The 70,887-nt window shown below is 50.1% G+C and overlaps 4 protein-coding genes across 9 annotated transcripts in view; 3 read left to right on the top strand and 1 right to left on the bottom strand.

Annotated features, from left to right (window-relative positions):
* Positions 1-10,118, bottom strand: part of plekhm2 (pleckstrin homology and RUN domain containing M2) — a 23,059-nt gene extending 12,941 nt beyond the window's left edge. The window contains exons 1-8 of one of the 4 annotated variants that reach the window (XM_031905448.1): positions 9,942-10,118; positions 4,892-4,998; positions 4,192-4,301; positions 3,925-4,024; positions 3,754-3,841; positions 3,392-3,572; positions 3,002-3,061; positions 133-538 (exon numbers count right to left, since the gene is read on the bottom strand). In XM_031905448.1, coding sequence (XP_031761308.1) covers positions 133-538; positions 3,002-3,061; positions 3,392-3,572; positions 3,754-3,841; positions 3,925-4,024; positions 4,192-4,301; positions 4,892-4,998; positions 9,942-10,001 — 1,112 coding nt within the window. In that variant the 5' untranslated portion in view covers positions 10,002-10,118. Of the gene's footprint in view, positions 1-132; positions 539-3,001; positions 3,062-3,385; positions 3,573-3,753; positions 3,842-3,924; positions 4,025-4,191; positions 4,302-4,891; positions 4,999-9,941 lie in introns of all 4 variants that reach the window. The other 3 variants (XM_031905447.1, XM_031905450.1, XM_031905449.1) reach the window with 3 other exon arrangements.
* A 13,393-nt stretch (positions 10,119-23,511) lies between these two features.
* On the top strand, positions 23,512-50,067 carry LOC116412329 (protein-arginine deiminase type-1-like). Of its 2 annotated transcripts, none has more exons than XM_031906441.1 (16): positions 23,512-24,156; positions 37,863-38,043; positions 38,737-38,806; positions 39,019-39,080; positions 39,171-39,288; positions 39,372-39,494; positions 40,095-40,261; positions 41,091-41,182; positions 41,571-41,682; positions 43,248-43,355; positions 44,233-44,387; positions 45,606-45,765; positions 46,492-46,585; positions 48,132-48,208; positions 49,034-49,165; positions 49,708-50,067. In XM_031906441.1, exons 1-16 carry the CDS (start codon positions 24,068-24,070, stop codon positions 49,939-49,941), a joined length of 1,974 nt encoding a protein of 657 aa, XP_031762301.1. In that variant the 5' UTR covers positions 23,512-24,067; the 3' UTR covers positions 49,942-50,067. The 2 variants fall into 2 exon arrangements, with proteins under 2 accessions (XP_031762301.1, XP_031762302.1); XM_031906442.1 differs by having other exon boundaries at positions 41,094-41,182.
* Positions 50,068-53,200: 3,133 nt separating this feature from the next.
* On the top strand, positions 53,201-59,212 carry szrd1 (SUZ RNA binding domain containing 1). Of its 2 annotated transcripts, none has more exons than XM_031904949.1 (4): positions 53,201-53,383; positions 56,147-56,196; positions 56,285-56,536; positions 57,960-58,960. In XM_031904949.1, exons 1-4 carry the CDS (start codon positions 53,216-53,218, stop codon positions 58,060-58,062), a joined length of 573 nt encoding a protein of 190 aa, XP_031760809.1. In that variant the 5' UTR covers positions 53,201-53,215; the 3' UTR covers positions 58,063-58,960.
* Positions 59,213-63,094: 3,882 nt separating this feature from the next.
* The window catches only part of necap2 (NECAP endocytosis associated 2), a 9,974-nt gene continuing 2,181 nt past the window's right edge, over positions 63,095-70,887 (top strand). Inside the window, 8 exon segments of the mRNA NM_001097295.1 lie at positions 63,095-63,204; positions 63,277-63,377; positions 66,096-66,200; positions 67,398-67,479; positions 67,562-67,670; positions 67,892-68,066; positions 68,318-68,411; positions 69,974-70,887. The exon segment at positions 69,974-70,887 is cut by the window's right edge and continues 2,181 nt beyond it. Coding sequence (NP_001090764.1) covers positions 63,113-63,204; positions 63,277-63,377; positions 66,096-66,200; positions 67,398-67,479; positions 67,562-67,670; positions 67,892-68,066; positions 68,318-68,411; positions 69,974-70,016 — 801 coding nt within the window. The 5' untranslated portion in view covers positions 63,095-63,112 and the 3' untranslated portion in view covers positions 70,017-70,887.

The raw sequence follows: 70,887 nt of genomic DNA on the forward strand, positions 1-70,887 counted from the left end.
ATCAGTGGATTCCCTGTCCAATAGGAACCCTGCATAGAAAGTGTAACCCGGCCCCCCACTGGGATATAGTCTAGAGAAGCCCCGCCCCTGGCACAGAGGATACAAATGGCGCCCATTAACCTTGGCACTGACCTGATCACCTCCAGCTCGGAGCTGTTCTCCGTGTACTGGGCGTAACTGGAGGCGGATCCCTTCCTGTGGGCGGAGCTGTGCACCGGCGTCGATTCTGAAGTGGAAAAGCCGTCCGCCCCGTCCTGGGCGCTGATATCGGTGCTGTCCGAGGTGAGCTCGGCCGCCCTGGGCGCCTGGTTGTAGGACAACGTTGTGTCCAATGAGGTCACGTCCAGCTCCGAGTCCTGGGTGTTGGGCTCGCTGGTGTCGGGGGTGTCCAGGCCGGGCCCCGAGGTGACGTCGGATGAGGACAGGTCTTGGGTGAAGGGGTTGTACCTCTGTATGGGGCTCTTCCCATGAGGCTTGTAGCCATTGTGCAAAATGGCCGCCGGTCGGGGAAAGCTCGTCCCATCATGCAGTTCTCCATCTGTCAGAGGGGAAGGTCAGAGAGTCAGGTGGGTGGGTGAGGGCGGATCTATGTGGCACTAGAAAGAACCATTGTGATAATCGGAGATTTGGGTTCGGGGTAACTGGCTCCTCCTATCAGCAGATACCCACTCATCCCTTAAAGGGCCACTACATCTTGCCTTTTTCTATTGCCCCAGTCGATTTGCCCAATGGGAATATTGAAGCAAATGGAAAATAACTATATTATCAGCTCTTATTTCCCCTCAAACGCCTGAAAAACCAGAAGAGGGTGTGGCTTAGCTGTTAAAGGGGCGGGTTATGTCTTCAGTGGGAGTGGCCAAGCACCAATATTATTCACGTTAGGGTTTAGAGCGGTTTTATTTGCGGCTGACTGGAGCAGAAGTTTTATGGGTAAGTGGGAGGAGTCTAAATCTTCCTCTCTCCCTTCAGTTACAGACCTGTAGGACACAATGGTAAATACGATACCTGCCCAGGTTGGGCAGCAGAAGGAACACACACGGACGCACACGCGGCCAATCACGCACCGCCCCCCATGCAGCAAGTTAAGGTGTGCATGCACTGCAACCCAATTAGTTCGTCGTTAGTCGATTGGCTCAGAACATTAGTAGCCCCTCCTTGCCCGACACCCCCAGGTTACATAGACATGTGGGTTATAAATGCATTTGGGGCCCCTCCCAGTAATTACAGGCACCAACACCCATGGGAAAGGGGCCCCGGCCTTGTACCAGCTGGGCAGATCCTACAGTGGGCAGCAGGGGGCGAGGTAGAGAAGTGGAACAGACAGATGTCAGAAGGGGGTGAACATTGATTAAAGTAAATCTGTGGCCCCTGATTGGCTCGCTGGGCCTGGGAAATAGATCTGATTCTAAAGAACTCATATTGTAATCCTATTATCTAGACTTTTAGAACTTTCTACCCACCCAACACAACAATACACCCAAGGGAGTATTTGGCTTTGCCTTATCCCAGTTGGAACTGCCAATCCTTCTACCCTAACCACACCCACGGGAACAGAGCCCTGATTGGCCAACCCAGGTCCGAACCCAGTTCCCACACCCCACGCCAGTATCTATAGTTACACTACACCCCAATCTCACCCACAGCTGCTTATTCTGTTACCAAACCCAATGCCCAATGCACATAGCGCCCAGCTTGGAGATTATGCCCCCAGTGCCCAATGCTAAGGTGATAAATGCTGAACAGCACAGGGCAGCTAATGCCCAGCAGCCTGTAGGGCAATAAGGCAATAAGACTGGCAGGCAACATAACTCATGCTATAGGCAAACAGCCCGCCCTACATGACCCTCCTATCGTAGCCACGCCCACAGACAGCAACATGGCTGCTCACAGATACGAAGGGTTTGCTGTACTGGGGGGGGACCCCTGTATAATGGGCACAATAGCTGTAAGGAGACAGATTCACTTTAATAAGGTTTAATTAAGCCCCTCCCTTCTGAGTGATGCCAAGATGTGCCAAAGGACAGTTACAGGGGGAGGGAAAAGGTGGGTGAATTCAGTGAATAAGAAGAAAGGGAAAGAGCCAGATGGGTACAGACATGTGTGGCAAATGCACTGAATGGCAAAGGCAAGGAGACACGGAGGAGCGGGCACAGAGCAACACAGAAGGTACCAGGCAGGTGAGACAGGGAGGAGCGGGTACAGAGCAACACAGAAGGTACCAGGCAGGGGAGACAGAGAGGAGCGGGCACAGAGCAATACAGAAGGTACCAGGCAGGGGAGACAGAGAGGAGCGGGTACAGAGCAACACAGAAGGTACCAGGCAGGTGAGACAGAGAGGAGCGGGTACAGAGCAACACAGAAGGTACCAGGCAGGGGAGACAGAGAGGAGCGGGTACAGAGCAACACAGAAGGTACCAGGCAGGTGAGACAGAGAGGAGCGGGTACAGAGCAACACAGAAGGTACCAGGCAGGGGAGACAGAGAGGAGCGGGCACAGAGCAACACAGAAGGTACCAGGCAGGGGAGACACAGAGGAGCAGGTACAGAACAATACAGAAGAGAGAGAGGTGGCAGAGGCTGAAGCTAGGCAAAGGAGATGTGCCCAGGGGAGGGGCAGTTATACTAAAGGGTACAGCCAAATCAGATAGAGGGAAGAGGCAGATTGGAGCTGGCAGAGGCGGCATACAAGGAAGCAGAAGTGGCACACAGGGAAGCAGAGGAGACACACAGAGGGGGCACACATGGAGGCAGAAGGGGCACACATGGAGGCAGAAGGGGCAGACACAGAGGGGGCACACATGGAGGCAGAAGGGGCAGACACAGAGGCAGAGGAGACACACAGAAGGGGCACACATGGAGGCAGAAGGGGCACACATGGAGGCTGCTGTACTGAAGGAATCAGACCAAGATACAGAGAAATTGCATAGAAGGCAGGGGCACAGGCTGGGCACAGGTGGCACACACGAGCGGCAGTTACAGAGAAAAGGACGGATGGTTCCCACCTTCCCAGTCTGTGCTGGGCACGGACGGCGCTGCAGGATAAGCCTCTCCAAACTCATAATCTAGAGACCGGGGATAAAAGAGCGGGTTAGAGACAGCTGGGGAGCGATGCCCAGTACAGTAACGTTGGTACCAACTGGCTATGGGAGTGTGCCAGTCACAACAATACGGGGGCCCATTACATCATCTTGTTAGTGCCTGGGGGGGGCACATGGAGATTCTGAGCTCTTCCAATTGGGTTGGGCCATGTGTGCCCCCCTTGGATCTGGGGGTGCTCCTTACATGTACAGACCCAGGACGGGGTGCCAATGATACCCACATTTTATTCCCACACTACAAACATTTCCGCTGCTCCCCAGCCCCCCAACCCCGACCCAAATTTGTACCCTCACTGGATGGCGCAATGGCGCTGTCGTCCCACTCCAGGTTGGTGGAATTGATGGAGTTGAAAGAGTTAAGGGACAAGCTGTCCGACCCGTGAACCGAATGCGGGAGCCGATCCTCGAAATCCAGAAGGTGCTGGGGCTTGTAGTACTCGGGCATGTAGGGCGCCAGGTCCAGGTACGGCACGTCCTGCAGAGATAGGGGGGGGGCAGCAAAACTGGGTCAGTCGTAGAAAGAGTTAACTCTTAGTATGATGCAGGGAGTGATTCTGAGATAATTTGCAATTGGTCTTTGTTTTTTTTTTTATTACTGGTTGGCTCAGAGCACCCGTGTTTGCCAAGGGGCGGCTCACCGTGCCCGACGCACTCACCATCTCCAGCTGGAAGCGAATGAACTCCAGGCCCGACACCAACGTGAGGAAGAGCGTCAGATGGTCGTGGCTGCACACCAAGGCGTTCCTAGCAACGGGCAGAGACATAAGGGGTTAAACGGGGGGGGAACCACCCCTGCCGGGGGGAGAGGGAATGTCTCCACTACTCACTTGTAGTAATATTTCTCCAGCAAACTCTGGTTCTCCTGGAACAGCCGCAGGTAACTCTCCAGCGAGTTCTCATTAAGGGCCAGGTAGAGCCACGCGCGACCTGCCAGAGTGATGCAGAGTATCACCTACACATGTACTAATTAGGCCCCTCCCCAACAGGTATTTATGGAACCAACAGTTCGCCCTCAGTTTGTACATTTGCTGGGAGCTGCCATGTTGCTTCCCCCAGTGGCCAATTAAGTGCCAACACCCCGCACCCGTACTCACTGCGCCCCAGGAGAGTGGCCACGTGCCGCTGATCCTCAATCTGTTTGATGGCCTCTCTGCGGGTGAAGTGCACAACCAGCACCCAGTATCCCGACGCGATGTCCTGCAGCCTGGGGGAGGCACCGGGACAGAGAGAGAGAGAGTCACACATTGGTTGTAACTTAGCAACAGACAGAGGCGGGAACTCCAGGACCCTAAGACAGGGCCACGGGCAGGTAACAGACCCTTAAGTGCTTGTCCACCTTTGAGTTAACCGTTAGTATGATATAGAGAGACAATTTGCAATTGGTCTTCATTTTTGAATTATTTATGTTTAGCAGCTCTCCAGTTTGGAGTTTCAGCAGCTATCTGGTTGCTAAGGTCCAAAGTACCCTAGCAACCAGGGAGCAGTGGGAATGAGAGACTGGTATATGAATAGGGGAGAGGCCTGAAATAGAAAGATAAGGAATAAAAAGTAACAATAACAATAAAACTGGGGCCTCACAGAGCAATAGGGTTTGGCTGCCGGGGTCAGTGACCCCCATTTAATAGAAGGCAAAAAATTAAAAAACTATAACAAATAAATAATGAAGACCAATTGAAAAGTTGCTTAGAATTGCCCATTCTATAACATAATAAAAGTTTGGGGGGGGGGGTCACAACCAAAGAGGCGGCGTATTTATTGCCCCATGGATCCAGCGCGGGCACGCCGGGCACTCACCCGTACAGGAGCGCGTGGTCCAGATGCTCGCACAGGCGCTGCAGCACGCGGTCATGGTTCCGGATCGCCGGCGTCTCATCTTCACACGCAGCAAAGTAGCTCTGCAACTGCACAAAGTAGTAAAGGGATTTTATACCGAGTCCTACACTGCCCAATCCGTGCCCAGCTGCCTGGCGTGCCAGGGGGTAACGTTATTTCAGTACTTCCCCTTTAAACACAATGGTGAGATCCTTATCGTATGCATCGCTATATAAGGGACAAAGCGAAACTGCCGTTTGGTCACAATGCCCCTAAAAGGGGAAGTTTCCCTCGGTTTTTTTCTAGGATTCTCGTGGCCACCGGGCGCCATTAGGGGACAGGGACCCGTGAGCGTTAGGGTGAGCCTGTCGGTTACACAGCGAGGGGCCCCGCAGTCACATTCCAGCCAAGGGCCCCTCAGCTGAACATACACAGGAGCTTGTTTAACCCAATAGGGACGGGCAGATTATGGTTCTGATCCGACATAAGAAAAGCTTCTGCGGGTCACATGTAAGATTGTGTCAGTACCGAGAGTAAATCCCAATGGAACCCACTGTGGGCATCAAGCAGAACATCCATATGTGACCAATGGGGCCCCAGGCTTGGGTGCGATTCAGGGAAACCATTTTGGCATAGGGTACATACGGCGTCAGTCATTGTGGCCCATGAGCTGATTGAGGTGAATGGTCACCTTAACTGTTATGGGGCACCCCAACTAACAATCCCTCCCAAGCCCTACTGTCTCTGTCTTGGGCTATGGGCCCCACCTTGTCCTGCTGCCCCTACTTTGCCCCACCTGGCCCCACCCAGACACAACTGCCCCCCACCTTGTCCTGCTGCCCCTACTTTGCCCCACCTGGCCCCACCCAGACACAACTGCCCCCCACCTTGTCCTGCTGCCCCTACTTTGCCCCACCTGGCCCCACCCAGACACAACTGCCCCCCACCTGGCCCCACCCAGACACAACTGCCCCCCACCTGGCCCCACCCAGACACAACTGCCCCCCACCCAGACACAACTGCCCCCCACCCAGACACAACTGCCCCCCACCTGGCCCCACCCAGACCCACTGCCCCCACCTGGCCCCACCCAGACACAACTGCCCCCCACCCAGACACAACTGCCCCCCACCTGGCCCCACCCAGACACAACTGCCCCCACCTGGCCCCACCCAGACACAACTGCCCCCCACCCAGACACAACTGCCCCCACCCAGACACAACTGCCCCCCACCTGGCCCCACCCAGACCCACTGCCCCCACCTGGCCCCACCCAGACACAACTGCCCCCCACCTGGTCCAACCCAGACCCACTGCCCCCACCTGGTCCAACCCAGACCCACTGCCCCCACCTGGCCCAACCCAGACCCACTGCCCCCACCTGGCCCCACCCAGACACAACTGCCCCCCACCTGGTCCAACCCAGACCCACTGCCCCCACCTGGCCCAACCCAGACCCACTGCCCCCACCCAGACACTACTGCCCCCAACCCAGACCCACTGCCCCCCATCTGGCCCAACCCAGACCCACTGCCCCCCATCTTGCTCTGCATCGTCCCACATCCTTCGCCCAACAACCACACACAGGTCCCAGGGCATCTGCCCCTGTTAGCAACCCCTAGAGGCCCCCCAGCGCTATTTGCACCCCAAGTGGAAGTAAACGCCCAGCCATAACTGGAGAAATTGGGGCAGTTCCCTCCGTACAGCAGATCAGGTTTGGGCTGACAGGCCGGGGAGGAGACAGGTTCAGCTGGTTCTGGCACCAATACCCGGATGTCGCTGAGGGAACCGGCCCAGCGGAGGGGTTGGGCCCCGGGGAGCAGAGCTAATAAGCACCATTAGCCGATCGATCCCAGACCAAGCACTTTGGCTGCATGGAGTTATTTCCTGGGGGGAGGGCCCACACACCAACCAATGGCATCACACTGCTATTCCTGGCTCTCACTTACTGCTGGGTAATTACATTTGTGACAGTGCCATCTCCTACCCCTGGCACTGCCATTCTTATGCCCTCCTTCCAGCCCAAACTAAAACAAGATTACTTTGCCTGGTCTTGTAACCCATAGCAACTCATCAGCAGTTAGCTTACACCAGAGTAAGGCCGGGCTGAACAAAGGGACATTTTTTCCCACCAGATTTTACTTTCTGGTAGGACCCTCTGCCCAGGTGAGTTGGGAGGGGGGCCCCCACTAACTTGGAAGTATAGGATCCCATTATTCCATATGGGGGCCCTGGATAAACAGCTAACAACCAATTTGGTTCAAATCCACATTCTGCCAGCAGGTGGCGCACACTGTGAAACTGCATATAATACTGTACTCCAATAAAATCCTTGGAAAACTGCACTGCTGCAAAATGATCCCAAAACTGCTGGAAGCAGCTCTGTCCCCTCCCCTCTAGATATAAATCAGCACTGGCGCTCTCCATGATCCGAGTATCAGACCCAAAATGGTCTGTTATTATTATTATTATTATTATTATTATTAACATGTATTAATAAAGAGCCAACAAATTCTACAGCGCTCTAATCTAATTCTATGCAACTTCCCAATGTCCTTCTCCCTTCCCTGCACTGCTGGTTCTGACTCCTGATACAACTCCCCAATATCCATTCATTCCTCATTCTCACTGGGTTTATAGTTATGTGTAACTGTCACTGTGTCTGTCCCTTTCCCTTCCCTGCACTGCTGGTTCTGACTCCTGATACAACTCCCCAATATCCATTCATTCCTCATTCTCACTGGGTTTATAGTTATGTGTAACTGTCACTGTGTCTGTCCCTTTCCCTTCCCTGCACTGCTGGTTCTGACTCCTGATACAACTCCCCAATACCCATTCATTCCTCATTCTCACTGGGTTTATAGTTATGTGTAACTGTCACTGTGTCTGTCCCTTTCCCTTCCCTGCACTGCTGGTTCTGACTCCTGATACAACTCCCCAATATCCATTCATTCCTCATTCTCACTGGGTTTATAGTTATGTGTAACTGTCACTGTGTCTGTCCCTTTCCCTTCCCTGCACTGCTGGTTCTGACTCCTGATACAACTCCCCAATATCCATTCATTCCTCATTCTCACTGGGTTTATAGTTATGTGTAACTGTCACTGTGTCTGTCCCTTTCCCTTCCCTGCACTGCTGGTTCTGACTCCTGATACAACTCCCCAATATCCATTCATCCCTCATTCTCACTGGGTTTATAGTTATGTGTAACTGTCACTGTCCCTTTCCCTTCCCTGCACTGCTGGTTCTGACTCCTGATACAACTCCCCAATACCCATTCATTCCTCATTCTCACTGGGTTTATAGTTATGTGTAACTGTCACTGTGTCTGTCCCTTTCCCTTCCCTGCACTGCTGGTTCTGACTCCTGATACAACTCCCCAATACCCATTCATCCCTCATTCTCACTGGGTTTATAGTTATGTGTAACTGTCACTGTGTCTGTCCCTTTCCCTTCCCTGCACTGCTGGTTCTGACTCCTGATACAACTCCCCAATACCCATTCATTCCTCATTCTCACTGGGTTTATAGTTATGTGTAACTGTCACTGTGTCTGTCCCTTTCCCTTTCCTGCACTGCTGGTTCTGACTCCTGATACAACTCCCCAATATCCATTCATCCCTCATTCTCACTGGGTTTATAGTTATGTGTAACTGTCATTACTATGGAAAGCAATGTGTGTCTGGCTGGTTCTGACTCCTGACTAACAGACCTATGGGAGTTCTGACTCCTGACACACTGTACAACACTGGGGGTTGGTAGCTGAGGGCAGGGAACACAGGGAGAAGGACACATGAATGATTTGAGGGGAACAGGAATGAGAGCTGTAACAGAGACAGGGGGCAGTCAGGGGCAGTGGGGGGCAGTCAGGGGCAGGGCTGGGGGTACAATAGAGAGATACACACTGGGGGCAGAGAGGCTCAGGGAAAGGCTGCAGGGCTGAGAGAATGCCCCCCCCCCCCCGGCCATATAATGGCAATGACCCGGCTCAGTGTGGGACAAGGACACAGGCTCTCAGCTACAGTCAGATGCTGCCTGGGGGGGGGGGGTGGGAAATACTAACTGCCCCCTGGAACTCATTCCTACCGGCAGTCACTGGGTTAATCCAGAAAACTCTCCCTCCTCTTCTCTCTCTGAACCCCAAAACTTTCCTCTCTTCTCCTCCCCCTGGACCCCAAGTGTATTGTCCCCCACACTACTCATTTTATCCCCCGTCCCCAATTCTCCCTCCTGACTCCCTACTGCCCCTTTAACCCCTGCAGCTCATACCCCTGCCCCTGTAACCCCTGCAGCTCATACCCCCTGCCCCTGTAACCCCTGCCCCTGTAACCCCTGCAGCTCATACCCCTGCCCCTGTAACCCCTGCAGCTCATACCCCTGCCCCTGTAACCCCTGCAGCTCATACCCCTGCCCCTGTAACCCCTGCAGCTCATACCCCCTGCCCCTGTAACCCCTGCAGCTCATACCCCCTGCCCCTGTAACCCTTGCAGCTCATGTCCCTGCCCCTGTAACCCTTGCAGCTCATGTCCCTGCCCCTGTAACCCCTGCAGCTCATGTCCCTGCCCCTGTAACCCCTGCAGCTCATGTCCCTGCCCCTGTAACCCCTGCCACTGTAACCCCTGCAGCTCATACCCCTGCCCCTGTAACCCCTGCAGCTCATACCCCTGCCCCTGTAACTCATACCCCTGCCCCTGTAACCCCTGCCCCTGTAACCCCTGCAGCTCATACCCCTGCCCCTGTAACTCATACCCCTGCCCCTGTAACCCCTGCCCCTGTAACCCCTGCAGCTCATACCCCTGCCCCTGTAACCCCTGCAGCTCATACCCCTGCCCCTGTAACCCCTGCCCCTGTGACCCCTGCAGCTCATACCCCTGCCCCTGTAACCCCTGCCCCCACCTATTCTCACAGACCCATCTCCCGACCCCCATGTCTCTCCTTATGTGTCCGGCTCCAGTTTCTCTCCCAGCCCCCATACATTCCCCACCGTCCCCTGAAGACCCCCCCGACACACATCGCCTTAGGACCCCCCGGACCTTTTTGACGGAGAGATTGATGTTCTCCAGGATCCGATCCTTCACCTCCCGGGGATCCATGAGCGCTGCCTACCCCGGGGCATCCCAGTCCGGCCCGGGCCTCCGAGCAGGGCGGCTCCGATAGCTCCCGGGACAGCCGGCCGCACAAACACTTCCAGTCATGTGAGGCAGCGAGGAGGAGCCTGGGAACAAGACACAACCAATTGCAGGCTGGAGGCGGTCCAGAGCCACCGAAACCGCCAATCAGCGTCCGGGGTGGGGCTTTCTCCTGACAGCAAAATGTAGGAATTCTAAATACACAGGCAAAATGCCAATCAGGAATCGGGGCGGTCCCACATGTATAGAACGTGAATCACAGGCTGGGGGCGGGGCGTTTGCAACTATAACAACCAATCCGATACTAGAAAAGCTAAAGCATCTCTCCAATCAGAGCGCTGAGGGATAACACTCGTTAGGGGGTGGGATTATGTTACATAGAAACACAAATCGTCCTCTGTTTGGGCGGGGACTCGCCTCAGAGCAACAGCGCTTTATCTGTCAGGGAGCGGGGACTCGCCTCAGAGCAACAGCGTTTTATCTGTCAGGGGGCGGGGACTCGCCTCAGAGCAACAGCGTTTTATCTGTCAGGGGGCGGGGACTCGCCTCAGAGCAACAGCGCTTTATCTGTCAGGGGGCGGGGACTCGCCTCAGAGCAACAGCGCTTTATCTGTCAGGGGGCGGGGACTCGCCTCAGAGCTATAGCTCATTATCTGTCAGGGGGCGGGGACTCGCCTCAGAGCAACAGCGCTTTATCTGTCAGGGGGCGGGGACTCGCCTCAGAGCTATAGCTCATTATCTGACAGGGGGCGGGGACTCGCCTCAGAGCTATAGCTCATTATCTGACAGGGGGCGGGGACTCGCCTCAGAGCTATAGCGCATTATCTGTCAGGGGGCGGGGACTCGCCTCAGAGCTATATCGCATTATCTGTCAGGGGGCGGGGTTATGTTAGTGACTGCAGCATCAATTAGTTCCCCTTTAAAGCTTAGTTGTGCCGCTAGTGCCACTGGGTAATTAGGGATCGCGTTACAGGAATGCAGGGGTTAATTACATGCTGTCATTGGGCCCAACAGGCTTGGATTGTTCCATAATTATTAGAGTGGAACATAGAACCCCCAAGCAGCATTGTATAAGGAGAAACAAACATAAATCCTTATTCCCTGGGTGGGGGTGAAGCTTTCATCCTATAGAGAAGGACTTTATTTGCCATCAGTTGTTATTGTTACACTCGGTGCCTCTGGGCAGGTGAAATGAAACCATTAATTATGGGGGGGGGGGGCACTCCAGTTAATTACAAGGTGGGGGCTGAGGGGTTTTAAATCCTTAAATCTACAGACAGAATAAAACTATGTGCCCTATTGCCCCCTTCAACCTTCACCCACCCAGTGTCCCGGGCAGAGAGGGGCAATTACCCTGTGCAGTTACCCCTGCAGCGCAGCCGGGTCAGAACCTTCTGTGTCATTTAACCCTACGGCCCCCCCAGCCCAATAAATAGTGACTGTCTGTGGCACCTTACAGCCCCCCTGGCATTCCCAGTACCCAGAGGCACAAACAGCCCCCCCCCCAGCCCAATAAATAGTGACTGTCTGTGGCACCTTACAGCCCCCCTGGCATTCCCAGTACCCAGAGGCACAAACAGCCCCCCCCCCCAGCCCAATAAATAGTGACTGTCTGTGGCACCTTACAGCCCCCTCTGGCATTCCCAGTACCCAGAGGCACAAACAGCCCCCCCCAGCCCAATAAATAGTGACTGTCTGTGGCACCTTACAGCCCCCTGGCATTCCCAGTACCCAGAGACACAAACAGCCCCCCCCCCCCAGCCCAATAAATAGTGACTGTCTGTGGCACCTTACAGCCCCCCTGGCATTCCCAGTACCCAGAGGCACAAACAGCCCCCCAGCCCAATAAATAGTGACTGTCTATGGCACCTTACAGCCCCCCTGGCATTCCCAGTACCCAGAGGCACAAACAGCCCCCCAGCCCAATAAATAAGTGACTGTCTATGGCACCTTACAGCCCCCCCTGGCATTCCCAGTACCCAGAGGCACAAACAGCCCCCCCCAGCCCCAATAAATAGTGACTGTCTGTGGCACTTACAGCCCCCTGCATCCCAGTACCCAGAGGCACAAACAGCCCCCCAGCCCAATAAATAGTGACTGTCTGTGGCACCTTACAGCCCCCCTGGCATTCCAGTACCCCAGAGACCACAACAGCCCCCCCCCCCAGCCCAATAAATAGTGACTGTCTGTGGCACCTTACAGCCCCCCTGGCTTCCCAGTACCAGAGACACAAACAGCCCCCCCCCCCAGCCCATAAATAGTGACTGTCTGTGGCACCTTACAGCCCCCCTGGCATTCCAGTACCCAGAGGCACAAACAGCCCCCCCCCCCAGCCCAATAAATAGTGACTGTCTGTGGCACCGTTACAGCCGCCCCCTGGCATTCCCAGTACCCAGAGACACAAACAGCCCCCCCCCCCAGCCCAATAAATAGTGACTGTCTGTGGCACCTTACAGCCCCCTGGCATTCCAGTACCCCAGACACAAACAGCCCCCCCCAGCCCAATAAATAGTGACTGTCTGTGGCACCTTACAGCCCCCCTGGCATTCCCAGTACCCAGAGGCACAAAACACCCCCCCCAGCCCAATAAATAGTGACTGTCTGTGGCACCTTACAGCCCCCCTGGCATTCCCCAGTACCCAGAGGCACAAACAACCCCCCCAGCCCAATAAATAGTGACTGTCTGTGGCACCTTACAGCCCCCCTGGCATTCCCAGACCCAGAGGCACAAACAGCCCCCCCAGCCCAATAAATAGTGACTGTCTGTGGCACCTTACAGCCCCCCTGGCATTCCCAGTAACCCAAGGCACAAACAGCCCCCCCCAGCCCAATAAATAGTGACTGTCTGTGGACCTTACAGCCCCCGCCTGGCATTCCCAATACCCAGAGGCACAAACAGCCCCCCAGCCCAATAAATAGTGACTGTCTGTGGCACCTTACAGCCCCCCCTGGCATTCCCAGTACCAGAGGCACAAAACAGCCCCCCCCCCCAGCCCAATAAATAGTGACTGTCTGTGGCACCTTACAGCCCCCCTGGCATTCCCAGTACCCAGAGGCACAAACAGCCCCCCCAGCCCAATAAATAGTGACTGTCTGGGCACCTTACAGCCCCCCTGGCATTCCCAGTACCCAGAGGCACAAACAGCCCCCCCAGCCCAATAAATAGTGACTGTCTGTGGCACCTTACACCCCCCTGGCATTCCCAGTACCCAGCAGGCACAAACAGCCCCCCCCCAGCCCAATAAATAGTGACTGTCTGTGGCACCTTACAGCCCCCCTGGCATTCCCAGTACCCAGAGGCACAAACAGCCCCCCCCCCAGCCCAATAAATAGTGACTGTCTGTGGCACCTTACAGCCCCCCTGGCATTCCCAGTACCCAGAGGCACAAACAGCCCCCCCCGCCAATAAATAGTGACTGTCTGTGGCACCTACAGCCCCCCTGCAGTACCCCCCACAGCCCAATAAATAGTGACTGTCTGTGGCACCTTACAGCCCCCCTGCATTCCCAGTACCCAGAGGCACAAACAGCCCCCCCAGCCCAATAAATAGTGACTGTCTGTGGCAACCTTACAGCCCCCCCGGCATTCCCAGTACCCAGAGGCACAAACAGCCCCCCCCCCACCAGCCCAATAAATAGTGACTGTCTGTGGCACCTTAACAGCCCCCCTGGCATTCCAAGTACCCAGAGGCACAAACAGCCCCCCCCCAAGCCCAATAAATAGTGACTGTCTGTGGCACCTTACAGCCCCCCTGGCATTCCCAGTACCCAGAGGCACAAACAGCCCCCCCCCCCAGCCCAATAAATAGTGACTGTCTGTGGCACCTTACAAGCCCCCCGGCATTCCCAGTACCCAGAGGCACAAACAGCCCCCCCCCCAGCCCAATAAATAGTGACTGTCTGTGGCACCTTACAGCCCCCCTGGCATTCCCAGTACCCAGAGGCACAAAACAGCCCCCCCCCCAGCCCAATAAATAGTGACTGTCTGTGGCACCTTACAGCCCCCCTGGCATTCCCAGTACCAGAGGCACAAACAGCCCCCCCCCCCAGCCAATAATAGTGACTGTCTGTGGCACCTTACAGCCCCCCTGCATTCCCAGTACCCAGAGGCACAAACAGCCCCCCCAGCCCAATAAATAGTGGACTGTCATGTAGCACCTTACAGCCCCCCCGGCATTCCAGTACCCAGAGGCACAAACAGCCCCCCCCCCAGCCCAATAAATAGTGACTGTCTGTGGCACCTTACAGCCCCCCCGGCATTCCCAGTACCCAGAGGCACAAACAGCCCCCCACTGCATTAAATGCCCTGCTCTGATGCAACATTTGCCTCTCCGGTACCCTGTTCTATACGAGCTGTAAGCTTCCCTACAGGTGCCCGGAAGCCACTGAGCATGTGCGGTGCCACTGGCACTCCATAGCCAATCCAAGATTGGGAGCTGCTGTAACATGTCGGCCTGCATTCTGGCAGTACGTTCAGAATATAAACAAGGCATTTGTAGAGGGAGGCACAGAAAAAAGAAAAGGGGGGGGGGGGGCAGTAAAGCAGGAAATGAGAGGTAAGGTGCATAGAAACAGTCTAATGTGTGAGCAATGAGCCCTCCTCCTCCTCCTCCTATGGACACAACCATAGCACATCGATAGGAAAAGAAAAGTGTTAACCACATTGCGCGTTGTGCTAATGCAAATCGCCCTATTTATGTGATATTGAGCCTTTCTTTCATAGTGTAGGGTCGTCGTATCCAACCTGAGGTCTTGCCATATCTCACCTGTAAGATCTTCTATCTCACCTGTAGTCTGTGTCTGTATCAACCTGTAGGGTCTGTGCTTGTACTCACCGTAGGTCTGGCTCCTATCTCAACTTAGGTCTGGGCGTACTCACCGTAGGGTCGTGTGCTGACTCAACCTAGGTCGTGTCGTATCTCACCTGTAGGCGTGTCGTATCTCACCTGTAGTGTCGTTCGAAATCTCACTTATTCGTGCGTATTCACCTGTAAGGTCTTGCTGTATCTCACCTGAGGTCTGGGGGGGGGGGGGGGGGGGGGGGGGGGGGGGGCTGTATCTCACTTAGCGGTCCGTATCTACACTGTGGGTCTGTGTGCTAGTACCACCCTTAGGTCGCTCTATCTCACCTGTAGTCGGTGCTTATCCACCTGTAGGGTCTTGTTCAGTACTCAGTAGGTCGGCTGTATCTCACCTGTAGGGTCTGTGTGCTGTATCTCACCTGTAGGGTCTGTGCTGATCCGAAACCGTAGGGCGTGGTCGTATCTCACCTAAGGTTGTGCTTACTCACCTAGGTCCTGGCTACCACCTTAGGTCTTGCTACTCACGATTCTTGCCATCCCCGAGTCCTGTGCCTGTATCTCACTTAGGTCGTGCTTCTCACCTGTACTGCCACTCACCTTAGGGCGGCGATCCACTGTAGTCTGTGTCTCTCAACCTTAGCCGGCTGTAATCCACCTTAGGGTCTCTGATCTCACCTTGTACGTGTCGGTCACTGTAGGTCTTGCTGGTCTCACCTGTAGGTCTGTGTCCTGTATCCTCACCTGAGTCTGTGCGTATCCACCTGTAGGTCGGTGTCTGTATTCACCTTTAGTCGTGCTGACTCACTGTATCGTCTGGTTCTCACTGTAGTCGGTTGCGTACTCACCTGAAGGTCGTGCGTACTCCCTGTAGGGGCGTGCGGGCTCACCGAGGGTCGTGCCGTATCTCACTGTAGGTCCTGTTGCGGTCCTAAATCCAGAACTTTCCTGAGGTCCTGGCAGTCCAACCAACCGACCAGGAGTCAGTCTACAAACTCTGAAAGAATTGCAGGGTCCACCCAAGCCTTATTGGGACAAAGTGCAGTTAGGGCACATGGGTCCAACGGTTCCCACTGACCCCTAAGCCTGTAGTCACGCGACAATCCCCAGAACCTGATTGTCCACGCTCGCAAAAGAAGTATGGTCGGTATATAGAACCAATAGCACCCAGTGGCTACCCGAGAGAGACTGGCACCCTCACGCAAGCCCCCCATATACACAGAATACTGCTCATAAGGGAACCCAGCTCTCATTACAACCACCAAATCACTAACCGGGGATATAATGAAGGACCAGGCTAATGGCAACGGGTATTAGGTATAGGAAGGAATCCAGGATAGGGGCAGTATATATTCTAAGAAGGAGCAGCTAAATGGCAGGGATATAGTGTATAGGAAAGGAGCAGGCTAGATGCAGGGTAATAGTGTATAGGAAAGGAGCAGAAGCACTAATATTAAGGAGGAATGCCAGCTCAGATGCGGCAGGATAGTGTAATAAAGGGAGCCAGCTAAGGCCACGTGTAATATAATAGGAAGTCAGCAAGCAGGATATGTATAGGAAGACCACGGAGGCAAGGGTTAAAGGAGGAGGATGCCAGCGGGTAGCACGGGACATATAAAAAGATCCAGCCAAGCAGGGAATATGTAAGAAGGATGCCAGCAATGGCAGGGAAAGTATAAAGGATCCAGCATATGGCAGGGTAATAGTGTATAGAAGGCCCACAGATGGCAAGGGATAAGGAAGGAGACCACAAGGCAGGGGAAAGTTAGAAGATCAGCAGTGGGCAGAATAGTAAGAAACCAGGCAATCATTAAATTAATAGGAAGGGAGCCAGCGCTAGATGGGGGCAGGGGTATATAGTGTATAGGGAAGGGATTGCCAGGGCTAGAATGGGGCGGTATATAGTGTATAGGGAAGGGGCGATGCCAGGCTAGAGGGGGCAGGGTATATAGTGGTAAGGGAAGGGATGCCAGGCTTTAGATGGGGCAGGGGTTATATAGTTGTATAGGGAAGGATGCCAGGCTAGAATGGCGGCAGGGATATATAGTGTATAGGGAAGGGATGCCGGGCTAGATGGGGCAGGGGTATATAGTTATAGGGAAGGATGCCAGGCTAGATGGGGCGGGGTATTATAGTGTATAGGGAAGGGATTTGCCAGGCTGGGTTATGGGCATGGTATATGTGTATAGGGAGGATTGCCAGGCTAGATGGGGCAGGGGTATATAGTGTATAGGGAAGGATGCCAGGCTAGATGGGGCAGGGGGTATATAGTGTATAGGGAAGGGATGCAGCTGGGTATTGCGGCACGGCGATATAGTGTATAGGGAAGGGATGCCAGGCTGGGTATGGGCACGGGTATATAGGTATAAGGGAAGGGATTGCCAGCTAGATGGGGCAGGGGTATATAGATGTATAGGGAAGGGATGCCAGGCTAGATGGGGCAGGGGTATATTAGTGTATAGGGAAGGGGATGCCAGCTAGATGGGGCAGGGGTTATATAGTGTATAGGGAAGGATGCCAGGCTAGATGGGGCAGGGTATATAGTGTATAGGGAAGGGATGCCAGGCTAGATGGGGCAGGGGTATATAGTGTATAGGGAAGGGATGCCAGGCTAGATGGGGCAGGGGTATATAGTGTATAGGGAAGGGATGCCAGGCTAGATGGGGCAGGGGTATATAGTGTATAGGGAAGGGATGCCAGGCTAGATGGGGCAGGGGTATATAGTGTATAGGGAAGGGATGCCAGGCTAGATGGGGCAGGGGTATATAGTGTATAGGGAAGGGATGCCGGGCTAGATGGGGCAGGGGTATATAGTGTATAGGGAAGGGATGCCAGGCTAGATGGGGCAGGGGTATATAGTGTATAGGGAAGGGATGCCAGGCTGGTATGGGCATGGGTATATAGTGTATAGGGAAGGGATGCCGGGCTAGATGGGGCAGGGGTATATAGTGTATAGGGAAGGGATGCCAGGCTAGATGGGGCAGGGGTATATAGTGTATAGGGAAGGGATGCCGGGCTAGATGGGCAGGGGTATATAGTGTATAGGGAAGGGATGCCAGGCTAGATGGGGCAGGGGTATATAGTGTATAGGGAAGGGATGCCAGGCTGGGTATGGGCATGGGTATATAGTGTATAGGGAAGGGATGCCAGGCTAGATGGGCAGGGGTATATAGTGTATAGGGAAGGGATGCCAGGCTAGATGGGCAGGGGTATATAGTGTATAGGGAAGGGATGCCAGGCTGGGTATGGGCATGGGTATATAGTGTATAGGGAAGGGATGCCAGGCTAGATGGGGCAGGGGTATATAGTGTATAGGGAAGGGATGCCAGGCTAGATGGGGCAGGGGTATATAGTGTATAGGGAAGGGATGCCAGGCTAGATGGGGCAGGGGTATATAGTGTATAGGGAAGGGATGCCAGGCTAGATGGGCAGGGGTATATAGTGTATAAGGAAGGGATGCCAGGCTAGATGGGGCAGGGGTATATAGTGTATAGGGAAGGGATGCCGGGCTAGATGGGGCAGGATATATAGTGTATAGGGAAGGGAGCCAGGCTAGAATGGGGCAGGGGTATAGTAGTGTATAGGGAAGGGATGCGCTAAGGGCTAGATGGGGGGCAGGGGGTATATAGTGTATAGGGAAGGGATGCCAGGCATGATGGGGCAGGGGTATATAGTGTATAGGGAAGGGATGCCAGGCTAGATGGGGCACGGGTATTTAGTGTATAGGGAAGGGATGCCAGGCTAGATGGGGCAGGGGTATATAGTGTATAGGGAAGGGATGCCAGGCTAGATGGGGCAGGGGTATATAGTGTATAGGGAAGGGATGCCAGGCTAGATGGGGCAGGGGTATATAGTGTATAGGGAAGGGATGCCAGGCTAGATGGGGCAGGGGTATATAGTGTATAGGGAAGGGATGCCAGGCTAGATGGGGGCAGGGGTATATAGTGTATAGGGAAGGGATGCCAGGCTAGATGGGGCAGGGGTATATAGTGTATAGGGAAGAGATGCCAGGCTAGATGGGGCAGGGGTATATAGTGTATAGGGAAGGAATACCAGATTACATAACAGATAGCAGATAAGCTCTATAAAACATCATTGTATTCCACAGAGCTTATCTGTGATCTGCTGTTTAACCTGTGCCTTTTCTCCTTTTTTCCAGCTTGAATGGCTACTCAGTGGCTTATTAATATAAACTATAATCGTCTCTCTGAGGCAACCACAGAACTATTACCAGTGCAGGCAGCAGTACATTTTATTTTAATTACTTTTTAACACTTTCATTTGTTGGCTCCTGGTTCTGACTCAGTAGGCAGTACATTGTGTATGGAGTCTTTCCCAGGCAGTGCAGGCTTCTGGGTAGGGGGACGACACCGTTGCACTGAGGCTCCGCCCCTCAGTTAATGGATCTGCATTGGGAACCAATGCCTGATCGGGTCGTTGCCGAACCACCGCAGGCAGCAACACAAACCCACAAATTGTTGTTCTCCCACGCGATCAAGTGGTTTCGGAAGATTCATCCCAATGGTTCCAGAAATACAGGTTTCAGGCAAAACACACCCCGGAGGCACCGAGGCTAACGCTCCATTTTCTGGCAATTAATCAGGCAGACGTTATACAGTGTGGCATTTATACTGGTTCTACTGGCTCCGCTTCATGTCACAGGCTCCGCCTCCCACTGCTGCGGTTGGCCTCAGTACCACAAGCCGGTTTGGGTCAGAACATTAATATGTCGGATAATAACGCGGGAGGGGCAGTTTGGCTGGGGGTTAATAGGTACAACATCAATAAACTCAGGGATCCCTCCTTATATAACATTCACATTGTACTGGGGCAGTAACGATCTATATATATATTATATATTGTATATATAAATGGCAGCAGAGGGATTCCCCTGTACTAAGCACAATTCAGCAGGAACAGCCCCCTAAGTTTGCCCATAGCCTGTACAGAGAGATACCATAAAACTATGGCACATAGGGATTCCCCTGTACTAAGCACTATTCAGCAGGAACAGCCCCCTAAGTTTGCCCATAGCCTGTACAGAGAGATACCATAAAACTATGGCACATAGGGATTCCCCTGTACTAAGCACTATTCAGCAGGAACAGCCCCCTAAGTTTGCCCATAGCCTGTACAGAGAGATACCATAAAACTATGGCACATAGGGATTCCCCTGTACTAAGCACAATTCAGCAGGAACAGCCCCCTAAGTTTGCTCATAGCCTGTACAGAGAGATACCATAAAACTATGGCACATAGGGATTCCCCTGTACTAAGCACAATTCAGCAGGAACAGCCCCCTAAATTTGCTCATAGCCTGTACAGAGAGATACCATAAAACTATGGCACATAGGGATTCCCCTGTACTAAGCACAATTCAGCAGGAACAGCCCCCTAAGTTTGCCCATAGCCTGTACAGAGAGATACCATAAAACTATGGCACATAGGGATTCCCCCGTACTAAGCACAATTCAGCAGGAACAGCCCCCTAAGTTTGCCCATAGCCTGTACAGAGAGATACCATAAAACTATGGCACATAGGGATTCCCCCGTACTAAGCACAATTCAGCAGGAACAGCCCCCTAAGTTTGCCCATAGCCTGTACAGAGAGATACCATAAAACTATGGCACATAGGGATTCCCCCGTACTAAGCACAATTCAGCAGGAACAGCCCCCTAAGTTTGCCCATAGCCTGTACAGAGAGATACCATAAAACTATGGCACATAGGGATTCCCCTGTACTAAGCACAATTCAGCAGGAACAGCCCCCTAAGTTTGCTCATAGCCTGTACAGAGAGATACCATAAAACTATGGCACATAGGGATTCCCCTGTACTAAGCACAATTCAGCAGGAACAGCCCCCTAAGTTTGCCCATAGCCTGTACAGAGAGATACCATAAAACTATGGCACATAGGGATTCCCCTGTACTAAGCACAATTCAGCAGGAACAGCCCCCTAAGTTTGCTCATAGCCTGTACAGAGAGATACCATAAAACTATGGCACATAGGGATTCCCCTGTACTAAGCACAATTCAGCAGGAACAGCCCCCTAAGTTTGCCCATAGCCTGTACAGAGAGATACCATAAAACTATGGCACATAGGGATTCCCCTGTACTAAGCACAATTCAGCAGGAACAGCCCCCTAAGTTTGCTCATAGCCTGTACAGAGAGATACCATAAAACTATGGCACATAGGGATTCCCCTGTACTAAGCACAATTCAGCAGGAACAGCCCCCTAAGTTTGCCCATAGCCTGTACAGAGAGATACCATAAAAACTATGGCACATAGGGATTCCCCTGTACTAAGCACAATTCAGCAGGAACAGCCCCCTAAGTTTGCTCATAGCCTGTACAGAGAGATACCATAAAAACTATGGCACATAGGGATTCCCCTGTACTAAGCACAATTCAGCAGGAACAGCCCCCTAAGTTTGCCCATAGCCTGTACAGAGAGATACCATAAAACTATGGCACATAGGGATTCCCCTGTACTAAGCACAATTCAGCAGGAACAGCCCCCTAAGTTTGCTCATAGCCTGTACAGAGAGATACCATAAAACTATGGCACATAGGGATTCCCCCGTACTAAGCACAATTCAGCAGGAACAGCCCCCTAAGTTTGCTCATAGCCTGTACAGAGAGATACCATAAAACTATGGCACATAGGGATTCCCCTGTACTAAGCACAATTCAGCAGGAACAGCCCCCTAAGTTTGCTCATAGCCTGTACAGAGAGATACCATAAAACTATGGCACATAGGGATTCCCCTGTACTAAGCACAATTCAGCAGGAACAGAATTATAGATGAAAACAGAAATATCTCCGCAGGTGAGACACGCTGCAAAGTGAAACAAATAGTTGCCTTTTTTAGCCCAATTTCACAGTATAACTATGTAAAAGAACCGGTTCTGACCCCTATTTTTAGCATTTGGGATATAATACAGCAATTAATGCAAGGAATTTGCACAGCAGGGTTGGAAGCTTCGTCAGGGATGCTAATTAGCCCAACAGTCATTTCCTGAATTCACATTCAGCCTCAGTGATATCGGCCTGTTTGCTGCAGATTAGCCTTCATTTTCTACTAGAATCATCCGGATAAAACATTTTATATACATTTCAGCCCTAATTTTCTGCTTAATGTTCATAACTACTTAATGTGAAATTCCATCAGTCTGTGTAATAATGATCTGCTTCCTGTGTAACATCCAGATACAGAGCAATGTATGGGCAGCATACCCCCCATTCCTCCCGGGCTGCTCTCTTTCCCATGGTCAGGCAGGAACCTCCCCCTGGGTAAGTGAATCCAATCTCCCCCCAGTACTTACCCAGGTACAGAGCTCTGATTCTCTGTACTTCCTGCTCCTGGGCTGCTCTCTTTCCCATGGTCAGGCAGGAACCCCCCCCTGGGTAAGTGAATCCAATCTCCCCCAGTACTTACCCAGGTACAGAGCTCTGATTCTCTGTACTTCCTGCTCCTGGGCTGCTCTCTTTCCCATGGTCAGGCAGGAACCCCCCCCCCCTGGGTAAGTGAATCCAATCTCCCCCCAGTACTTACCCAGGTACAGAGCTCTGATTCTCTGTACTTCCTGCTCCTGGGCTGCTCTCTTTCCCATGGTCAGGCAGGAACCCCCCCCTGGGTAAGTGAATCCAATCTCCCCCAGTACTTACCCAGGTACAGAGCTCTGATTCTCTGTACTTTCTGCTCCTGGGCTGCTCTCTTTCCCATGGTCAGGCAGGAACCTCCCCCTGGGTAAGTGAATCCAATCTCCAATCTGTCTAGTCTCAAGTGGTTGGTATAAATACTATAAAGGTAACCCCTATATGCTTTGTTGTTGTTAACATTTTGCTCAATGAAAAAAAAATATTTCCATTATTATCCATTCATCCCTCATTCTCACTGGGTTTATAGTTATGTGTAACTGTCACTGTGTCTGTCCCTTTCCCTTCCCTGCACTGCTGGTTCTGACTCCTGATACAACTCCCCAATACCCATTCATCCCTCATTCTCACTGGGTTTATAGTTATGTGTAACTGTCACTGTGTCTGTCCCTTTCCCTTCCCTGCACTGCTGGTTCTGACTCCTGATACAACTCCCCAATATCCATTCATTCCTCATTCTCACTGGGTTTATAGTTATGTGTAACTGTCACTGTGTCTGTCCCTTTCCCTTCCCTGCACTGCTGGTTCTGACTCCTGATACAACTCCCCAATACCCATTCATTCCTCATTCTCACTGGGTTTATAGTTATGTGTAACTGTCACTGTGTCTGTCCCTTTCCCTTCCCTGCACTGCTGGTTCTGACTCCTGATACAACTCCCCAATATCCATTCATTCCCTCATTCTCACTGGGTTTATAGTTATGTGTAACTGTCACTGAGTCTGTCCCTTTCCCTTCCCTGCACTGCTGGTTCTGACTCCTGATACAACTCCCCAATATCCATTCATTCCTCATTCTCACTGGGTTTATAGTTATGTGTAACTGTCACTGTGTCTGTCCCTTTCCCTTCTCTGCACTGCTGGTTCTGACTCCTAAAACAATAAAATGCTAAGCAACTTCCATTCATTAAAACTGATGGCAGAAATTTCAGAGGAATGCAGGTTTGGCTCCGCCCACACCGGTGTCATATAATGCTTATTACACTGTTCCGAAACAGAATGATTGTACTGTAGGGAGCAGAGAGGCTGAGCCACTGATACCCCAGGAGGGCAGGAAGGAGGGACTCAATATAAGGAGAGGCTGAGCCACTGATACCCCAGGAGGGCAGGAAGGAGGGACTCAATATAAGGAGAGGCTGAGCCACTGATACCCCAGGAGGGCAGGAAGGAGGGACTCAATATAAGGAGAGGCTGAGCCACTGATACCCCAGGAGGGCAGGAAGGAGGGACTCAATATAAGGAGAGGCTGAGCCACTGATACCCCAGGAGGGCAGCAAGGAGGGACTCAATATAAGGAGAGGCTGAGCCACTGATACCCCAGGAGGGCAGGAAGGAGGGACTCAATATAAGGAGAGGCTGAGCCACTGATACCCCAGGAGGGCAGGAAGGAGGGACTCAATATAAGGAGAGGCTGAGCCACTGATACCCCAGGAGGGCAGGAAGGAGGGACTCAATATAAGGAGAGGCTGAGCCACTGATACCCCAGGAGGGCAGCAGGGGGTACCAGCCAATCAGCAGGAGGAGAGACGGGCACTATACGGGCTCTATAGGGGAATATAGAGGAGAATCATGGCCCAAAGATCTATAGCAACTTCCTATCGGGCCCCCACCTATGATGTGTGTGTAGTTGGCCAAGAGCTGACACTCGATATTTACAGGTAAGTGCTCTCTGTGGGTATTGGGGCAGTCAAATAAACTCAACTTTCTTTTCTTCTTCTTATTATTATACTAGAGCAAATCTTTTTAGGGGATTTTCCTATAATTGAAATTTGTGTGAAGGGACGGGACATGGTTTGTGCCAACATTTGTATGGGCTTGTGGGGAGTGTATAATGTATAACTGTCTGTCCCCCCCACAGCGATATATAGATATACAGAAATACAGATATCGGACCCCCCTTATCCGGAAACCCATTATCCAGAAAGTTCCAAATTATGGAAAGGCCATCTCCCATAGACTCCTTTTTAATCAAATAATTCAGATTTTTAAAAATAGTTTCCTTTTTCTCTGTAATAATAAAACAGTACCTGTACTTGATCCCAACTAAGATATAATTACCCCTTATTGGGGCAGAACAGCCCTATTGGGTTTATTTAATGGTTAAATGATTCCCTTTTCTCTGTAATAATAAAACAGTACCTGTACTTGATCCCAACTAAGATATAATTACCCCTTATTGGGGCAGAACAGTCCTATTGGGTTTATTTAATGGTTAAATGATTCCCTTTTCTCTGTAATAATAAAACAGTACCTGTACTTGATCCCAACTTAAGATATAATTACCCCTTATTGGGGCAGAACAGCCCTATTGGGTTTATTTAATGGTTAAATGATTCCCTTTTCTCTGTAATAATAAACAGTACCTGTACTTGATCCCAACTAAGATATAATTACCCCTTATTGGGGCAGAACAGTCCTATTGGGTTTATTTAATGGTTAAATGATTCCCTTTTCTCTGTAATAATAAAACAGTACCTGTACTTGATCCCAACTAAGATATAATTACCCCTTATTGGGGCAGAACAGCCCTATTGGGTTTATTTAATGGTTAAATGATTCCCTTTTCTCTGTAATAATAAAACAGTACCTGTACTTGATCCCAACTAAGATATAATTACCCCTTATTGGGGCAGAACAGCCCTATTGGGTTTATTTAATGGTTAAATGATTCCCTTTTCTCTGTAATAATAAAACAGTACTGTACTTGATCCCAACTAAGATATAATTACCCCTTATTGGGGCAGAACAGCCCTATTGGGTTTATTTCATGGTTAAATGATTCCCTTTTCTCTGTAATAATAAAACAGTACCTGTACTTGATCCCAACTAAGATATAATTACCCCTTATTGGGGCAGAACAGTCCTATTGGGTTTATTTAATGGTTAAATGATTCCCTTTTCTCTGTAATAATAAAACAGTACCTGTACTTGATCCCAACTAAGATATAATTACCCCTTATTGGGGCAGAACAGCCCTATTGGGTTTATTTCATGGTTAAATGATTCCCTTTTCTCTGTAATAATAAAACAGTACCTGTACTTGATCCCAACTAAGATATAATTACCCCTTATTGGGGGCAGAACAGCCCTATTGGGTTTATTTCATGGTTAAATGATTCCCTTTCTCTGTAATAATAAAACAGTACCTGTACTTGATCCCAACTAAGATATAATTACCCCTTATTGGGGGCAGAACAGCCCTATTGGGTTTATTTAATGGTTAAATGATTCCCTTTTCTCTGTAATAATAAAACAGTACCTGTACTTGATCCCAACTAAGATATAATTACCCCTTATTGGGGCAGAACAGCCCTATTGGGTTTATTTAATGGTTAAATGATTCCCTTTTCTCTGTAATAATAAAACAGTACCTGTACTTGATCCCAACTAAGATATAATTACCCCTTATTGGAGCCAAAACAATCCTAGTTGGTTTAATTACTGTTTAAATAATTTTATTAGTAGACTTAAGGTAGGAGATCCGAATTACAGAAAGACCCCTTATCCTGAAAACCCCAGGTCCCGAGCATTCTGGATAACGGGTCCCATACCTATATACAGATATATAGAAATACAGATATACAGATATATAGAAATACAGATATACAGATATATAGAAATACAGATATACAGATATATAGAAATACAGATATACAGATATATAGAAATACAGATATACAGATATATAGAAATACAGATATACAGATATATAGAAATACAGATATACAGATATATAGATATATAGAAATACAGATATATAGATATACAGATATATGGAAATACAGATATATAGATATACAGATATATAGAAATACAGATATACAGATATACAGATATACAGATATACAGATATATAGATATACAGATATATGGAAATACAGATATATAGATATACAGATATATAGAAATACAGATATACAGATATACAGATATACAGATATACAGATATACAGATATACAGATATACAGAAATACAGAAATACAGATATACAGATATATAGAAATACAGATATACAGATATATAGAAATACAGATATATAGAAATACAGATATACAGATATATGGAAATACAGATATATAGATATACAGATATATAGAAATACAGATATACAGATATACAGATATACAGATATACAGATATACAGATATACAGATATATAGATATACAGATATATAGAAATACAGATATACAGATATACAGATATACAGATATATAGAAATACAGATATACAGATATATAGAAATACAGATATATAGAAATACAGATATACAGATATATAGATATACAGATATATGGAAATACAGATATATAGATATACAGATATATAGAAATACAGATATACAGATATACAGATATACAGATATATAGAAATACAGATATACAGATATATAGAAATACAGATATACAGATATATAGAAATACAGATATATAGAAATACAGATATACAGATATATAGATATACAGATATATGGAAATACAGATATATAGATATACAGATATATAGAAATACAGATATACAGATATACAGATATACAGATATATAGAAATACAGATATACAGATATATAGAAATACAGATATACAGATATATAGAAATACAGATATATAGAAATACAGATATACAGATATATAGATATACAGATATATGGAAATACAGATATATAGATATACAGATATACAGATATACAGATATATAGAAATACAGATATACAGATATATAGAAATACAGATATACAGATATATAGAAATACAGATATATAGAAATACAGATATACAGATATATAGAAATACAGATATACAGATATATAGAAATACAGATATATAGAAATACAGATATACAGATATATAGATATACAGATATATGGAAATACAGATATACAGATATATAGAAATACAGATATACAGATATATAGAAATACAGATATATAGAAATACAGATATACAGATATATAGATATACAGATATATGGAAATACAGATATACAGATATACAGATATATAGAAATACAGATATACAGATATATAGAAATACAGATATATAGAAATACAGATATACAGATATATAGATATACAGATATATAGAAATACAGATATACAGATATATAGATATACAGATATATAGAAATACAGATATACAGATATATAGAAATACAGATATACAGATATATAGAAATACAGATATACAGATATATAGATATACAGATATACAGATATACAAAAGTTCAAAGGTAACAGGCACTCATGTCTAATAAGGTGTAAATTTGCCTTGGTGCAGTATTAAAAAGGAATCTTTTACATCATGTAGAACAAAAAATGCCGCACTCACAGGTCTTAGTGGAGAAAAAAGAAAATACTTTATTTATTGTAACGTCAAACACACACAACCAACAACTGATAAACCCATAGTGGCGCCAAAACAGGCTGATGACGTCACACTGTCGTCAGCTTCAACCCACCCCCATCCGTGTATAACACAAAGAATCAAAAAATAACAAAAAATTCAAATAAAGTAACAGTAATTGTAATGAACACATAAACACAAACACCCAAAAGTTATAGATAAGAATCATAGGGAAACGAACAAAATCAAGAAAAGAGACACGTAGAGCAGAAAACACCCAATTGCTGAACTGCAACTCCCATAGCAAGTCCTGTGGCGGTGTAGTGGGTCGTACAGAATAAAGAATAGAATAGGAAATAAATAGAATAAAATATTGGAAAAAGTTTACCAAGCCCAGCGAGTCACCCCTTCACTGAACGGAGGCTTGTCCGTCTATTAGAATCCGCTTGTCGTTTAGGCGGCTGACGTCGATATGGTCCCTCCCGTAGATAAGGGGAGTGGGCCTATCGGAATTACGGGGCCGCAAGGGTGTAGATAGCGCTCGCTATCAGGGAGAATGCGCACCTCACTTACTTGTAAGGCAACACACCTCCCGATATGCGCGCTTGTATAGATCAGGGTGCAAGGGTGCAAGTAGCGCTCGCTAACTGGAAAAATGTGCACCTCACTTTACTCATAAGGCTACACACTTCCCCATATGCGTGCTGTATAGTTACCCCGCAATTCTGTATGTCAATTGCAGCTAGCAGTTCTGTGGTAGGTCAGATAGAGCAGCGTTTTTCAACCACTGTTCCGCGGCACACTAGTGTTGCCTGGTGTGCCGTAGGCAGGGCACCAATGTACTAGGGGGGCACTGCTGCTGGGCACCAATGTACTAGGGGGGCACTGCTCTTGGCACCAATGTACTAGGGGGGCACTGCTCTTGGCACCAATGTACTAGGGGGGCACTGCTCTTGGCACCAATGTACTAGGGGGGCACTGCTCTTGGCACCAATGTACTAGGGGGGCACTGCTCTTGGCACCAATGTACTAGGGGGGCACTGCTCTTGGCACAATGTACTAGGGGGGCACTGCTCTTGGCACCAATGTACTAGGGGGGCACTGCTCTTGGCACCAATGTACTAGGGGGGCACTGCTCTTGGCACCAATGTACTAGGGGGGCACTGCTGCTGGGCACAGAGTTAAATTTTTTAACATTTTCTAATGGTGGTGTGCCTTGTGATTTTTTTCATGAAACAAGTGTGCCTTTGCCCAAAAAAGGTTGAAAAACACTGAGATAGAGGGTGCTGGTATGGCCGTGTACTGGGGGCTAGAGATCATTGTGTAGCAAATATCGTAAGGCAATAGATAAAGAAACGTATTAAAAGTAAAAAATAAATAAATAAATATAAAGGTAAAAAGAAAGAAAGAAAGATAAACACCTTTCATTATAAACTTCTTAGGTATCAGGACTATACTTATGGTTGTCGCCTACAGCACAGGGTTGAATATCAAGAGAAGAGAGAGGCCAGATGGCCATAGTCTGTGTGTAGTGGGGGAAAAGTTAATTGGAAATAGACACAATATTAAAGTAGCTGTGAAATGTACACAGAATCAGGAGTGCCTCTTAATTGTTACATAGGACTCCTATTTGAAACAAAGTTTTCGTTGGTGCAGGTTAATACAGCATATAGTACTTATTAGATAAATTGTAACAAAATCACTATAGATTAGCCTGGAGCTGTTGTTATTATATACAAGTAGCAAACTGCATGATAGGGACATGACAGTATCACCTAATATGCTTTTATCAAAAGGGCGATGTCTCCATAATGTAGAGTTAGCTCCCAGTATAAAATGACAGTACTTGATTGTGTTATAAAGCAAGACTGTTACATCAAAACTATTTTATAGCCACATTGCAAAACTTCATCATGTCTACCATTGTAAACAATAAGTTCATATCACGATGTTACAAGGTATGTTGAAGAGTCTTAGGAGAATGCATAAGTCATTGAAGGTAAAACGCAGAGTATGATACAAGTTCATTGAGTCCATTAGGGCTGATGGTATTAAGTTTGTGTATCCATCGTAATTCCTTCTGTAGCAGCAGTTTCTCACGATTCCCCCCACGTATCAGTGGAGGGATATGGTCAATGACCATGCACCTCAAACTTGCTAAGGTGTGTTTGTACTGCAGGAAATGGGAAGCTACAGGAGTGTTAGCCTGAGGCAAGTGCCAATCTGATGGCTGATCGGTGGTTGGCCATTCTATCTCTGAAGGTGGTAACAGTTTTTCCAATGTAGAAAAGACCACACGGGCATCTGATAAAATAAATGATAAATTTGAAGTGCACGTCAGTCTGTGTGCAATCTGTATTGGTTTGCCAGTTTGTGGATGGTTAAATGAAGGGCCTGTGACCAAGGAATTACAGGTAGTGCAGTTAGGGCATTTGTAACACCCAAATCGTGTTGTAGAAAGCCAGGTATTTGTTGTAGATGTTTGATAGCAATGTCTGGGGTCAGTTTTTACTAAGAGATCTCTCAGGTTGTTCCCTCTTTTGTATGCAATTCGTGGGGGTTGTCGGAAAATGGGGGGCAGTGTGCGGCCCTTTTTCAAGACCGTCCAGTGGTTAAAAATAGCATCAATGAGTGGCTTCTTGTCAGGTGTGTAGATAGTTGTGAAAGTTAGTCTCTCCTCTGTTGTTTTCGGCTGTAATGTCTCCCGAGGGTTAGGGGCTGCTGTCTGGGTCAGTGTTGAAATTTCGTGTATATACAGTAGGTGTCAAGGACATGTGGATTATAGCCCCTCTGTATGAAGCCAGTCTTCATGTCATCAAGTTGGAGTAGGAGTGTTGATGGATCCGAGTTGTTCCTTGCCATCCGTAGCATCTGTGAGTAGGGTATACTTTGTAGAGTATGTGGAGGGTGGCACGAGGTATGGTGAAGAAGCGTGTTCCTGTCAGTATCTTTGCGGAATGTGGTAGTAGTGAGCGTGGTATCGGATACTATCAGTGTCAAGTCTAAAAAGGAAATTGATTTTGTATCGATCTGTGCCGTGAAGCGTATGGTGGAAGGTAGTTGGTTTAGCTGATTAATCATGTACCAGAATTGGTCCATAGAACCTGTCCAAAGTAGGAACAGGTCGTCAATAAAACGAAACAGTTTGTAAATAAATTTACCGTATGTTGGAAGAATGTGAGTTTGTTCATAGTATGACATATAGAGATTGGCAAAAGATGGAGCAACATTGGAGCCCATACTGGTCCCACTGGTCTGTAGATAATAGGAATGTTCAAACTTAAAATAGTTTAAAGTTAGGCAATGAGTCAACAGTTCAATCAGGAACTCTATGGGAGGTCTGTTTCTATCCGGATGTTGCACCAAAAATTCCTTGACATTGGCAATGCCCTCGCTCGTAGGTATTACAGTGTATAAGGATGAAACATCCATTGTGGCAAGTTTGGTATCAGGAGGTAAGGGATACAATTGGTGTAGTTTCAGTAGTAAGTCACCAGTGTCTCTGATGTACGTATGTGTCTCTTTAACCACCGGTTGGAGGAAGTGGTCAACGTATAGAGACAGGGGTTGTAAAAGTGACTTGGTGGTGCCTGGTGGTGAAGTGAGACTTTTGTGTATTTTAGGCAGTGTATACAAAATAGGACAAATGGGGTACTCACTTGTGAGAAAATTAAACACATCTGTGTTGATGAAACCATTCGTCAATCCCATTTTAAGGGTTGTGTCAATCTGTCTCTTAAAAATCCCAGTTGGATCCCTGTCGAGTTTTTTATAGGTAGCGGTGTCAGATAATTGGTTAAGGATTTCCTGCCTATAGTCGGCATAGTCTAAGACCACAACCCCCCCACCCTTGTCAGCCGGTCTAATGATGATATTTGGGTTCTGGGAGAGGCTTTTTATGGCCGCTGTCTCAATGCGTGTAAGATTGGAAAAGTTATGTGATATACAGATATACAGATATATTGATATATTGATATACAGATATACAGATATATAGAAATACAGATATACAGATATATAGATATACAGATATATAGAAATACAGATATATAGAAATACAGATATATAGATATATAGATATACAGATATATAGATATACAGATATACAGTTATATAGATGTATAGAAATACAGAAATACAGATATACAGATATATAGAAATACAGATATATAGATATATAGAAATACAGATATATAGAAATACAGATATATAGATATATAGAAATATAGATATACAGATACAGAAATATGCCGGTGTTGCTGGTCGCTTTTGATGAATATACACCCATTTTACTGTGCAGCTGGGGAAACCCGGAAGGGGAGAGCTGCCCTGGGTATTACTATATATGATATTATTATGGGGGCAATGAGAGGAAGCCCTGCAGATGTCCCTGTTTCAATAACAATATGAACTTTATTTCCCCTGTCTGACCCCTATATATGTTTTAGATTCAGAAAAATCACTGGGAATAGGATTACCACCTAGCCCTAACCCTAACCCTAACCTAGCCCTAACCCCCCCAACCCTAACCCCCCCAACCCTAACCCCCCCAACCCTAACCTAGCCCTAACCCCCTAAGCCTAACCCCCCCCAACCCTAACCTAGCCCTAACCCCCCCAACCCTAACCCCCCCCAACCCTAACCTAGCCCTAACCCCCCCCCTAAACTAACCCCTAACCCCCCAACCCTAACCCCCCCCAAACCCTAACCTACCCTAACCTCCCCCACCCTAACCCCCCCCAACCCTAAACCTAGCCTAACCCCAACCCTAACCTACGCCTAACCCCCCCAACCCTAACCCACGCCCAACCCTAACCTAGCCCTAACCCCCACCCTAACCCCCCAAACCCTAACCTAGCCCTAACCCCCCCCAACGCCTAACCTAGCCTAAACCCCCCCAACCCTAACCCCCCCAACCCTAAACCTAAGCGCCTAACTCCCTCCAACCCTAACTAAGCCCCTAACGCCCCAACTCTAACCTAGCACTACGACCCCCAAACCGCTGAAACTAGGGTCCCTAACCCTCCCCAAACCTAGACCTAGCCTCTAACCCCCCCAACCCTAACTACTAGCCCTACCCCCAACTAACCTAGCCTCTAAACCCCCCCCAACCCTGAAACCCCACAAGCCCTAACCGCCAGCCAACCTAACTCCCAACCACGTAACCCTAACCCCCCAAAACCCAACCCCACCAACCCTAACTCCACCAACCCGTAACCCTAGCCCCAACCCTAACCCCCAGACCCTAACCCCACAACCCTAACCCCCCCAACTCCTAAAAGTCTACGCTAAAGCCTAACCGTTAACCTCCAAAGCCCGCTAACGCCTCGTAACCCTACCTCCAACCTCCCCCTCCAGACCTAACTCCTGCCAACCCTAACGCCTGCCAACCCTAACTCGTCCAAACCGGCTAACCCTCTCAACCCTAACTCTCCAACCTATACGCCTCGCAACTCCATTAACCCGCAACCTCTAACTGCTCTCAGACCTAACTCCCTCCAACCTACCTCTGCCAAACCCTACACCCTCCGAACCCTAACTCTCCAACCCTAACTCTCCAACCCTAACCCTCCAACCCTAACTCTCCAACCCTAACTCTCCAACCCCTAACGTCTTCCAACCACTCTTCAACCCTAACTCTCTCAAACCCTAACTCTCCACCCTGAACGTCTCCAACCCTAACCCTGCAACCCTAACCCTCAACCCTAACCCTCAACCGCTAACTCTTCCAGACCCCAAATTCCCTCCACGCCTAATCCTCCAACCTTACCTCTCCAACCCTAACCCCTCCATATCCTAAAGCTCTCTCATATGCCTAACCCTGCCAAGCCCTTATCCCTCACAACCGCTAACCCCTCCAACTCTAACTCTCCAACGCCTAACCCATTGCCAACCCTTATACGTTTCCAGGGGCCTTGATCCTAACCCTAAATGCCTGCCAACCATTAAACTCTCCACCTATCCACCCTAACTCTCCAACCCTAACCATAAACCTAACCCATTTGTCTCTCTACTACCCAAACCCCCTTTCCCTTCTCATTTCTCATCCCCTTTGCTTTCCCATTTATTTCTGCCTGTCAGTCCCTCACTCCCCTCCTTTAGGGGCAGCTCAGTGTATAAGGGGCTACAGGGGCAGCTCAGTGTATAAGGGGCTACAGGGGCAGATCGGTGTATAAGGGGCTACAGGAGCAGATCGGTGTATAAGGGGCTACAGGGGCTACAGGGGCAGCTCAGTGTATAAGGGGCTACAGGGGCTACAGGGGCTACAGGGGGCTACAGGGGCAGATCGGTGTATAAGGGGCTACAGGGGCAGCTCAGTGTATAAGGGGCTACAGGGGGCTACAGGGGCAGATGGTGTATAAGGGCTGACAGGGGCTACAGGGGCAGCTCAGTGGGTATAAGGGGCTACAGGGGCTACAGGGGGGTCACTAAATTGATTCATAATGTTAGAAACTGTACATGGTGCTGATTGGGTCACCCCACTGGATTCAGTGGAACAGAACCCATTGCTGAGTCTGGAGGGGGGCACGCTGAAGGCTGGCATAAGGGGAGATGCTCTGTGGTATCCCGCTACAAAAACCAGTGTTCCTGAAACAAATGGGCAAAATGACACAGCTTATCCATATAAACATGCATCATATAACATCCCCTGTTTCTGTCCCAGAGGGGCAAGTTCAGTCGGGGGGGGGGGGCAGGCAAGCCAGGGTATCCATAGAGACTGCACTGGGCACAGAGGAACCAATAGCTGCCACTGAATGCTTAGTTGTAAAAGTTATGACTGTACCAGCCAATAGATGAAGCTGTGGGTGTGGCTCCTGTAACCCAATCACACAGCACATACTGGCGCATTATAATCATACTCAGTGCTTACAAACAAACCCTGGCACCTTCTGGGCAGATCAGTCCGGCACGGTGCATAATTGCCCCAAAATAACCAGTTTAATGGCGACAGGATGATCCCTTTGCGTGTGTGAGACCAATCAGTGGGGAGAGATTCCCTAAGCAGCGACAAGGGGCAGTTCCACTCACACTGTTACAGGGGACACACCGCAGCCCCCCAATACTGTGAGACGCCTCACATCTCAATGAGCAGGGCAAGGAGCTTCAGGGGGTAATAAAGGAGGAAGGTCTAGTAACCCATGGCAACCAGTCAGCAGGGTTTGCCAAGTGTTTCCTCGTTGTTTATCACAACGAGTTTGAGTAATAGTGACGAAGATGGCGCTGTGATTGGCGGCGGGTACCATGCACTGACGGCTCAATGTACTGGGCGGCCGCAATAATTAGTATAACTCACTGCCTTCTGGGACAATAGTATTAGCGCTGCCTTCTTGGACTTCTCGATTTAGTCCTCTTATAGCAGTAAGTTGTTTCGTGAGAGGTTCTGACTCAGTAGCATACCACCCTCTCGCCCCCGGCTCTGCATTTAATTTCCGTTTATTGTAGTATATAAAGATATTTAGTTGTAGCACACTTAATCATAGTCTGTAACCCTGTTGTCTTGATGTGCTTGCTAAGCTGGTTGGGTCCTGTACAAATGGAGTGTTCCACAACAGAGCCTAGGGCGTGCCTCTCTTCTCCCATAGGTAAGCGCAGGACCCGCCCCCTGGGTAAGTGAAGTCCAATCTCCCCCCATGTGTTTTACCCAGGTCAGAGCCCCTGATTCTCTGGTAACTATCCTGCTCCCTGGACTGCTTCTCTTGCCCATGTGTCAGACAGGAACCTCCCCTGGGTAAGTGGATCTCAAATCTCCCCCCAGTACTTACCCAGGTACAGAGTCTCTGATTCTCTGTACTTCGTGCTCCGTGGGCTGCTGTCTTGTCCCATGGTCAGACAGGAACCGTCGCCCCTGGGTAAGTGAAGTCCAGATCTCCCCCCATAACTTACCCAGGTAACGAGAGCGTGTCTGGATGTCTCTGTAACTTCTGCTCCTGGGCTGCTCTCCTTTTCCGCATGGTCAGAGCAGGAAACCTCCTCCCTGGGTAAGTGAATCCAATCTCCCCCGTACTTACCGCAGGTAACAAGAGGCCTGATCTCTGTAGCTCTTGCTCCTGGCTGCTCTTAGAGCTCTGTAGGTCGTTGCCTGCCTGACCATGGGAAAGAGAGGCCAGCCCAGGAGCAGAAGATAGTACCAGAGAATCAAGAGGCTCTGTACTCTGGGTAAGTACTGGGGGGGGGATGATTGGATTCCACGTTACCCAGGGGAGTCCTGCCTGACTGGGAAAAGAGAGCAGCACCAGAGCTGAAGTACAGGAGAATCAGAGCTCTGTAACCTGGGTAAAGTATCTGGGGAGATTGGATTCCAGACTTACCCATGGGTGTGGTTCGCTGCCTGACCATGGGAAAGAGAGCAGCCCAGGAGCAGCAAGTACAGAGAATCAGCTCTGGTTACCTGGGTTAGTACTGGGGGGAGATTTGGATCACCTTACCCCGGGGGGAGGTTCACTGCCTGACCATGGGGGAAAGTAGAGCAGCGCCAGGAGCAGTGAACGTACAGAGAATCCAGAAGCTCTGTACTGGGTAAGTACTGGGGGAGATTGGATTCACTTACCCAGGGGGAGGTTCTGCCTGACCATGGGAAAGAGAGCAGCCCAGGGAGCAGGAAGTACAGAGAATCAGAGCTCTGTACCTGGGTAAGTACTGGGGGAGATTGGAATTCACTTACCCAGGGGGGTTCCTGTCTGACCATGGGAAAGAGAGCAGCCCAGGAGCAGGAAGTACAGAGAATCAGAGCTCTGTACCTGGTAAGTACTGGGGGGAGATTGGATTCACTTACCAGGGGGATGTTCCTGCCTGACCATGGGAAAAGAGAGCAGCCCAGGAGCAGGAAGTACAGAGAATCAGAGCTCTGTACCTGGGTAAGTACTGGCGGGGGAGACTGGATTCACTTACCCAGGGGGGGGTTCCTGTCTGACCATGGGAAAGAGAGCAGCCCAGGAGCAGGAAGTACAGAGAATCAGAGCTCTGTACCTGGGTAAGTACTGGGGGAGATCTGGATTTCACTTACCCAGGGGGAGTGTTCCTGCCTGACCATGGGAAAGAGAGCAGCCCAGGAGCGGAAGTACAGAGAATCAGAGCTCTTGTACCTGGGTAAGTACTGGGGGGTAGATTGGATTCACTTACCCAGGGGGGTTCCTGTCTGACCATGGGAAAGAGAGCAGCCCAGGAGCAGGAAGTACAGAGAATCAGAGCTCTGTACCTGGGTAAAGTACTGGGGGGAGATTGGATTCACTTACCCAGGGGAGGTTCCTGCCTGACCATGGGAAAGAGAGCAGCCCAGGAGCAGGAAGTACAGAGAATCAGAGCTCTGTACCTGGGTAAGTACTGGGGGGAGAACTGGATTCACTTACCCAGGGGGGGGGTTCCTGTCTGACCATGGGAAAGAGAGCAGCCCAGGAGCAGGAAGTACAGAGAATCAGAGCTCTGTACCTGGGGTAAGTACTGGGGGGAGATTGGATTCACTTACCCAGGGGGAGGTTCCTGCCTGACCATGGGAAAGAGAGCAGCCCAGGAGCAGGAAGTACAGAGAATCAGAGCTCTGTACCTGGGTAAGTACTGGGGGGAGATTGGATTCACTTACCCAGGGGGAGGTTTCTGCCTGACCATGGGAAAGAGAGCAGCCCAGGAGCAGGAAGTACAGAGAATCAGAGCTCTGTACCTGGGTAAGTACTGGGGGGAGATTGGATTCACTTACCCAGGGAGAGGTTCCTGCCTGACCATGGGAAAGAGAGCAGCCCAGGAGCAGGAAGTACAGAGAATCAGAGCTCTGTACCTGGGTAAGTACTGGGGGGAGATTGGATTCACTTACCCAGGGGGAGGTTCCTGCCTGACCATGGGAAAGAGAGCAGCCCAGGAGCAGGAAGTACAGAGAATCAGAGCTCTGTACCTGGGTAAGTACTGGGGGGAGATTGGTATATTACCCGAGGGGCGGCCCCTTTCTGCATGTGAGTAAGGGTACAGCCCATGTTATAATATAAATATAAAAGTATAATCACAGATAAAGTTCACATTCCTATTCTGCCTGCAGGTCGGTTCCTTCAGGGGCTGAGTATTTCGAGATCCTGCGGACCCCCCCAATAGATATCACCCTTATCTACGATGAGAATCGTATGGAAAAGGCTCAGAAAGGACACAAACTGCCACTTAACAAGTCACCTCAGATTGTCATGTCCCCGACTGAAGCCAGCGCCGAGCTGAACGACTGTAAGGTAAGTTATGGGTCACCCAGGGGAGACCCAGTTGTGCCAGCGGGGGGGGGGGGGTCTTTGTTGGTTTCCATTATTTATTCATTAGTTTTTGAAATATTTGCTATAGAATGACCTGTTCTTATCAACTTTTCAATTGGTCTTCATTATTTATTTTTTATAGTTTTTGAATTATTTGCCTCCTTCTGTCTCTTTCCAGCTTTCAAATGGGGGTCACTGACCCCGGCAGCCAAACCCTATTGCTCTGTGAGGCTCCAGTTTTATTGTTATTGTTACTTTTTATTCTTTATCTTTCTATTCAGCCCCTCCCCTATTCATATACCAGTCTCTCTTTTAAACCACTGCCTGGTTGCTAAGGTAATTTGAGCCCTAGCAACAGTGTATCTGACCCCGGCAGCCAAACCCTATTGCTCTGTGAAGCTCCAGTTTTATTGTTATTGTTACTTTTTATTCCTTATCTTTCTATTCAGCCCCTCCCCTATTCATATACCTGTCTCTCATTCAAACAACTCCCTGGTTGCTAAGGTAATTTGGACCCTAGCAACCAGAGAGCTGCTGAACAAAACGTTAAATAACTCACAAACTACACATGATAAAAAATGAAGACCAATTGCAAACTGTCTCAGAATATCACTCTCTACACCAAACTAACAGTTAACTCAAATTTCTTCCATGTTCTTCTTGGGTTTTCTACAGGTCAAAATCTTTTATTATGGGAAAGGAGATTCCCCGCTTGACAGCGCGCTGCTGTATCTGACCTGCGTCTGTAAGTACCGCCAAAGGTTCTGTTACATGGTGCTTTCCCCTAAACGTGGTATCATTGGCCACCAAACAACAACTGGGCCAAGCAGTCGCCCACAGAACCACATTTCTGGGTTCATTCATTGGTTCGGGAAATGGGTGCTGGTCATTGGATGAGCCCCTGTCTGTATGGGGGTCAGTGGCTTCCCCCTCAGCCCTAATTGGTTTCTCGTTTAGATGTGTCATTGGACGCAGATGGGAAACGGACCGGAGCCGTCAGTCGAGGGGTGAAAGACAAGGTAAGTTAATGTATATTAATATAATGAATTCTGCCCCATGGCGGGGGGATAGGCTTTCTGTACCTACCTCCATCCTTTGTGTCCCCCCAGGGCTCGTGGAGCTGGGGCCCCAATGGAACAGGCGCAATTCTGCTGGTTAACTGTGACCGGGACCGGGACGGGAACGGCGGGACGGACAACATGGACGCGGGGGGGCCCAATGCTGCAGGTACAGTCCCATCACCCCATTTCCATTGTCCTATAATAATAATTCAGCCGCACACAGAACCTCATCTGGTTCCCCCCAAACAGATATTAAGGATATGTCCCCCATGGTCCTGACGGTGAAGGGTCCCAAGGAGGTGTTCAAGTTCCACCAACTGATCCTGCAGATCCCTCCCCCCCAGGCAACCAAACTGCGGGTCTATCAGAAGAGTAAGTATTGGGGGGTCCCAGAGCCCCGGGCATTCCATTCCAAGGGTAAATTTACCAAAGGATGAGATTCTACATTTACATACTGTTACAGAATCTACAGAGTTAATACTCTGTAATACTGTAATACTTATTACAGGTATGGGATCCCTTATCCGGAAACCCGTTATCCAGAAATCTCAGAATTACGGAAAGCCTGTCTCCCATAGACTCCATTTCAATCAAATAATTCAGAATTTTTAAATTGATTTCCATTTTCTCTGTAATAATAAAACAGTACCTGTACTTGATCCCAACTAAGATATAATTACCCCTTATTGGGGGCAGAACAGCCCTATTGGGTTTATTTAATGGGTAAATGATTCCCTTTTCTCTGTAATAATAAAACAGTACCTGTACTTGATCCCAACTAAGATATAATTACCCCTTATTGGGGCAGAACAGCCCTATTGGGTTTAACTAATGTTTTATTGATTTTTTAGTAGACTTAACATATTGAGATCCCCTTATCCGGAACACCCTTGGTCCCGAGCCTTCTGGATAATGGGTCCTTTACCTGTATTATAATTGTTGCCTAATATGGAATCACTTTGTGCTGAATAGGTGAATCCGGTTACCTCCATATTTTGGGGGGAGCAAAATTGTCCTGTGAAGTCCAGAGAGGAAAGAGGAGTGAAATGGAATTCTATGTGGAGGGACTGGATTTCCCCGATGTTGACTTCCCCGGGCTTGTGCATATCAGTCTGTCTTTCCAGAGAATCAGTGATACAGTAAGTTCACAATATAGAGAACTAGAACATTCCCAGGGCCAGACCAACCTGTAGCCAATCAGAGCATTAGAACATTCCCAGGGCCAGACCAACCTGTAGCCAATCAGAGCATTAGAACATTCCCAGGGCCAGACCAACCTGTAGCCAATCAGAGCATTAGAACATTCCCAGGGCCAGACCAACCTGTAGCCAATCAGAGCATTAGAACATTCCCAGGGCCAGACCAACCTGTAGCCAATCAGAGCATTAGAACATTCTCAGGGCCAGACCAACCTGTAGCAAATCAGAGCATTAGAACATTACCAGGGCCAGACCAACCTGTAGCCAATCAGAGCATTAGAACATTCTCAGGGCCAGACCAACCTGTAGCCAATCAGAGCATTAGAACATTCCCAGGGCCAGACCAACCTGTAGCCAATCAAAGCATTAGAACATTCTCAGGGCCAGACCAACCTGTAGCCAATCAGAGCATTAGAACATTCCCAGGGCCAGACCAACCTGTAGCCAATCAGAGCATTAGAACATTCTCAGGGCCAGACCAACCTGTAGCCAATGAGAGCATTAGAACATTCTCAGGGCCAGACCAACCTGTAGCCAATCGGAGCATTAGAACATTACCAGGGCCAGACCAACCTGTAGCCAATCAGAGCATTAGAACATTCTCAGGGCCAGACCAACCTGTAGCCAATCGGAGCATTAGAACATTACCAGGGCCAGACCATAGCAGCCGGCAGTATTTATTGGTTGCCTCTTTGAAAGCACGCATCTGATTGGTTGCTATGGAACAGCCCCATACCGACTCTGTAACTGTTTGTTCCTTTCCCTTTAGCAGGAAATATTTGCTGAGAAAGTGGCTTTCAGGCTGACGCCGTGGATAATGACCCCCAATACCCAGAAACCCCTGGAGGTCTATGTCTGCAGGTAATGGGGGGATATTCTGAGATAATTTGCAATTGGTCTTCGTTTTTTATTATATGTGGTTTTTTAATTACTTCAGTTTTTGTTCAGCAGCTGTTTGGTTGCTAGGATCCAAAGTACCTTAGCAACCAGGGTGTGTTCCAGTTCAGCAAGAACCCTCCTGTTATATAACTATATATACAGTATATATATATACACACAGTGTAGCATAGGGAACGCCCAGCAGAACCAGGTCCAATTAAGCTAATTGCACTGACCTGTATGTTCCTCTGCCCAGTGACCCAGAATGTTCTAGGTGAGTGTATGGGGGGGCACGGGGGGGGCAGGAATGTTACTGAGAGACCCCGCCCCCCGGCTGATCCTGCTCCTTACTGGTCCCATTTGCCCCCAGTGTGCGGGATAACTGGCCCTTCCTGAAACAGATGTTGGCGTTCGTTAGGAAGGCGCGGTGCCAGCTGAACATCTGCCCCGAGATGGAGAATTGTGGGGATCGCTGGATGCAGGTGGGAGTGTCCCCTCGTGTTATTGGGGGGCTACAGGTCCCTCCCATTGTCTCCCCCCCGAGCACTCTGCCCATTGTCTCCTCACTTGTATCCCCCCGAGCACTCTGCCCATTGTCTCCTCACTTGTATCCCCCCGAGCACTCTGCCCATTGTCTCCTCACTTGTATCCCCCCGAGCACTCTGCCCATTGTCTCCTCACTTGTATCCCCCCTGAGCACTCTGCCCATTGTCTCCTCACTTGTATCCCCCCGAGCACTCTGCCCATTGTCTCCTCACTTGTATCCCCCCCGAGCACTCTGCCCATTGTCTCCTCACTTGTATCCCCCCTGAGCACTCTGCCCATTGTCTCCTCACTTGTATCCCCCCATGAGCACTCTGCCCATTGTCTCCTCACTTGTATCCCCCCCGAGCACTCTGCCCATTGTCTCCTCACTTGTATCCCCCCCGAGCACTCTGCCCATTGTCTACTCACTTGTATCCCCCCCGAGCACTCTGCCCATTGTCTCCTCACTTGTATCCCCCCCGAGCACTCTGCCCATTGTCTCCTCACTTGTATCCCCCCCGAGCACTCTGCCCTATTGTCTCCTCACTTGTATCCCCCCGAGCCACTCTGCCCATTGTCCTCCTCACTTGTATCCCCCGCGAGCACTCTGCCCCATTCGTTAGTCCTTCCTGCCCATTCCCACTTGTATCCCCCCGAGCTACTCTGTTCCCATTGTCCCCTCCACTTGTATCCCCCGACACTCTGCCCATTGTCCCCCACTTGTATCCCCCCGAGCACTCTGCCCATTGTCTTCTCACTTGTATCCCCCCCCCGAGCACTCTGCCCATTGTCTCCTCACTTGTAACTCATCTATCCCCCCTCTTGCTGCCCCTTTATCCCCTCGTCATCTCTCCAAACCACTCTCTCACCCCACTCTCACCCTTACTCTCTCCCACAACCCCAACCTCTCCCCCACTCTCACCGCCACTCTCTCTCCCTCACCCCTCTCTCACCCCCACTCTCACCCTTACCCCACTCTCACCCTCACCCCTCTCTCTCACCCCACTCTCACCGTCACCCCCACTCTCACCCACACCCCCACTCTCACCCACACCCCCACTCTCACCCTCACCCACTCTCTCTCTCTCTCACCCCCACTCTCACCCTCACCCCCACTCTCACCCACAACACCCCCACTCTCACCCACACCCCCACTCTCACCCACACCCCCACTCTCTCTCTCTCACCCCCACTCTCACCCACACCCCACTCTCTCTCTCTCACCCCCACTCTCACCCCACTCTCTCTCTCACCCCCACTCTCACCCACACCCCCACTCTCACCCTCACCCCCACTCTCTCTCTCTCACCCCCACTCCCACCCTCACTCTCTCACCCCCACTCTCACCCACACCCCTACTCTCACCCACATTCCCACTTTCTCACCCACACCCCCACTCTCACCCCCACTCTCTCACCCACACCCCCCACTCTCACCCACACCCCCACTCTCACCCTCACCCCCACTCTCTCTCCCTCACCCCCATTCTCTCATCCACGTTCTCCTGTTCCTTTCCCCGCAGGATGAGATGGAGTTCGGGTACATAGAGGCTCCGCACAAGGGTTTCCCGGTGGTGTTGGACTCCCCGCGGAACAGGGGGCTGAAAGGAATGCCATTCAGCAGATTTCTGGTAGGAACCTGTGTGTCGGTACAAGCCTATCGGTGCCGGTATAAGCCTATCGGTGTCGTTTTTTACTTCAGGAGCTCTTCAGTCTGGAGTTTCAACAGCTATTTAGTTGCTAAGATCCAAGTTACCTTAGCAACCAGGAAGTGGTTTGAATGAGAGACAGGAATATGAATAGGGGAGGGGCTAAATAGAAAGAGACTATCAGACCACCTTGAGGTTGAAGGTTTTCTGTTTCAGATCTTTCTGGTCTCAAATCTCCGCCTGATGGTTTGGCTTAAACTTAGAGTTGCCACCTGTCCAGTTTTGACCCAAAAAGCCTGGATTTTGGTAGGGCTGTGCGGGTCAAAACAGGCAGGATTCTCGAAGATTGACACGGCGATTGCCCAATTGCCGATCACTGCGGCATGAATAACAGCCCTAGACACTCCCTCTGTTTGTTTAAGACAGCAGCTGCCATTTTAGCTTGGTCTCAGTAGCTTCCGTGCTGCAGCTCTGGCTGCTGGGAGCTCAGATTACAGCAGAGAGGGGAGGGGGAGAGAGTTAAGATCAGAGGGGGAGGAGAAGGGAGGGGGAGAGAGGAGAGATACTTCATGCCCGTGCCCTGAAGGATATTTGTGAGAGAGGAAGTCTGACACAGACGAACATGTGACACAAAAGGAGACTAGAAATCCTGTGTTTCTCTTGATAGAGGACTCAGTGCAGCGTTTCTGTGAGTGCTTATGGCTGTATTTACATAGACCTTTCTAATAAAGCTACTGAGTGTTTACCTTTCCTTCCCCTGTAAGTATGAGCCATGATAGTCAATGAAACCAATGAGCCTTCAGCACCCACCCTCATCCTCATCCTCAGGCACCTATTGACTTTGGCTTTGTTTCCCCAGGGACGAGACTTCGGGTACGTGACGAGGGAACCAGAGTACGAAGACGATGTGTCCGACCTCGACTGCTTTGGGAACCTGGAAGTCAGTCCCCCGGTGACAGTGAAAGGGAAAAGTTACCCCCTCGGGAGAATCCTGATAGGGGGCGCTCTGCCCAAGTACGTTTCATTTATTCCTATGGGAAAATGTTATTAAAGGGGATGTTCACCTTGAAATTAACTTTTATTATGTAGACAGTGATATTCTGAGATAATTTGCAATTGGTTTTATTTAGCAGCTCTCCTCTTTGGAATTTCAACAGCTATCTGGTTGCTAGGGTCTAGTTTACCATAGCAACCAGGCAGCGGTTTGAATGAGAGACTGGAATATGAACAGCAGGGGGACTGCATAGAAAGCAGGGATGCACTGAACCCACTTTTTTGGGTTCGGCTGAACCCACCCCTGACCCAAATCCTGGCCGAATACCGAACTAAATCCTGGATTCAGTGCATCCCTAATAGAAAGATTGGTAATAATAATAATAATAATACAATTGGAAGCTTACAAAGCAATAGTTTTTAGCTGCCGGGGTCAGTGACCCCCCATTTGAAACCAGGATAGATGTACAAAAGAAAAGGAAATAATTCAAAAACTATAAATAATGAAGACCAATTGCAAAGTTGCTAAGAATAGGCCATTCTATACCACATTAAAAGTTAACTTAAAGGTGAACCGCCCCTTTAATAGGGAGAATGATGAAAATGATAGGGCCCAATGATGGTTCCGCTCAGTACTGAATATAGATGGTGCCCACATATCATTAAAGGGGATATAAACCCAACCATAACGCTGCCCCACTGCGCCCCCTAGTGTTGCTATAGTCGTAATTCTAGATGCAAGGAAATTCCCCAATGAGAATTCTACTGAGCAACAATGTGAGTGTAAGTGCAAGAGAAGTGACCAATGAGAATGCTGATTCCCTGTGTCAGGCCCCTTGCTGGTACCTTACATATAGAGATAATGATGGCATTTTCCCCTCATTATATGGCACAGGAATCAGACATGGGGATAAAGGGACAGACTTGTTCAGTGCTGGGAAACTGTGCTTATTGCTCCCAACTCCAATTGCAGGAACAGAGAACAGGGAGCCGGATTTACTCACATCAGCTGGGATTCTCATTGGGGGATTTCTTGCATTTTAATGCAGTTTTATTGGGCAATATTGCTTTAAGAATACAGCCCTGATGTTGCTGGACTACAGCTCCCAGCATGCCTCACCCTTCATTATATGTTACATTATTCTGGGATTTGTAGTCCGGCAACAGCCGAGTAACGTTGGGTTGAGCCGCAGGGTTTAGTTCCCCTTTAATCCGCTCGTATCCCCTTTCTCCTTTCAGCTCTGACCTGAGCCCGCCCGACACTCGGACTATGGCTAAAGTGGTGACGGATTTCCTCAAGGCGCAGCTGGTTCAGTCCCCGGTGGAGCTCTTTTCTGATTGGCTGTTAGTGGGGCATATAGACGAATTCATGTCGTTTGTACCCACCCACGATAAAAAGGTAATAGAGAACCCTAATGCCCCAGTGACAGTAGGAAACCCTATTCACCTCCGATACAATGTCCCCCAATTATATCCATATACTATAGATGGTTTGGGGGGGGGGGATGTATACTAAAGGGGAAGTTCACCTTCAAGTTAACGGTTAATATCTTCATTATTTATTTATTTTTTTAATTATTTCCCTTCTTCTGACTCTTTGCAGCTTTCAAAAGGGGGTCACTGACCCCGGCAGCCAAACCCTATTGCTCTGTGAGGCTCCAGTTTTATTGTTATTGTTACTTTTTATTCCTTATCTTTCTATTCAGCCCCTCCCCTATTCATATTCCTGTCTCTCATCGAAACCACTCCCTGGTTACTAAGGTAATGTGGACCCTAGCAACTCTTTCCAGCTCTCAAATGGGGGTCACTGACCCCGGCAGCCAAACCCTATTGCTCTGTGAGGCTCCAGTTTTATTGTTATTGTTACTATTTAGGCCCTCCTCTATTCATATCCCTTTCTCTCTTTCAACCACTGCCTGGTTGCTAGGTTAAATTGGACCCTAGCAACCAGATAGAGGTTGTGAAGGGGCAAAGATGGCTGCTTATATCGACCCATGAATGGGCAGCTTTAGTCTTTCTGATGGTTTCTGTTCCAGCCTATGGGCAATATGATTGCTACAGTCCATACACCAGGTTCTGCCCAATCCCAGACATACTGGCTTCTCACTGGTTATTTGGTCCCCAGGGATTCCGCCTCCTTCTGGCCAGTCCTAACGTCTGTCTGGAGCTGTTTCGGGAGAAGGAAAAGAAAGGATATGGTGGGGCCCTCATGTTTGAAGGTAAATCTGGTGTATGGGAAACTGTCAGCCTGAATCTCTCTCTGTCAGTAGCCCCTGTAGCTCTGCCCCTGGGTAAGTACTGGGGGGAGATTGGATTCACTTACCCAGGGGGAGGTTCCTGCCTGACCATAGGAAAGAGAGCAGCCCAGGAGCAGGAGGTACAGAGAATCAGAGCTCTGTACCTGGGTAAGTACTGGGGGGAGATTGGATTCACTTACCCAGGGGGAGGTTCCTGCCTGACCATGGGAAAGAGAGCAGCCCAGGAACAGGAAGTACAGAGAATCAGAGCTCTGTACCTGGGTAAGTACTGGGGGGAGATTGGATTCACTTACCCAGGGGAGGTTCCTGCCTGACCATGGGAAAGAGAGCAGCCCAGGAACAGGAAGTACAGAGAATCAGAGCTCTGTACCTGGGTAAGTACTGGGGGGAGATTGGATTCACTTACCCAGGGGGGGGTACCTGCCTGACCATAGGAAAGAGAGCAGCCCAGGAGCAGGAAGTACAGAGAATCAGAGCTCTGTACCTGGGTAAGTACTGGGGGGAGATTGGATTCACTTACCCAGGGGGAGGTTCCTGCCTGACCATGGGAAAGAGAGCAGGCCCAGGAGCAGGAAGTACAGAGAATCAGAGCTCTGTACCTGGGTAAGTACTGGGGGGAGATTGGATTCACTTACCCAGGGGGAGGTTCCTGCCTGACCATGGGAAAGAGAGCAGCCCAGGAGCAGGAAGTACAGAGAATCAGAGCTCTGTACCTGGGTAAGTACTGGGGGGAGATTGGATTCACTTACCCAGGGGGAGGTTCCTGCCTGACCATGGGAAAGAGAGCAGTCCAGGAGCAGGAAGTACAGAGAATCAGAGCTCTGTACCTGGGTAAGTACTGGGGGGAGATTGGATTCACTTACCCAGGGGGAGGTTCCTGCCTGACCATGGGAAAGAGAGCAGCCCAGGAGCAGGAAGTACAGATAATCAGAGCTCTGTACCTGGGTAAGTACTGGGGGGAGATTGGATTCACTTACCCAGGGGGGGTTCCTGCCTGACCATGGGAAAGAGAGCAGCCCAGGAGCAGGAAGTACAGAGAATCAGAGCTCTGTACCTGGGTAAGTACAGGGGGGAGATTGGATTCACTTACCCAGGGGGAGGTTCCTGCCTGACCATGGGAAAGAGAGCAGCCCAGGAGCAGGAAGTACAGAGAATCAGAGCTCTGTACCTGGGTAAGTACTGGGGGGAGATTGGATTCACTTACCCAGGGGGGGGGAGGTTCCTGCCTGACCATGGGAAAGAGAGCAGCCCAGGAGCAGGAAGTACAGAGAATCAGAGCTCTGTACCTGGGTAAGTACTGGGGGGAGATTGGATTCACTTACCCAGGGGGGGGGAGGTTCCTGCCTGACCATGGGAAAGAGAGCAGCCCAGGAGCAGGAAGTACAGAGAATCAGAGCTCATGTGTTCCAAAGCACCCTATGAGAATTATTCTGACAACCCAGCACCCTGACGGAGGTGCAGAGCAGAACCAAGTAGTGGGGTGCCACTAACGTGCCCCTCGTTGCAGGACTGGACGTTGAGCCCTACTCCATCTCTGAAATTCTCTCTGATGCTGAAGTGCTGGAGGGTTGTGCCTACGCTCAGGTAATCTGGGGGGGGGGGGGGGTGTTAAAGTTTTTACTGGTAACATCTCAGGGGTCTGTATCTGATCTGTATTTGTACCCAGTGGCACTGCCCGTTTGAGTACCCCCACAGGGAACCCTATGCACTACTATAGGGGTGTCAGTGTGGGGGGGCAATAATCCCTGTCTCACACTGTATATAGAATACTTGGGGTGTCAGTGCCCAGTGCTTAGGGGGGGGGGCAATAATCCCTGTCTCACACTGTATATAGTAATCTTGGGGTGTCAGTGCCCAGTGCTTAGGGGGGGGGCAATAATCCCTGTCTCACACTGTATATAGTAAACTTGGGGTGTCAGTGCCCAGCGCTTGGGGGCCACATTGTGCCATGAAATGTTGGGGGCCAATGGAACAAGAGGTGGGGTTACACCATCAGTCACATGGAGAGAGTGAGAGGAAGGGACTATTTGCCCCCCCAGACCTGGAACCCTGTGCCAGCCGGGTTTTGTACGGGGCCCCCACCAAAATGGTCCCAATTGGGCCCCTGCAGTTTATAAGACCGGCCCTGCATGGGGATCCATTTTCAGAACCACTGGGCAAAAGATATCACTTGTTTATGTTTTGGGGCCCTAGAAAGATATTGCTTGGGGGGCAGAAATACAGGTGGGGGACCACCCTTGGTAGGTAGGTGCCTTGCTGGGGGCTGCATTGTATGTTCCCTGGGTAGAAGCTGAAGCCACAGTGCACCATGGGAGGGTGTATTTGTATCATTACTACAGGCTCCGTTAGTTATAATATGGGGGGGGGGGGTACATTGCACTTTTCACACCCAGTGTTTCCTGTGCCCAGAAATGCATTGAGTGGAACAGGGATCTAATGAAGGAGGAGCTGGGACTCTCTGAGGAAGACATCATCGATATCCCCGTGCTCTTCAAGCTCCTCCCACGTTACCACCTAGCAGAAGCCTTCTTCCCCAATATGGTGAGCGGCTGGGATTGGGGGGTTCGGGGGGGATAATAACGGGGAACCCCAGCGAAGCCATATTGGGACTTCTGAGCCCCTGTTTAGTTCTGGGGGAGCCTGGGGGTCCCATAATCCTCTTGCTGCTGCACACTGGCTTGTGATTGGCTGCCGAGGTCCCTCCAACCCTCAGATGTAAGTGACAGTGGGGTAACTATATATATAGCAGACCCCAGGGTTGCAGGGGGGGCGGGCAGCAGGGGGGGCGGGACTGTGGGGGGGGGCCGGGCAGCAGGGGGGCCGGGACTGCGGGGTCTGCTGTTTCTTAGCCCCCCTTGCAGTTAATTATAGTTGCTAGGTTATATTGGACCCTAACAACCACATACCTGCTGAAATTCTAAACTGGAGAGCTGCTGAAGAAAAAATGCTAGATAATCCAAAAACCACATATAATAAAAAATGAAGACCAATTGCAAATTATCTCAGAATAGCAGTCTCTACACATACTAAATGTTAACTCAAAGGAGAACAACCCCTTTAAGGTTTTATTTTGATCCCCTCAGGTGAACATGTTGGTGCTGGGGCAATATCTGGGCATTCCCAAGCCATTCGGACCCATTATAGATGGGAGGTGCTGTTTGGAGCAGAAGGTGTGTTCTTTACTGGAGCCGCTGGATTTGGACTGCACCTTCATCGATGACTTTGCCACCTACCACCAGAAATGTGGAGAGGTACACTGTGGCACCAACGTGATCCGGAAGCCTTTCCCTCAGAAATGGTGGCACTGCCTTCCCTAGGTCATAGGGGCACGAGATGGACCCAAGCACCAAAGGGAAGCCATGAAATATACTGCAAAGCTTATACATTATATATATACATATACCCCCGGCCCCCGTCTCCCCCACTGTGTTACCCACCGGCCCCTGTCCCCCCCACTGTGTTACCCACCGGCCCCCTGTCCCCCCCACTGTGTTAACCCACCGGCCCCTGTCCCCCCACTGTGTTACCCACCGGCCCCTGTCCCCCCACTGTGTTACCCGCCGACCCTGTCTCCCCCACTGTGTTACCCGCCGGCTCCTGTCTCCCCCACTGTGTTACCCGCCGGCCCCTGTCCCCCCCACTGTGTTACCCGCCGGCCCCTGTCTCCCCCACTGTGTTACCCGCCGGCCCTGTCTCCCCCACTGTGTTACCCGCTGGCCCCTGTCTCCCCCACTGTGTTACACGCCGGCCCCTGTCTCCCCCACTGTGTTACCCGCCGGCCCCTGTCTCCCCCACTGTGTTACCCGCCGGCCCCTGTCTCCCCCACTGTGTTACCCGCCGGCCCCTGTCTTCCCCACTGTGTTACCCACCGGCCCCTGTCCCCCCCACTGTGTTACCCGCCGGCCCTGTTCCCCACTGTGTTACCCACCGGCCCCTGTCCCCCCCCTGTGTTACCCACCGGCCCCTGTCTTCCCCACTGTGTACCCGCCGGCCCCTGTCTCCACCACTGTGTTACCCGCCGACCCCGTCCCCCCACTGTGTTACCCGCCGGCCCCTGTCTCCCCCACTGTGTTACCCGCGGCCCTGTCTCCCCCACTGTTTACCCACCCCTGTCCCCCCACTGTGTTACCCACCGGCCCTGTCCCCCACTGTGTTACCCGCCGACCCCTGTCCCCCACTGTGTTACCGGGCCCTGTCTCCCCCACTGTGTTACCGCGGCCCCTGTCTCCCACTGTGTTACCCACCAACCCCTGTCTCCCCCACTGTGTTACCGCCGGCCCTGTCTCCACCCACTGTGTTACCACCCCGTCCCCCACTGTGTTACCCGCCGACCCCTGTCCCCCCACTGTGTTACCCGCCGGCCCCTGTCTCCCCCACTGTGTTACCACCCCCTGTCCCCCCCACTGTGTACCGCCACCCTGTCCCCCTGTGTTACCCGCCGGCCCCTGTCTCCCACTGTGTTACCGCCGCCTGTCTCCCCCACTGTGTACCCCACCAACCCCTGTCTCCCCACTGTGTTACCCACCGGCCCTGTCTCCCCCACTGTGTACCGGCCCCTGTCCCCCCCACTGTGTTACCCGCGCCCTGTCTCCCCACGTGTTACCGCCGGCCCTGTTCTCCACTGTGTTACCACAGACCGGCCCCTGTACAAAACTCCCCCACTGTGTTACCGCGACGCGATCTGGCCATGTATACTCACGTGCACTTAACCGGCCCCTGTCTCCCCCACTGTGTTACCCACCGGCCCTGTTCTACCCACTGTGTACCCACCGGCCCCTGTCTTCCCCCCACTGTGTTACCACCGGCTCCATGGTCTCCACTGTGTTACGCGACGGCCCCTGTCTCCCACTGTGTTACCACCGGCCCCTGTCCCCCCACTGTGTTACCCACTGGCCCCTGTCTCCCACTGCTGTCCCCGGCCCTGTCTCCCCCACTGTGTTCACCACCGGCCCCTGTCTCCCCCACTGTGTTACCCACTGGCCCCTGTCTCCCCCACTGTGTTACCCACCGACCCCAATGCCCCATGTGTATCATGTAAATAAAATAAATGTAGGACCTGTGTTAGTTTGATGTTATTGGTTTTCCATCAAACTTCCTTCTCTTGGGGTTATATGTGTGTGTGGGGGGGGGGTCATAGAGCTAATGGTGCTCAGTTACACACATTGTGCAGCTCTGTACAATAAAAGGGGGAATGAACACACAGATTTACAAACAACACAGTAAATAAATGGTACAAGAGGTAACAAGGGCCCTGCCAAAAAAAGCTTACAATCTAAAAACATAAGGGGGTGAGATCCAAAGTGTGGGAGATACCACTGGGCATTTAGCCGCACATGGGGCAGCCAGAGCGACTGGATAAGGGGAATCTCCTTTATAGAAATGTCTCTGCCAGAACCGCCAGCTTTATTGTATTGGTGGCTTTAATTGCACAGAGCGGCACGTGCCCTTATGGTTATACCCGGAAGTGACATCACTATACCTGGAAGTGACATCACACACATGTGCAAATGCTCTGGGTGACGTCACCGCTTGTGTACTGGACATGAGCGCCCTCAATTTAACACAAACTTCGGGGAATTTAAAAAAAAAAAACCCAGAATGCTATTGGATGACGGGAGACAGGGAGGGAAGCCAAATTCGGGTAACTCCCCAAAAAATATGGGGGGGTTGACAGCTCTGTTCTTCTCTGAAAAATTAGCCCAGTTTGTCAACTTCCTGGGCGGAGGGCAAAATGCATGGAGTTCATTTCTTTCAGCGGACTTTGCCTTTCACAACATGGCTCTTTTATTTATCTCTGACCTAGTGACAAAAACCCAGCGTGGCCCTTACTGTCACACACAGCTCCGCAAATCCCTATTGCACCTCAGTGAGATGATTAAAGGGGAAATAAACCCAACCATAACGCTGCCCCACTGCGCCCCCTAGTGTTGCTATAGTCGTAATTCTAGATGCAAGGAAATTCCCCAATGAGAATTCTACTGAGCAACAATGTGAGTGTAAGTGCAAGAGAAGTGACCAATGAGAATGCTGATTCCCAGCACTGTGTCAGGCCCCTTGCTGGTACCTTACATATAGAGATAATGATGGCATTTTCCCCTCATTATATGGCACAGGAATCAGACATGGGGATAAGGGACAGACTGTTCAGTGCTGGGAAACTGTGCTTATTGCTCCCAACTCCAATTGCAGGAACAGAGAACAGGGAGCCGGATTTACTCACATCAGCTGGGATTCTCATTGGGGGATTTCTTGCATTTTAATGCAGTTTTATTGGGCAATATTGCTTTAAGGATACAGCCCTGATGTTGCTGGACTACAGCTCCCAGCATGCCTCACCCTTCATTATATGTTACATTATTCTGGGATTTGTAGTCCGGCAACAGCTGAGTAACGTTGGATTGAGTTATATTACAATGCCCCACTCAATATGGCGTCAAACACCCCTCCACCATACAAACTTTTCCACTGAACTGTGTGACCTTCACAATATGGCGCCCGCAGGCAGCCAGTCGCAGTCAGCGCCGGGTAAGACAGTTATAAGTGCGTGGGACGGAAGTAGTTGCGAGCTCAATTTGCTTATGTTCCGGTCACATGGGCCGCATACCAGTTGCGTCAGCGCGTTTCTTACGTTTCCTACGTGCGTGCCGGCGCATGCCCAGTAAAGCGGAGCAGGTCGGGGCCTGGTTTCCGGTTGGTGCTGAGCGGAAGATGGAAGAAGATGAGGTCGCGGAGAGTTGGGAAGAAGCGGCCGATAGCGGAGTGAGTGGGACCCGGGGGGGGGCGGGGCTACTGACACTCCGGCAGGTTCCGCGTGATGTCCTTTTTCCAACCCCGGGGAGGCGGCCTATAGAGCCTCTAGCTGTGCGCCGGCGAGAGGGATAACGTGGCAGAGGGGCGGACCACTCGTCCGACGTCGGTGTCGTAGTCATTGTACCCCGAACTTGTCTGATACCCCCCCGTGTCCCACAAACGGAGCTTCTTCCCCCAGGTGTATTTTCTATTTCTACCCCGAATGTTAGAATACCCCCCCCCCCTAAGTGTCTCACCTTATCACTTCTCGTGATCATGGGATCCTGCACCCCCCCCATTCATAGTCCTCGCCTGACAAGACACTATGGATAGTTCATATACCGCATTCTTCGTGCCTAGGTAGAGTGCTTAGTACACTGACCTTTGTGCGAGTCGGGATCCGGTTTCTATTGTCTTTACTTTAGCTCTCTGCATTTCATTTTCAAGTCCCCGACTCCGAAGATTACAAAAGCCAAACTGCTCAATTACCTGACCGGTGGGATTATGGTTTTGGCCCAAGGGAAACTCTCTCAATACTTCATGGTTTGCTGCCCCTCGGTCTTTTACCCCAGCAGACTGCCCCCTCAGTTATCCCCCCGCCCGTGTGAACTAACCGCCCTCTACTCCCCTCTTGTATGACCCTTCCGAGCAGGAACTGCCCCCTCATTTACCCAGCCATGGAACTGCCCCTTCATATATACCCCAGCCTGACTGCCCTCTTATACCCTAGGAAACCTAGCTCCCCTCTAACATTATAACCTCAGCAGGAACCCTGCCCCCCTTCCTATATACCCCCAGCCAGGAACCTGCCCCCTATTATACCCAGCCTGAATCCCCCTCATTATACCCCAAGCAGGAACCTGCCCCTCATTATACCCACAGCCAGGAACCTGCCCCCCTCATTATACCCCCAGCCAGGAACCTGCCCCCCTCATTATACCCCCAGCCTGAACCTGCCCCCCTCATTATACCCCAGCCAGGAACCTGCCCCCTCATTTATACCCAGCCAGGAACTGCCCCTCATTCCCCCCAGGAACCTGCCCCCTCATTATAACCCCAGCCAGGAACCTGCCCCCTCATTATACCCCAGCCAGAACTGCCCCCTATTATACCCCCAGCCTGGAACCTGCCCCCTCTACCCCAGCCAACCTGCCCCCCTCATTATACCCCAGCCAGGAACCTGCCCCCTCATTATACCAGCTGGAACCTGCCCCCATTATACCCCCAGCCTGGAACCTCCCCCTCATTATACCCCCAGCCTGGAACCTGCCCCCTCATTATACCCCCAGCCTGGGAACCTCCCCCTCATTATACCCCCCAGCCTGAACCTGCCCCCCTCATTATAACCCCAGCCACCTGCCCCCTCCCCTACCCCTCATTATACCCCAGCCGAACCTGCCCCTCATAACCTGCCCCCCTCATTATACCCCCAGCCGGAACTGCCCCCCTCATTATACCCCCCAGCCGGGAACCTGCCCCCCTCATTATACCCCCCCGGGACTGCCCTCATCCCCCGGGAACCTGCCCCCCTCATTATACCCCCCAGCCGGGAACCTGCCCCCCTCATTATACCCCCCAGCCGGGAACCTGCCCCCCTCATTATACCCCCAGCCGGGAACCTTGCCCCCCTCATTATACCCCCCAGCCTGGAACCTGCCCCCCTCATTATACCCCCCAGCCGGGAACCTGCCCCCCTCATTATACCCCCAGCCTGGAACCTGCCCCCCCTCATTATACCCCCAGCCAGGAACCTTCGCCCCTCATGTTAACCCCTCGGTGGCTCCTGTTGGTTTCATATCTGCGCCTGTTCTGCACTTTGGGGGCCCCCAAATCCCACTCCCCCCCCCTCACTATGATATTTTTCTGCTTTACTTCCCCTTCCCCCTGGCAGAGCTCCCATATTAGTCCCAGAGGCAGCCCCCCCCCCCCCATATAACAGATATTTATACCTCGGCGCACAGAGAGCTTTATTTGGCAGGTGGGGGATACGCTGAGCGGGCGCATTGCTGAGACGCAGACAGAGAACCGGATCCCTGGGGATCGAGTGACCCGCATCATCCTTCCACTGGGGGGGCTGCTAAATCTGGGATCATTAAATGGGGGGGGTTCACCTTTAAGTTAACTTTTAGGTTGTTATATAATTTCCTTTCCCAGCAACTTTGCAATTGGTCTTCATTATTTATAGTTTTTGAATTATTTCCCTTCTGTCTCTTTGCAGCTTTCAAATGGGGGTCACTGACCCCGGCAGCCAAACCCTATTGCTCTGTGAGGCTCCAGTTTTATTGTTATTGTTACTTTTTATTCCTTATCTTTCTATTCAGCCCCTCCTCTATTCATATATCAGCCTCTCGTTCAAACAGCTCCCTGGTTGCTAAGGTAGTTTGAGCCCTAGCAACAGTATATCTGACCCTGGCAGCCAAACCCTATTGCTCTGTGAGGCTCCAGTTTTATTGTTATTCTTTATTGTACTATTCGAGCCCCTTCCTATTCATATTTCAACCTCTCACTCAAACCACTATCTGGTTTCTAAGGTAAACAAGACCCTAGCAACCAGACAGCTGCTGAACAAAAAGCTAAATAACAGAAAAACCTCAAATAATGAAAAATGAAGACCAATTGCAATTTTTCTCAGAATATTACTCTCTTCCTCGTACTAAAAGTGAATTTAATTTTTTAACCCCTCGCTGGCCGTACCATGTCTTTCCCTTACACATTATTCATTCTCTCTTGCAGGAAATAGACAGACGGCTGGAGAAGAAGCTAAAGATCTCTCAGAGGGAAAAGTAAGTCGAGTTTGGGGGGGCAAATTAATATTAGGGGTGGGAACTTGGGGGTAACGGATCCATTTGTGACCCTTGTTTATTTTAGCAGCAAGTCAAGGTCGCCTCCCAAAGCCCCCGTGGTTATCCAGGACGACTCCCTTCCGTCCGGCCCTCCTCCGCAGATCAGAATCCTGAAACGGCCAACGTCCAACGGTTTGGCCAGTAACCCGAACGCCTGCAGCCGGCCCGCCGCGCCCGTCAAGTCATTGGCACAGAGAGAGGCGGAATACGCAGAAGCCAGAAAGCGCATCTTGGGCAGCGCCAGCCCAGAGGAGGAGCAGGAGAAGCCGGTTGCGGACAGGTGAATGTGGGCACAATAACGGCAGGGGGCCCGGGGCCACTCTCTTTTTTTGGGGTATTCTATTTAAATGGGTTGTTCACTTCATTAATTTTTAGTAGGATGTAGTGAGTAATAGTCTGAGACCATTTGCAATTGGTCTTCATTTTTTATTTGAAGTTTTTGAATTTTTGGTATTCCAGTTTGGAATTTCAGCTGCTACCTGGTTGCTAGGGTTTAATTTAACCTAGCAACCGGGCAGCAAGTTGAAAGAGAAACTGGAATATCAGTAGAGGTGACTATGCATTAAAAAGATAAGTGGGATAAAAAGTAACAATAACAATAAAACTGGAGCCTCACAGAGCAATAGGGTTTGGTTGCCGGGGTCAGTGACCCCCATTTTGATAGAAAGAATCAGAAGAAGGGAAATAATTAACAAAAAGTATAAAAAAAATAATGAAGAGCAATTGAAAAGTTAATTAGAATTAACCATTCTGTGACATACTAAAAGTTAACTGAAAGGTGAACCCACCAACCGCGCGGATCCCTGTGTCATGTGATTCCGCTGCATTCCCGCCCCTGGCAGCTAGATGGCAGCACACACACTATCAGCATTATTATGGCTTGGATCTGTGCAAGCAGAGCTGGTATGTAGCTTGGAGATGCCTTGAGCAGCCAATTGGATCTGTCCCCTCCTGGTATGTAAAGGCTTGGCATTACAGGCACTATCCCACAATATCCCCCCCCCCCCCCAACTTTATAGAAGACTCAAAGCTTTGAATGAGACCCATATTAGTGATGGCTCCATGCCCTGCTCATACAGGTGGCTAATTGCCATAGGCCGGTGCCCGGATCATTGCACATGACTGGGTACATACTCTCTGGAGGGTAGTTGCACAGAAACACTGGGCTAGTAGGCAATACCAGCAGTTCTTGTTGCCATCCCTGACCTGTTATTGCCAGGCAGATTGGCACTCATGCCGTGCCCTCTCATTTGCCCTGAATATTGGCTAATTGTATTTAGCAGGGAGAGTTCTGGTTGGGCAAGAAACAGCTGTGTCCTAATATTCTCAGGGGAGAGACTTCCTTGGTATCCAGCTCCGTAGCCATTCGGCACTCACCTTGTATTTAGCTGGGAGAGTTCTGGTTGGGCAAGAAACAGCTAATAACCTCAGGGGAGGGACTTCCTTGTTATCCAGCTCTGTAGCCTATCGGCACTCACCTTGTATTTAGCAGGAAGAGTTCTGGTTGGGCAAGAAACAGCTAATAACCTCAGGGGAGGGACTTCCTTGGTATCCAGCTCCGCAGCCAATCGGCACTCACCTTGCATATGGACATATAGAATGTTCCACTTCATCTTTTCCATCCAGAACCGACCCCGGATCCTGGTACCAGGTAAGATAATGCAGAACACGATGCTCACTCGGCGCTTGTTGCTTTCTCACAGACCCGCACGGATCAATCAGGCGGAAGAGATCCGGCAGCCGAACAATGTGATCCGGCAGCCGCTGGGCCCCGACGGTTCCCAAGGCTTCAGACAGCGCAGATAAAGATGAAGGAGCGAAGCCGCACCGGGTTGCACTGCCCTGTCACAACAATGGATCTGAGCAGAGGGAACGACTTTGTTTTCTTGCACTTTGACGCCCTTTTTGCTCCGCCCACTGTGACCTTAAAACCTGCGCACTGTGACCCCCTCCTGCCACCCCTGTAGCTCTGACCACTGTGATTGGCACATTGCCTCGGGCTACCCCAGTTCCACCAAGGGCAAGCATGACTGCATGTGCCGCGTGGGCGGGGCTTCGTAACGAGACCGCCCCCGAGTGTAAAGGGAGCAAAGGGGGTGCCACGTGCCTCTGACTGCCACTTCTGTCGAAGTCACCGCCAGCAATAATGTTCATAATCATTCTGTCTCCGGAGGGGAGTGGCTGCCCCCCACCCTTTATTACATAGCTATTGTCCTTAGGAATGCATGCCAAGCGTCGGTAGCGGGCAGAGGGGGCCCCTAGTCCGGGGGCCACACAGAGCGTGCATGGGAAGGCTCATTTTAATCAAGACAGATTTGTTTTAACAGAGTTTATATTGGTGTAAAGGGCAAGCGGGAAGGTTTTATTGTCTATGGATTCGTGGGCAGAGCCCCCTCCGGCAATGGGGTCTGTAGTGGACAGTTCTGGTGCTTGGCCAATCAGGTGTGTTCAAGTTGGTAAGGGCATTGAGCTTGTTAAATTAACCCCTTGGTGTGCGGGATGGGGCGGGATGCATGTGCTGCTATTGAGCATGGCTTCAGAATCAGGATGGCTGAGCGGCTCAGGAACTGCCCCTCAGTGATGGGGGGGGGGAAGAGGTATTTCTGCCGGTCGGTACCGGTACCGGCTCGGGATCCGAGGAGTCGGCCAGAAGGCTGGCATCTCAAGGCCTGGGCTGTCCCCAGAGTACAAAGATGTGGAATGTGTAGACGCCTGGCATTCTTCTGCCCCAGTGCTGGGCATTACCGGCCCCTGCTGCAGCCGTGATTGGGCAGTCATGGGGAGGGAGGGGGGTGCTGGGCATTACCGGCCCCTGCTGCAGCCGTGATTGGGCAGTCATGGGGAGGGAGGGGGGTGCTGGGCATTACCGGCCCCTGCTGCAGCCGTGATTGGGCGAACCGGGCAGCCATGGGGAGGGAGGGGGGTGCTGGGCATTACTGGCCCCTGCTGCAGCCGTGATTGGGCGAACCGGACAGTCATGGGGAGGGGGCTGCTTGCACCATTTAGTGCCCAGAGTGCTTGCTATTGGCACTAGTGAGCGAACCAGGCGGGGGGGGCTCAGTACTACCCTGGCACCGGTACTGTGCCCAAATAACCGTTATCTGTAGGAATCAGAACCTCCGGAACAAACTGCTGAGTAGAGAAAATGTCCCTTTTGTGTGACATCACATGGTTGTACATTCAGTCAAATAAACGCAGTATTTTCCTCCTCCCGTTTCCATTGCTTCCCGGCGTTGGGAACCTGTAGGGGTCTGTATGGGGGGGGTAGTTACCTGCCTGTGATTGGTGCAGGGGCGCGGCCATCATTCCATAGGTTCAGGCCCAAAGCTTTTTTTAATTACACAAAATCAGGCTGAAAAATGATCTGCTTTGTTTATATCAAATAAAAGGGGGGATTAAGGGGTTAACTTTTAGTAGGTTATAGAATGGCCCATGCTTTTCAATGGGGGTCGCTGACCCCGGCAAAAACTATTACTCTGTGAGGCTACAATTTTGTTCCTTTTGCCTTTAATCACTTCCTATACAGACTCTCTCCTATCCATACTGCCATCTCTCATTCCAACTGCTGCCTGATTGCTAAGGTACATAAGACCCTAGCAACCAGCTGCTCCTAACTATGAGCTGCCAAACAAAAAGCTAAATAATCGACAACCTGTAAAAAAAGAAGAATTGTATCAGAATAGCAACGTCTGCATCATCGTAAAAGTTAACTTAAAGGTCAACTGCCCCTTTAAAGTCATGTGACTAAGGCTTAGGGTTCACAAAATCTCATAGGTTCAAAACAAATAAAGAAAATAGAAGGAAAGAGGTTTTTATGGGGGTCATGTTCAGGCCCCCCCCCCCCATTGAAGCCGTGTCTCCTCCCAGTGGGTAGGGGGGTACCGTGCTGGTACTGACCTGTTATTCTTTTCGTTAGGGCAGCGCCGGTGCCATTAATATGTATTGGCTTAGTCTGCTCGCTGGATTGGGAAATGTATTGGGTTTTGCCCCCCCCCCCCAACAGCAGCACAAAGGGGTCTTTAGGTAGTGGGGAGTTCTCTGAGCAGAGGGGCAGCACCACAATTGGGTCAGGTAACCCCCTTGCAGCTCCACCTTGCCATAAACGCCACCAGTGGCCACAAGGGTAGTCCATTCACAGACCCATAACGGCTACTGATGGATCAAACCAGCAGCTAATAGGCCTGTGTATGGGGCTCTCAGGCAGAGCCGACCCGACCGATATGGCCATTTAAAGGGGAACTAAACCCTGCGGCACAGCGCGGCTCAACCAAACGTTACTCAGCTGTTGCCGGACTACAAATCCCAGAATAATGTAACATATAATGAAGGGTGAGGCATGCTGGGAGCTGTAGTCCAACAACATCAGGGCTGTATTCTTAAAGCAATATTGCCCAATAAAACTGCATTAAAATGCAAGAAATCCCCCAATGAGAATCCCAGCTGATGTGAGTAAATCCGGCTCCCTGTTCTCTGTTCCTGCAATTGGAGTTGGGAGCAATAAGCACAGTTTCCCAGCACTGAACAAGTCTGTCCCTTTATCCCCATGTCTGATTCCTGTGCCATATAATGAGGGGAAAATGCCATCATTATCTCTATATGTAAGGTACCAGCAAGGGGCCTGACACAGGGAATCAGCATTCTCATTGGTCACTTCTCTTGCACTTACACTCACATTGTTGCTCAGTAGAATTCTCATTGGGGAATTTCCTTGCATCTAGAATTACGACTATAGCAACACTAGGGGGCGCAGTGGGGCAGCGTTATGGTTAGGTTTATATCCCCTTTAAATTCCATTCTAACAGTTTTATTTGCTTTACATGTTCCAGGGCAGCATTTCAAGAGTATCTGAACTCATGGGCAGAGCTGGGGGGGCTTTCAGGGTGCTCAAGGGAGGGGGGGGGGGTCAGGGTCCCAAGAAGCTGCCAGTGCACATTGGTCACCTATTCTTTATATATTCCATGGTCAGGGCAAGTTATTCCTCATGTTATTGCTTATCTTTATGTTCAAGCCATCTCCTGTTCATCTGCCATTTAGGTTGCTGGGGTAGATAAACTCATAGCAACCAAGCCTGAGAGCTGCACAAGAAATAGAAACACAAATTGCAAGTATTTTTAGAATTCTACCACGAATAACCCCATTAATTTTACCATCTCTGCACCCCAAGTTCCCCTTCCCTTTCTCGGCCAAACAGTATTGGGTATGTGCCCCTATAGTCCCTAAGCCCCCGGATAGCTGGAGCCCCAGTTACTTAACAGGCTGCTCCCTTACTCCTGCTTAGCTGGGGTACTGGGCAGAATATCACTGTAGTTTGCAGTAGGTGGAGCTTCTTATTGCCCCCAGCAAAGTTGACTGGAACCAGTTGTGTGAGCCTAACCCCATATGTAATAATAGGCACTAAGTTTGCCCAGGAACAGTAACCCATAGCAACCACTAAGCTGTTTGCTTTTAAACAGGTGGCCAGTAAATGCTTCCTGCTGTTTGGTTGCTATGGGTTACTGCTCCTGGGCAAACTTACTGCCTATTATTACATAACCCCCAGAGGGGCTCTGATTTGCATTAACACTATGTGGCCACTAGGGGGAGCAATGGTTGAAGCATAACAATATACAGGGGAGGGAACTGTGACGTTAACACTGAGAAACGAAAGTGCCATAAAGTTATTTACTAGCAAATTAATCTTAAACCGAAGTCTAAAGGGGTTGAGTTAACTTGTAGTTTGATGCAGAGGGTAATAGTCTGACAGTCAGCAACTGGTCTAATTATTTCACTTCTTGTTCAGCAACTCTCTTCAGCTGCTGTCATGTTGCTAGGGCCCCAAGTACCTTAGCAACCAGGGAGGGGTTTGGATGAGAGAGTGATATATGAATAGGGGAGGGGCTGAATAGAAAGATAAGGAATAAAAAGTAACAATAACAATAAAACTGGAGCCTCACAGAGCAATAGGGTTTGGCTGCCGGGGTCAGTGACCCCCATTTGAAAGCTGGAAAGAGTTGCTAGGGTCCAAATTACCTTAGTAACCAGGGAGTGGTTTGGATGAGAGACTGGTATATGAATAGGAGAGGGGCTGAATAGAAAGATAAGGAATAAAAAGTAACAATAACAATAAAACTGGAGCCTCACAGAGCAATAGTGTTTGGCTGCCGGGATAGTTATCCTGTTGCTAGGGCTCAAATTACCTTAGCAACCAGGGAGTAGTTTGATTGAGAGACTGGTATATGAATAGGGGAGGGGCTGAATAGAAAGATAAGGAATAAAAAGTAACAATAAAACTGGAGCCTCACAGAGCAATAGGGTTTGGCTGCCGGGGTCAGTGACCCCCATTTGAAAGCTGCAAAGAGGCAGAAGAAGAAGGCAAATAATTCATAAACTATAAATAATGAAGACCAATTGAAAAGTTGTTTAGAATTGGCCATATTAACAGTTAAATTGTTTAAAGAACCAGAATCAAAAGCTCAAATAATAAAATTCCTGTCCCAGGAGCTGGGCCGCCCACACTCACACAAAATGGGGTTAAATTAGTAAAGAAGTTCATTTCTAGGCGGAACGGTAACAATGGAGCATTAGGCGAGGCTGAAAGTGACTCAGACCAACTGCACAGAGACCAATGCAGGACTGCAAAGCAAGCTGCACCAATCAAATAGCCCCATTACCGGGATTGTTGCGTTCATTGGCTGAGGGAACTAACTATAGCCCCGCCCACAGCCAGCCCCCTGGAGACTCCCAAGCGCTTTGTCTAGTGTGTCCTGTCTATCCCTATCTGTAGGAGTCTATGGTCTGTGCTGGCTCTCTGGCCTCTCTCTCTCTCACTGGGCGGAATTCCCCGGAAGTGCAGAGCGGAAGTCCTGTGAGTACCAACATGGCGGACGCTGAGTACGAGTCGGTGCTGTGCGTCAAGCCGGAAGTGCACGTGTACCGGATTCCGCCTCGTTCCTCCAACCGGGGCTACAGGTAATAATGTCCCCCCCGCGTCCCGCCTCCGCCTGTCTCTTACCCGCCCTCACCCCGTGTCTCTCACCCCAGGGCCGCCGACTGGCAACTGGATCAACCGGCATGGACCGGCCGCTTGCGCATCACCTCCCGGGGCAAAATGGCCTACATCGAGCTGGAGGATCGCACCTCAGGTAATTACCCCCCGCCCTGAGTAGCCCTGTCCCTCGGCTTCCCCAGTCCCGCCTTTGTACCCCCACTCCCCGCTTGTACCCCCAGTCTCCTCTACTGTACCCCCAATCTCCTCTACTGTACCCCCAATCTCCTCTACTGTACCCCCAGTCTCCTCTACTGTACCCCCAGTCTCCTCTACTGTACCCCCAGTCTCCTCTACTGTACCCCCAGTCTCCTCTACTGTACCCCCAGTCTCCTCTACTGTACCCCCAATCTCCTCTACTGTACCCCCAATCTCCTCTACTGTACCCCCAGTCTCCTCTACTGTACCCCCCAGTCTCCTCTACTGTACCCCCAGTCTCCTCTACTGTACCCCCAGTCTCCTCTACTGTACCCCCAGTCTCCTCTACTGTACCCCCAGTCTCCTCTACTGTACCCCCAGTCTCCTCTACTGTACCCCCAGTCTCCTCTACTGTACCCCCAGTCTCCTCTACTGTACCCCCAGTCTCCTCTACTGTACCCCCAGTCTCCTCTACTGTACCCCAGTCTCCTCTACTGTACCCCCAGTCTCCTCTACTGTACCCCCAGTCTCCTCTACTGTACCCCCCCAATCTCTTCCCTGTACCCCCAATCTTTCCCTGTACCCCCAATCTCCTCTACTGTACCCCCAATCTCCTCTACTGTACCCCCAGTCTCCTCTACTGTACCCCCAGTCTCCTCTACTGTACCCCCAGTCTCCTCTACTGTACCCCCAGTCTCCTCTACTTGTACCCCCAGTCTCCTCTACTGTACCCCCCAGTCTCCTCTACTGTACCCCCAGTCTCCTCTACTGTACCCCCAGTCTCCTCTCTGTACCCCCAATCTCTTCCCTGTACCCCCAGTCCTCCTCTACTGTACCCCCAGTTCCTCTACTGTACCCCCAATCTCTTCCCTGTACCCCAATCTCTTCCCTGTACCCCCAGTCTCCTCTACTGTACCCCCAGTCCCGCCTTTGTACCCCAGTCTCTTCTCCTGTACCCCCAGTCTCTTCCCTGTACCCCCAGTCTCTTCCCTGTACCCCCAGTCTCTTCCCTGTACCCCCAGTCTCTTCCCTATACCCCCAGTCTCTTCCCTGTACCCCCAGTCTCTTCCCTGTACCCCCAGTCTCTTCCTGTACCCCCAGTCTCTTCCCTGTACCCCCAGTCTCTTCCCTGTACCCCCAGTCTCTTCCCTGTACCCCCAGTCTCTTCCCTGTACCCCCAGTCTCTTCCCTGTACCCCCAGCCCCCGCTTGTACCCCAGCCCCTTCCCTGTACCCCAATCTCTTCCCTGTACCCCCAGCCCCCGCTTGTACCCCCAGTCTCTTCCCTGTACCCCCAGTCTCTTCCCTGTACCCCCAGTCTCTTCCCTGTACCCCCAGTCTCTTTCCCTGTACCCCCAGTCTCTTCCCTGTACCCCCAGTCTCTTCCCTGTACCCCCAGTCTCTTCCCTGTACCCCAGTCTCTTCCCTGTACCCCCAGTCTCTTCCCTGTACCCCCAGTCTCTTCCCTGTACCCCCAGTCTCTTCCCTGTACCCCCAGTCTCTTCTACTGTACCCCCAGTCTCTTCTACTGTACCCCCAGTCTCTTCTACTGTACCCCCTTTCTCCTCTACTGTACCCCCTTTCTCCTCTACTGTACCCCCAGTCCCGCCTTTGTACCCCCAACCCCTGTTTGTACCCCCAGTCTCCTCTACTGTACCCCCAGTCCCGCCTTTGTACCCCCAACCCCTGTTTGTACCCCCTGTCTCCTCTACTGTACCCCCTTTCTCCTCTACTGTACCCCCTTTCTCCTCTACTGTACCCCCTTTCTCCTCTACTGTACCCCCAGTCCCGCCTTTGTACCCCCAACCCCTGTTTGTACCCCCAGTCTCCTCTACTGTACCCCCAGTCTCCTCTACTGTACCCCCAGTCTCCTCTACTGTACCCCCAGTCTCCTCTACTGTACCCCCTTTCTCCTCTACTGTACCCCCAGTCTCCTCTACTGTACCCCCAGTCCCGCCTTTGTACCCTCAACCCCTGTTTGTACCCCCAGTCTCCTCTTCTGTACCCACAGCCCCTGTCTGTACCCCAATCTCTTTGCCTCTACCCACAGCCCCTGTCTGTACCCCAATCTCTTTGCCTCTACCCACAGCCCCTGTCTGTACCCCAATCTCTTTGCCTCTACCCACAGCCCCTGTCTGTACCCCAATCTCTTTGCCTCTACCCACAGCCCCTGTCTGTACCCCAATCTCTTTGCCTCTACCCACAGCCCCTGTCTGTACCCCAATCTCTTTGCCTCTACCCACAGCCCCTGTCTGTACCCCAATCTCTTTGCCTCTACCCACAGCCCCTGTCTGTACCCCAATCTCTTTGCCTCTACCCACAGCCCCTGTCTGTACCCCAATCTCTTTGCCTCTACCCGCAGCCCCTGTCTACCAGCCAATCTCTTCCCCTGTACTAACAGAACCCTGTCTGCACCCTAATTACTTCCCCTGCACCTCTAAACGTTTTCCTATATCCCCAGTTCCCCCTGTGCCCCACATATATGTTCATTTCTTCCCTCCATTGCCCTGTGCCCTCAGTCCCCCCTCCCCCACAGTCTTGTTACCCCCCCTGCTCCTTCTGCTCCCCAGCCTGCCCCAGTACTGGGACTCTACCTCTATATATTTATTACTGTGTATCTACCCCCCCCCCCCCCATGTGTTTCCCACACTCCCTCTAACTGCCCTCTCTTGCCCCAGGTGAACTATTTGCTCAGTCTCCAGTGGAGCAGTTTCCGGGTATCGCAGTGGAAAGTGTCATTGACTCCAGCAGATACTTTGTCATTTGTATCGAGGATGGAAACGGTGAGTCCAACTCCCAGCAGCCTCCCCTATCCAGTCACTGGCACGGCCATACTGTGTAACTACATATATACAGAGAGGGAATGCTCTGGGCACACAATAAGCTGTACCCCCATACTGTACTGACTAAGGGAAACACTATGGCACCCCCTACCCATATGTATAAATACAAATATACAGAGAGGGAATGTTCTGGGCACACAATAAGCTGTACCCCCATACTGTACTGTCTAAGGGAAACACTATGGCACCCCCTACCCATATGTATAAATACAAATATACAGAGAAGGAATGTTCTGGGCACACAATAAGCTGTACCCCCATACTGTACTGTCTAAGGGAAACACTATGGCACCCCCTACCCATATGTATAAATACAAATATACAGAGAAGGAATGTTCTGGGCACACAATAAGCTGTACCCCCATACTGTACTGTCTAAGGGAAACACTATGGCACCCCCTACCCATATGTATAAATACAAATATACAGAGAAGGAATGTTCTGGGCACACAATAAGCTGTACCCCCATACTGTACTGTCTAAGGGAAACACTATGGCACCCCCTACCCATATGTATAAATACAAATATACAGAGAAGGAATGTTCTGGGCACACAATAAGCTGTACCCCCATACTGTACTGTCTAAGGGAAACACTATGGCACCCCCTACCCATATGTATAAATACAAATATACAGAGAAGGAATGTTCTGGGCACACAATAAGCTGTACCCCCATACTGTACTGTCTAAGGGAAACACTATGGCACCCCCTACCCATATGTATAAATACAAATATACAGAGAGGGAATGTTCTGGGCACACAATAAGCTGTACCCCCATACTGTACTGTCTAAGGGAAACACTATGGCACCCCCTACCCATATGTATAAATACAAATATACAGAGAAGGAATGTTCTGGGCACACAATAAGCTGTACCCCCATACTGTACTGTCTAAGGGAAACACTATGGCACCCCCTACCCATATGTATAAATACAAATATACAGAGAGGGAATGTTCTGGGCACACAATAAGCTGTACCCCATACTGTACTGTCTAAGGGAAACACTATGGCACCTCCTACCCATATGTATAAATACAAATATACAGAGAAGGAATGCTCTGGGCGCATCTGCCTATAGAAATAGAGATAACTGTATATAATCTTGTTGGACCTTATTTCTATTTACCCCAGGGCGCCGCGCGTTTATTGGCGTGGGCTTTGCTGACCGGGGAGACGCGTTTGACTTCAATGTCGCGTTACAGGATCATTTCAAGTGAGTTCCCCCAGTAACTGCCATTAACTCCTTCTTAACTGTGACCCTTTAGCCGCTGACTGTAACCGTCTCTTCCCTGCAGGTGGGTGAAGCAACAGGCGGAATTGGCCAAACAGGCCCAGAACCCCGACCCGGGGCCCAAGCTGGATCTTGGCTTCAAGGAGGGACAGACCATCAAGATCAACATCGCTGTAAGATTTGGATTTAACCCTTCCTTAGCTGGTTTGCACCACAGGGGTGTTAGTTCCTATGGGGAGAGTTCGTACCTACCTAGGAACGGCCATTTCTGCTGGAGTAGCCAGTAATGTGAGGGGAAGCTCCAGCTATGAGAATGGAAGTTGGGGTACCCCTCAGTTATTTCTGGGGGCTTCCCATTAGGTTCTACCGGATTTATCTGTTTTTTGTATTCTAGAACATGAAGAAGAAAGAAGGAACCGTGGGCAGCACCAAGCCACGCCCCCTCAGCGGCACACTCAATCTGCTCCCCCCTCCCCCAGGGGCTAAATTGCCTGCTCCAAGTGCCAGTCCTGCTCAGCCCTTCCCTGCCCAGCCCTGCCCAGCCCAGCCCACCGCTGCTGCCAGCACAGGTATCTAACATCGCCTGCCCCTCTGCCAGTCCTGTATACTACAGCCATGCCCATACATTACCCCTGTTCCAAATGCCAGTCCTGTTCCCAGCTGAGACTGCTATCTGCTATGGCACCTCCTGTCCAACTGCCAGCTTATCTGTCCCATCACCCCAGTAACAGCGCCCTCTGCCCAATGTGCCAATCCAGTGCCAGTCATTGTGACTCCGCCCTCCCAGTTTGTGCCCAGATTAATCCTCCTGTTCCTTTAGCTGCAGATTTGCTGTTGGATCTCGGCGGGTCGTCGTCCTGGGCAGGACCCCCGGCTTCTTCAGACGTGTGGGGGGACTTCACTAAGGCATCTGGGTGAGTTTAAAGGGCAAGTAAAGGTCTTCTTGTGTCACATATGGGTTGGAATGGACATTATAAAGGAATATACAGGTATTGGACCCCTTATCCGAAAACCCATTATCCAGAAAGCTCCGAATTATGGAAAGCCGGTCTCCCATAGACTCAATTTTAATCAAATAATTCAGAATTCTAAAACTGATTTCCTTTTTCTCTGTAATAATAAAACAGTACCTGTACTTGATCCCAACTAAGATATAATTACCCCTTATTGGGGGCAGAACAGCCCTATTGGGTTTATTTCATGGTTAAATGATTCCCTTTTCTCTGTAATAATAAAACAGTACCTGTACTTGATCCCAACTAAGATATAATTACCCCTTATTGGGGGCAGAACAGCCCTATTGGGTTTATTTCATGGTTAAATGATTCCCTTTTCTCTGTAATAATAAAACAGTACCTGTACTTGATCCCAACTAAGATATAATTACCCCTTATTGGGGGCAGAACAGCCCTATTGGGTTTATTTAATGGTTAAATGATTCCATTTTCTCTGTAATAATAAAACAGTACCTGTACTTGATCCCAACTAAGATATAATTACCCCTTATTGGGGCAGAACAGCCCTATTGGGTTTATTTCATGGTTAAATGATTCCCTTTTCTCTGTAATAATAAAACAGTACCTGTACTTGATCCCAACTAAGATATAATTACCCCTTATTGGGGCAGAACAGCCCTATTGGGTTTATTTCATGGTTAAATGATTCCCTTTTCTCTGTAATAATAAAACAGTACCTGTACTTGATCCCAACTAAGATATAATTACCCCTTATTGGGGCAGAACAGCCCTATTGGGTTTATTTAATGGTTAAATGATTCCCTTTTCTCTGTAATAATAAAACAGTACCTGTACTTGATCCCAACTAAGATATAATTACCCCTTATTGGGGGCAGAACAGCCCTATTGGGTTTATTTAATGGTTAAATGATTCCCTTTTCTCTGTAATAATAAAACAGTATCTGTACTTGATCCCAACTAAGATATAATTACCCCTTATTGGGGGCAGAACAGCCCTATTGGGTTTATTTAATGGTTAAATGATTCCCTTTTCTCTGTAATAATAAAACAGTACCTGTACTTGATCCCAACTAAGATATAATTACCCCTTATTGGGGGCAGAACAGCCCTATTGGGTTTATTTAATGGTTAAATGATTCCCTTTTCTCTGTAATAATAAAACAGTACCTGTACTTGATCCCAACTAAGATATAATTACCCCTTATTGGGGGCAGAACAGCCCTATTGGGTTTATTTAATGGTTAAATGATTCCCTTTTCTCTGTAATAATAAAACAGTACTGTACTTGATCCCAACTAAGATATAATTACCCCTTATTGGGGCAGAACAGCCCTATTGGGTTTATTTAATGGTTAAATGATTCCCTTTTCTCTGTAATAATAAAACAGTACCTGTACTTGATCCCAACTAAGATATAAATAATCCTTAATCTGGATAATGGGTCCTATAACTGTAAATGGAATTATTACTCGGCACTAACCCTGCTGCTCTCTCCATAGCGCCCCCAGTGGCCAGCCTAGCACGGGCTGGGTGCAGTTCTAAGAAAGTCTCCATCGGGACGGGCTGAACTCCCCAGCAATTCATGGTGTTTCCGACTCCAGATCCTCGTTACTGGCAGCTGGGGAGCCGTTGCTTCATCTTCCCAGGAGGATCCATCTGGACTACATTTCCCAGCAGCACCCTGCTGTACGGCGCCCTGTTCATTGACACTGTGGGATCAAATGTTGGGCCTGAGATTCCCTCTTCTCCGCAGCTTCCCCCCAGCAGGGCAGGAACATGAATAGATTATCTGTGATCAATAATTGCCTAATTGCACTGTGTGTTTGGAGCCTGAAGGTGGCGCTGCCTCCTCTTGCCCCGTGACAGTAAGTGGTGCTGCAAACAGAACTGGAACCGTGTATTCTCATTTTCTCTTTTCCAACCTATTGGTGAGTTGATCACTAGGTAATAACTGTGGGAAGCGTTATGGCAGCTCCTACCTACCTACTTACCTACCTACCTGCCTGGGGGTGTCCAGCATGAAGGGCCATGTGTGCTGTAGGGACCGTGGTGTATGGGGCAGGGTCATTTTTAGATTAGGCAAAGGATATGGGACACTGATTTTACCCTTATACCTTTCTAGGGACACGCTGGGGTAGCCAGTACCTGCTGCTAGCTAGCCATCTCTAGGGACACGCTGGGGTAGCCAGTACCTGCTGCTAGCTAGCCATCTCTAGGGACACGCTGGGGTAGCCAGTACCTGTTGCCAGCTAGCCATCTCTAGGGACACGCTGGGGTAGCCAGTACCTGCTGCTATCTAGCTGCCATCTCTAGGGACACGCTGGGGTAGCCAGTACCTGCTGCTAGCTAGCCGCCATCTCTAGGGACACGCTGGGGTAGCCAGTACCTGCTGCTAGCTAGCCGCCATCTCTAG

The sequence above is a fragment of the Xenopus tropicalis genome, chromosome 7 (assembly GCF_000004195.4).
Source record: "Xenopus tropicalis strain Nigerian chromosome 7, UCB_Xtro_10.0, whole genome shotgun sequence".
NCBI lineage: Eukaryota > Metazoa > Chordata > Amphibia > Anura > Pipidae > Xenopus > Xenopus tropicalis.

What these genes read in the sequence shown, in the direction of transcription:
- szrd1 (XM_031904949.1), top strand. Translation starts at nt 53,216, where the DNA reads ATGGGCCGCATACCAGTTGCGTCAGCGCGTTTCTTACGTTTCCTACGT. An exon ending in AAGAAGCGGCCGATAGCGGA is followed by an intron (nt 53,384 to 56,146) that starts GTGAGTGGGACC and finishes TCTCTCTTGCAG; the next exon opens with GAAATAGACAGACGGCTGGA. An exon ending in GAGAAGCCGGTTGCGGACAG is followed by an intron (nt 56,537 to 57,959) that starts GTGAATGTGGGC and finishes GCTTTCTCACAG; the next exon opens with ACCCGCACGGATCAATCAGG.
- LOC116412329 (XM_031906441.1), top strand. Translation starts at nt 24,068, where the DNA reads ATGGCCCAAAGATCTATAGCAACTTCCTATCGGGCCCCCACCTATGAT. An exon ending in GTGGGGATCGCTGGATGCAG is followed by an intron (nt 41,683 to 43,247) that starts GTGGGAGTGTCC and finishes CTTTCCCCGCAG; the next exon opens with GATGAGATGGAGTTCGGGTA. An exon ending in AAGCCTTCTTCCCCAATATG is followed by an intron (nt 49,166 to 49,707) that starts GTGAGCGGCTGG and finishes TGATCCCCTCAG; the next exon opens with GTGAACATGTTGGTGCTGGG.